Genomic DNA, 72,089 nt, shown 5'->3' on the forward strand with positions numbered 1-72,089 from the left:
TGAACAAACATATGAAAACAATTTTTTAAAAACAGAAACAAAAAAGAAAGACCATCACAATCTTGTATTAGACTGCGTGTGCACACAGCAGTCTGCAAAATTTACATGACAGAAGTAAACAGGATAATGAAGAGTATATTATCAAAACAAAAACTAATTATAATTTTATCGTAATTTTGAGCATTTATATAAGTTTTTTCCCAAATTGCACAACTCTTTGATATTCTTTGTTGAAAGTAATTGAATAAGTTTAAAAACAGAAGGCTTTTCATAATAATATTTTTTTACATACAACTTTCTTATTTCCTTATAAAATGGACAGATTAAAATAAAATGAAACTCATCTTCAATCTGTGATAGTGAACATAGTTTACAAACTCTCTCATTTCTATGGATATTATAAAATCTGCCACGCTCAATCTCGAGTTGATGAGAGGATAAACGGTTTTTACTTATAAATTGAACATATACAGTTGGTATTGGTTTTGTTAAATATTCTTGTACTTCAAAATTATAACATAAGTGCTTATACATTGTACATTTGGGAGAATTTTCAAAGTAGCCATGTCCTTCTTGTATAAACATGTCGGTCAACCTCTGCTTCACTTCATGTAGGAATACATGTTCATTAAATTGTTCTTTACAGTTCCATATATATCCAAAACCTAAATTGTTAATCAATTGTTTTATGTATGAGAGCCAACAATTAGAGGCTAACTGTGTTTCACATTCATTTAACATATCTTGGTATATATTGCTTAAAATACAATTATCACTATTCTTTAACTTTATCCAATATTTCAACATTCTATAATTTCTATCCAACTGCAGTGGTTTACGACCTAATTCAAAATACACCATCATTGATGTAACACTTTTCTTAACACATAATAACTTCTTACAAAAATCTAAATGTATACTTTCTAATTCACTTGCTGGGTGCTGTCCCCATAATTCACAACCATAATGTACTATGCTACCAATATATGTATCAAACAGTGACAATTTTGTATTAACATTCAATTGTAATGGCTTCATTTTGGACAATAAACAATACATCGCTTTTCTACTTTGTGATGCTAAAACGCTTTGCGTTTTATGAAAACTGCCATTAAAATTCCGAGTTATACCAAGATAATTGAAGTTTTCAACAATATCAATACATTCATTGTTATAATTCCAACAATAATTATTTTTTAACCTTCCACCTTTTCTAAATACAACAATTTTTGTTTTATCTACATTAACTTTTAACTTCCACTTGGATGTATATTGCTGTAAACAATCCAGCATATTTTGTAAACCTTGCTCTGTCTCTGAAAAAAGTACAGTGTCGTCTGCATACATAATTAAGAATAAAGCAATATCTCTAATTTCAACAGGTAGACACATCTCCTTTATGAATTCAATTTCAAAATCATTTACGTACAAGGAAAATAAGAAAGGAGACAGAGACTCACCCTGCATCAAACCCTCGAGACAATCAAAAAACTCGGATAAATGATTTTGATATTTTACACATGACTTTATGTTACTATACATAGACTTTATAATGTTTAACATACGACAATCAACACCACTTCTTGCTAATTTAAAAAACATTAGATTTCTATCAATTTTGTCAAAAGCCTTTTGATAATCTACAAAACAGCAAAATAATTTTTTCCTCTTTGCAATACTTCGACTAATCAACCAATGTAAAATAAAAATTGCATCTGTTGTACTATGTCCAGCTCTAAAGCCAAATTGAGCATCAGTGATTACATTATATGCCTTGGACCAATTACATAATCTGTCGTTCAATAGAGATGTAAATATTTTAGATAAACAGCTTACAAGTGTGATACCTCTGTAGTTATTACAGTCCACAGAGTCTCCTTTTTTATAGGTAAGATGTCAAAACAGGTTGAATTATGTAATTAAAATACTAAGCGGTCCTGTGAGGCTTATTTAACAATTGACGTTAATTTGAAAATTAAAGAAATAAGTAATTAAAGATTTCGACATAAGAAATAATATTAACTAATTATTAAGTAAAATCATTATTGTGACATTTGAATATTCCCTTTTTTTTCTTCTTTTTTTTTCTATTTTAAAAACGTATATACAAAATAATTTATCTACAAATTAAGAACATAACATTATTAAAATAGCATTTGATATGAATAAAATATACACAAAATATACAGGGTAAGTGATATATAAAAACATAAACAAAAATATATACACTTGTTATAAGGGTTTTTCCTGTTTACTCGCTTCGCTGAGGTACCGGGGAATAAGGGATCTTCGGGGACTTCGAAATAAAACCAAATATTGAAATAAGGCCAAAATATAAAGTTTATTAATTTAGATCGCAAATGTCAAAGGTCAAACTCACAATATAAACAGTTCTTAAAATTGACGATTAAAATAACATAAAATGAAAATATATTTACCTTCGAAATAAAACCAAATATTGAAATAAGGCCAAAATATAAAGTTTATTAATTTAGATCGCAAATGTCAAAGGTGACAATTTGCGTTTGGCTTTTTGGTTTTATTTCGACGATAATTACAAAGTCACGCCCATAAAGTTAATCCCGAAATATAAAATATAATTGGATATTTAATTACTTATGGGCGTGGATAAAAATGAAACGAACAGGTAACAATCATTATAATTAGTGTTAATAACCACTGTTCAAATTATGTAATTAAAACGCTCACAGGTGCCAGGTAAGATGTCAAAACAGGTTGAATTATGTAATTAAAATACTAAGCGGTCCTGTGAGGCTTATTTAACAATTGACGTTAATTTGAAAATTAAAGAAATAAGTAATTAAAGATTTCGACATAAGAAATAATATTAACTAATTATTAAGTAAAATCATTATTGTGACATTTGAATATTCCCTTTTTTTTCTTCTTTTTTTTTCTATTTTAAAAACGTATATACAAAATAATTTATCTACAAATTAAGAACATAACATTATTAAAATAGCATTTGATATGAATAAAATATACACAAAATATACAGGGTAAGTGATATATAAAAACATAAACAAAAATATATACACTTGTTATAAGGGTTTTTCCTGTTTACTCGCTTCGCTGAGGTACCGGGGAATAAGGGATCTTCGGGGACTTCGAAATAAAACCAAATATTGAAATAAGGCCAAAATATAAAGTTTATTAATTTAGATCGCAAATGTCAAAGGTCAAACTCACAATATAAACAGTTCTTAAAATTGACAATTAAAATAACATAAAATGAAAATATATTTACCTTCGAAATAAAACCAAATATTGAAATAAGGCCAAAATATAAAGTTTATTAATTTAGATCGCAAATGTCAAAGGTGACAATTTGCGTTTGGCTTTTTGGTTTTATTTCGACGATAATTACAAAGTCACGCCCATAAAGTTAATCCCGAAATATAAAATATAATTGGATATTTAATTACTTATGGGCGTGGATAAAAATGAAACGAACAGGTAACAATCATTATAATTAGTGTTAATAACCACTGTTCAAATTATGTAATTAAAACGCTCACAGGTGCCAGGTAAGATGTCAAAACAGGTTGAATTATGTAATTAAAATACTAAGCGGTCCTGTGAGGCTTATTTAACAATTGACGTTAATTTGAAAATTAAAGAAATAAGTAATTAAAGATTTCGACATAAGAAATAATATTAACTAATTATTAAGTAAAATCACTATTGTGACATTTGAATATTCCCTTTTTTTTTCTTCTTTTTTTTTCTATTTTAAAAACGTATATACAAAATAATTTATCTACAAATTAAGAACATAACATTATTAAAATAGCATTTGATATGAATAAAATATACACAAAATATACAGGGTAAGTGATATATAAAAATATAAACAAAATATATACAAGGAGCATAAAATTCTGTAACATTTCACTTAAAAAATAAATAGGTAAACTATTGCTAATTTTCAAGAGTTCATAATTTTTTCCCAACAGTTCCTGAAAAAAAATATAACTCCCTGGTTAGCTTTTGGTCCAACCCCATAGGGATATTTTAAAGGGAATAAATTTGTTTACTCTTTGATGCATGCATACTTAAAAACCTAAGACTCTTCCATCGGTTCTTGCGATTTTTCTTCCGTTTTTTCATCGGATATATTTAATTCCTCAAACGTTTTTAAGCTATCTTTGTTTTCAAGATACCTGACTATTTGCAGATCAAGTTTATCGACAATCATACCAATATTACAAACAGCCGTTAGGGAATCCAAATAAGCAAATGCAATGCCTAACGGCTTAGATGGTTTTCCGTTTTCCATCACGTAAACGCCAGAACCAGAATCTCCTCCTCCTCTGGTTGATCGTCAGGGATGTCCTCAATAGCGTAACAATTGAAGAAAGCAAAATACCCTCTTGATAAAAATGATCTATCCACTTTAACAGTAAGACTGTCGTCCATAAGATATCCATTTGTTTTTCCCGTTGTTCTTCCTGTTTTGGTCACAATGTCTTTCTCAATGTTCAAATCGTCTTTTTTAGCCACTTTTAATGTCTCTTTTCCTGCTAATAATTCAGAAACACAAGTATCATTTTTAAACAATATGAATTCAACGGCAATATAAAAACACCCCCCCCCCCCCACCAATAAAAATCGAATCAAAAAACCAAATAAAACAAGGTTCCAATGGTCGTTTAATCTTTAATAATGGAAAACGTCTTGAATATTTAAATTTATATCTATACAATCATTTTTTCATCGTGGTTACTGTATACAGTTGGATATTTATTTTTCTGGCAAAAAAACCCCACGGTTAGTTAAGATGAAAAGCAGCATGTTGAAAAGTTCACTGGAATAATGAACTTGGTTGGTTACGTGCTCAAATCCTGTGAAACCCGAAGGACTTCTTAAAAGATTTGATCACGTTTAAACTAAGTTCACATCCAGTGAAAAATTTATACTTATATCGTTTGAAAAAGGCAAATCATTCAAAATGATAAACGTAACATTGTTTTTATGTTCGCAGTTTAACGATAGATGTGTGCGGTAATTATTTCGGCATCATTAAAAAACACACAGAATTTGACGTTTTTGGTATTTTATATATTCAAATTAGGAGACATATTTGCAAATTTAGATATGGCATTTAAATATTCTAGATTATTTTAATTATTTTTAAAGTGATCTCATCCTCGAGCTTTTTAATACCAATAATATTGACAATTAACGAGGATTCCAAAAGAGTGAGATATATTTTTATCCCAAAAGGCTCAACTTTTTATGTCAAGGGACTGTCTAGACGAGTTTATATCATAATGATAATTCAAAATAACGCGTTTTATGATTGATCTAAAATGTCTCTTGACAAGCCGAAACAATAGGTCTTAACGGTCACTTTAGTACCATAGCCCATACACACACTTGTCGAGGAGTCTTATTTATGCGTATAATTAAGTTTCATTCTGGAGTAAGACAAAATATTATATTTTTATGACGACCACCTTCCTGCCTGAAATAATTCAAAAAGGAGTATGTAACCTTTAATTTTAGCAAAAAAACTTATAAAGATCATAAAAGAGTGCATGACTCTGATATTGAAAAGGTACAAAAACTAGATGAAAATAATTTTACCATATTTGTTAACTTTCAAAGATAGGTTTTATGTGTATATGTTTTCATTGATAAACTAAAACAAGGTGGCTAGTGGACATGTTTTATTAGAACAACCTTCCATTCCCCATCCCAAGGGGCGGACAGAAACTCTCCTAGTGGGCATTTAAACAAAAAAAAAAGCATAACAGAAACAACTATATAACATTAAAGATTAAAATTTTTCTTCATTTCTCTTCCAACTTGTAAATTTTTCATCCTAGATACCATATGTGTACACCATTTAGTATTCATACCAAAATTATTTTAGATGTACTGTTCATCAGTGATTTTGGTTAGCCAATTAATATTTTCTATTAATGAGTCTATTTATTATATAAATAACTCAAAAACTTTTTTTTTTCAAATAAATAAAAATATTTGCACAGTTTCTAAATACACATTATGTGAATTACCAGGATATCTCATTTCTTTCATTGAAATTCCTGAGAAAATAAAATACGAGAGAAATATACCCCACCCTTTCCTAGCCATTACATTTGCTTTACATGTAGGTGGCATGAATTATTATAGAAGATGACAGCTTATTTTGTTTTCTAAATATGCAGTCAGATTTTATTAAGTGTGAGTAGACCTTTTTTTAAACATTCTTTATACATTAAAGGGCCATGGTCACGATTTTGGTCAAATTTTATTTTTATGTTTTTATAATTTACTATTATAAAGTAAAATTTACAATTGTTCTAGCCACGCCCTAGATTTAGAACCCCTACCTCGGGGAACATAAATTTAAACACTTTTGGTAGAGGACCCCTAGTCTACAATATTATGATGAATTCAGTTTTCCCTACATGTGTGTGGAAATAGAGAAAATAATTCTTAAACATTATATGCATTAACACTGTACATCCATTTAGCCCTGCCCTAGAATCAACAACCATAGTCTAGGGGACATAACATTTACAAATAGAGGACTTCCTGGTCAACAATTGAAGTCAGTTTTTAGTCCCCTACCGGTTTTCACCGGAGGGGACTATAGCTTTCCTCTGCGTCCGTCAGTCTGTCCGTCCGTCCGTCTGTCTGTCCCACTTCAGTTTTCCACACTTTTTCTTTATGCGTTTGAGGAATAATATGAAATTTGCTGAACAGCTTCAAAATGTTAAACTACAGATCAAGTTTACACTTATGTAGCGTCTGGTTCATTGACATATTTTCGAGAAAATTTTTATATTCAAATTTTGTAATGTTCTGGTTCGATATTCTGCATAACAGTGCATTGTTTTCACAATTTCCACAAACCGGTAGGGGACGTGTATTGCTTATACAATACTCTCAAAATGCTTGTCTTTTTTTTTACAGATGTGTGATAGAAGAGGAGAAGATTTTTAAACATTATATGCATTAACACTTTATATCCATATCCCCCCCCCCCCCCATAAGCCGGAACCTCTGACCCAGGGACCATGAATTTCACCATTTAGGTAGAGGAGTTTGTGGACATCATAACCATGCATTCAGATTTTGTTCGACATGTGTGTGGGTAAAGAAGAAGATTTTCTATGATTTAATACATTTTCATCATATGGCTGCACTGACCCTGCCATAGTACGAACACCCCTGTCCCAGGGGTAATAAATTTCACAATTTAGGTAGAAGACTTCATGGACACCATAACCATGCATTTAGTTTTTAACAAATATATATGGGAGTATACAAGATTTCCTAAGATCAAATACATTTTTACTATATGGCCATATTGGCCCCACCTTAGATTCTAAACCCCTGATCCAGGGGCCATGAATTTCACAATTTTGGTAGAGGGCTTCATGGACATCATAACTATGCATTGTGTTTTTTCATCACATGTGAAGGAGTGGAGAAGAAGATTTTTGAAAATTTGGCTCCGCTCGTGGCGCCCTTGGGGTGGTAGAGCCTTGAATTTCACAATTTAAATTACAAATGGTAACAATTGGCCTTGTAGTTTTCAGGAAGAAGTTAAAAATGTAAAATTGTTAACGCACGACGACGGAAGAAGACCAATTGCATTAGGTCACCTGAGTTACTCAGTTGACTTAAAAATGTCGTGTCTCCTTGGGAATAAATATTATTATCTAACTCTTTTGAAACCTCTGTATTTTTTATTCCCATGTTTAAAAAAACGAGAAGAGCATACGATTAAACAAATATGTTTAAATCTAAATTACTTGATACTTTTATATTTTATTTTCTTTAATCGGAAAAAATAATTCAAATATTAATGATTTCAATTCATGAAAGGTAAGAGAAAGAGAAAACTATACATTCAAAGCGTTTTTTCTCTAAAGTTGAAAATGTATGAATAAACTCGACGTATGTTGTATAATATAACCTTGTTCAGTACCAAAATAATATTACATAATGGTGAGGGAGATAAACAGATTTTTTCCCCAAGGTAAATCGAATTTCACTATGACATGGTCGTCTAAAAATAAAAAAATTTTCGGATAATAAATCTTTATACACGTATCTCTCTCACCATCATGCAATAAATATATAATAATGAGGTATAACAAATTGGTTATCGTTTATATAGCTAAACGTTATCTGAAGAATAGAGAAATATTTAAAATATAAAAAACCAATGTCTTCCATTATAAAAATGTCTGATTATGCGTTCTTTTAGTTTGTTTTTTACACATCTATTTCACCTGCGCAACTTTGTTTTGTTTAAATGATATTTTGTGTCATACAACATAAACTAAACTTTTTAACAACAAACGTTTAAATTCGAGACAGATTTTGTGTGTTAAATTAACTAACATTGTTATTCATCCAAAAATCAGCTGTTGTGAATTGTTTATGTAAAACCTTGTTTGTTTTTTTTTACAGTAAAACCATTAGAGTACAAATACATAGAATTGTGTATGTCTTATAACATGTCTGGATAAAGATAGGTTACAAGAAATGAACGCAATATCACAACTATCCTTCTATAGCTGGTAGTCACGATTGCATGTTAAGGTGAGAAATATATATATGAATTCTAATTAAGACACATAAATTTAAAATATTTCAGTTACATAAACCATACCTCCATTTCTGCAATAGCTGCTTGCTATCACTGCAAAATCCAACCCTATCTTATTTAAACCATAGTTTCCGCAAAATGACTCGACAACTTTTCCGATTCTATGGTCATTACGTCCGTTGTCTATCCATGATGGATGCACTATGAAATGGTCATTAAGTTTAAGATAATGCATTGAAAGAAGTTTTTCGTCGTGGTACAATTGTTCAAAACGTTTTACTGCAACATGTGAAGCTGTAAGAAATCCAAATTCAAATGTGTGCAGTGGGTCTTTTGATTCAATCAAAAATCCAACAGAACCTGAGGAATCATGTGAGGGTATTCCAATGCTACAACCAGGGTCGGGAAGGTTTTGACTGGAAGCAAGACATCTATCGGGACATATTCCAAATCTAACAAAATCTTCCCTTATGTCGCAAGGCCAGCCTGCAATAGCTTCTGGTAATGGTTTTTCACCAAAAGGAACAAGAAATTTGTCTAAGCAGTACAAAACGAGACAAGGCTGTTCTTGTATTGTATCTCCGACCCTTCTGGCTTTACCAATTCGAATACCAACGACGTTTGAATGTCTTGCATAAATTTTATCACCATATTCTTGGATGATTTGTTTCAATTGCTTTCTGGTTGAATCGTCAACTACAGGGGCTTTCCTCTCTCGTTGTTTTAATTCTTCGACCTCTTTATTTCCCCCTTTTGATCTTTCAACATTAACAAATTCAAAATATGTGTCTGTAGATATTTTGCAACATTCTTTGAAGAAGTTTTCTGCCTTTTTATCATCTCCGTGGAGATAAACTTTAACAACTTGTTTTTTATCATCACGATCTTTATATCCAGTTATGTATTTTATTATAGATGGATGCATTTTAAAAACAGATTTGTCTAGGATGACGTCTCTTTTCAACCATTCTTCGACTTCTGTTAGTTGGAAAAAAAATGTACATAATAAATGTGAAACAACATACAAATGTATTATCGGGTGCGTCTATTAACCTTAAGGAAACCCCATGTAACCCTAAGGATACCCCCCCCCCCAAACTCCCAAGGGATTCCAAAGCTATCCCGATGATACAAATAAATACTCAATGATACCAGAGAGTCTTAATTAAACACCCTTATGAACATTAGGGAACACTAAAGATACTCCCTAGGGGAACCCAAAATACCCTACAAACCCCAAAGAAACCCTTTTATACCCCAAGAGAATAATAAGATACACTAAGAAACCCAACGATACTCAAATGACATCAAATCCAATTGCAATGACCGTAACATAGATTTTTATATGCAAAGCATATTAAATAATCAATCTTTTCAAATATATATCTTGGAAATTCTTAAGTATTATGCAAGCTTGTTTTAACAGAAACATGTACATTTTGGGGAATTGAGGTGGAAAACCCAAAACAAAAACAAAAAGTCATGTTGCATATCAAGTGAAAAGATGAAAAAGGAAATGTTACTTATAAATTGTGGATTCAATACACAACACATATTTTTTATAGCATTCGTAAATAATCAGTTCTCTAATGTTATTTTACCTTAAGGTCAGATGACATTACAGTAATTTTATTTGGATTTTTATCAGGCTATTGAAAATTTGAAAAATAATTATCGAGTATTTTCGAGGAACGTGTCGTCTGGTCTTAATTTATAACAATCTGGTGAATAGCATGTGTATATTAACACATTTGTGGAGAACGAACAATTAACTTATTTTGTACAAAACTTAAACAAGGGCACCGCAAAGCGGAGCATCCCCTCGCGAAATAAAGTATTGTGCGGGGAAATGCATTATTCAGAAATAAACATGTAATTAAAGAGACAAAATATTCAATTTGTTAAAAACCATTTGAATTAAAATAATTTGTTTATTCCTATCCCCATACACGCTCTGTGTGTATCCATGGGGATGGGTGCATTTACGTGGCTGTACAATTGCTCCCATTACTAGGGAAAACACACCAAAAACGTGTTAAACTTTAGTTATATAGTTTAATAAATTCTCTTTATCCAGTGACATGCATTACAAATGTAGACAATTAGTGTAGGCAAATTTAAGTTTCATATTGAAAAGGAAACGTTGCTTTAGTCTGCTCTATGAGAAAATTCGAGTTAACATGTCGTAGTTTTAACCCCAATATTAAAAAAAGAGTAAAATATCTTCAGCGATTAACACGAAATGAATTCCCGGTTAAATCATGTTGACGATATTTGTCAAAGTCTCTTCTGAATTATGAACCTGTTCTTCTCTAACTAATTCGATAAATATAGCCCGAAGTTCAGCTCAGACGGCTGCTTCTTTCGATCAAATTAGGGTGAACTTAATCTCCTGCTTGCTTTTAAATTAGTTTTTCACTTTGGACATCCTTTCAACTCCCCATTTCTCAAAAATGTTTGCTTCTTTCGTTTTCAGGGCTAACATCCAACAATATATCAAGTCGTTGATTTGAAATGTTTACTTTCACGAACCGGAAGTCGTACATAAATTTCTTAGTGTTGTAATTTTAACGATATCTTAAAAAAATATAATAGAATTCCTTGAAAATAAATAGGGTTTGTCCTTTAAACATGCTTATGAAGTGTACGAAGTTTGATACACATGCATGCGATGGTTTTCTTTTTGCTAAAAAGGCTGAAATGGAAACACACACAGACTCACACACACACACACACACCCACACCCACACACACAGAGCAGTGATGTTATATCCCTCGCAACAAGTTGCGCGAAGGGATAATAACGATATCTATTTAAAGTTTTTAACTAAGTTAATGGTTTACCCTGTATATGCAACGGATTTCTGTTGTTGTTTTCTGAGTGGTTGATTTACATACGAAAATGAAGCATATGACAAAATGATATGATAAAACATCTATACAAAGACCAAATTCTATGTTAACTCAAAGAATAGCCAATATTTTCTTTTTTTAAGTTAATTTATAAATACGCATCATTAGAAGTACAATGTGTAGGATTTTCAATGTGCATTTCAATACAAAAAACAAAGTATATTCACAAATATTCCTAAGGACACCCAATGACACTTAATTCAACCTAAACACATTTTATATTGATATATATATATGCATAAGTGATGAATACATAGATGCATCTAAACTAAAAATGTCTTAAATTAAGTTTTTAAATTATTTGTAAAGTGTAAAAACAAGTGTTTATGATATCATGATGAGTCTCTCAGTTACACCATTAACATTGTATCATACTTTCAGTTACACCATTAACAATTTATCATACTAGATCTTAAACCTAAAACGCTAAAAGACAATAATTAATGGTGTGGCCAAACGAAGAGATTTTATATTCTATTTCAAACTGACTGCTTAGGTAAACTGATTAGAGTGGATTGTTGAAGAAGTCATACAATACGATTTAACAATCGATTTACAAATGATAAAAACTTTTCAATTTTAATATTGTACCGAAAAAAAAATGTGACGTCACAAATCTAACCAAAGAATCAATTTTAAATCAGATGCACTTAAGATTTTCAATCGACTTTAATACTTTGCTTTCAACCTTCGATTTGGTAGTCACACGGAACAATTTTAGTCAAAAGCGAATCGGATAAGAAAATGGAATCCACAATTTTTAATGAATGTAAAATTTTGTTTATGTTTTGAAACCGCCCTTATGTAAATTGATGCCACAAATGATGATAGCAGTTGTTTATATTATATTATAAAGGAGTACAACTTTTAATAATCTTATTTTTAAAAAAAACCCATACATTTTCATTAAGAACCATATCTTACATGAAAGCTGATATCAATAAAGACATAACTACTCATATTCACAATGAACTGTCAATCAGAATTAAACATAGGAATGATAGATTTTTTAAAAGCAGACCAATAGTGACCTTATTGCCCAGGGGCCTCTTGTTTTTTTTAACAATAAAAGTTACATTCCCATATAATACAGTAGCACCAATATAACAATCATATACATCCAAGGGTGCCCTTGGGATTCCATTAAGTCCATAGGGTATCATTGGGTATTATTTGTGTCATTTGAGTATCCTTGGTGTTTCTGGGGGTTTCTTCGGGTATCATTGAGTTCAATAGGTTATTTTGGGTTGAAAGAAGTGCCGTATTTCTCCGATCATCAAAGAAAGAAGGTGCTTAGAATTAACCAGGAGTCTAAAGCAGGTTATTTTTAATGTCTTGAGTATGCTTAAAAGAACAATGTTCATTTCTCTTATTACGTGCATGGTAAAAAAAAAAGTACATATTGAATACTTACGTTTGTTTTGATCGACTGGGAGAACACAAGTTTGGAATTCCTCAAGCTCAGTCAAAATAGCATTCAAGTCTTTTACTGTTTTCTGAGAGATATTCTTAATTTCAACCCATGCATCAGAGCAGACCGGTTCTCCCTTTCTCCTTATAATTCTTCCAATTTCATCGGCCACCCATCGCCTCCAATCGCTCAAAATAACATTTATAATACAAATTATTCATTTAAGAAGTAGGCTAAATAAATATAGCAATCATCCAAAATACTGAAGCATTCATTTGTTTTTGATTCATGTCATTTTTATGTAAATATATATACTCCATCCATAAACATGTTATGCCAATACATCAAATTTATTAAGTTAAACTCATTTTTTTTCAGAAGACCATATTAGGCATAATGGATATTGGTAATTTATCTTATAGCATGTTCCTACATTTGTAATACGTATGAATGGCTTATTACCTTTTACTTTCAAATGCCCCAATAGTTTCGTCTTCAATTCTTTCAAAAACTTCTTTACACAGTCTTTTTATTTTCTCCACTGTTAACGATTCGACAGGATAATCAGAAATTATTGTATGAAGATCCATTGTGAAAGCGTTTATCACTGACTCAACAAAAGTACAAAATGATGACAATATTTGATACGCTATACACTTTGCTACATCATCAAATTCTTCGTATTCATGCTGTAAAACTATTTTTCGTCTGTTGATTACATGTTTGTATTTTTTGTAAACTAACAGTTTTGCGTCAACCACTGGAAGAGACTTGCTCTTAATTAGGATGACTCTGGTTAGGTACTCTTCATTCACGTTAAAGAAGTCATTCGAAGAAGCATTCTTGAGCAAGAAAAATATCATTTGATTAATACACTTATATAATTACAGGTTTCATTTCATTTCATTTGTTATTATACAAATTTATTATTTTGAACAGACAATTAGGTACATAAGTTTCACCTTTCTAATGACACTAAACTGGTCTCCGTCAAATACAACATCTACTTCAAACACACAAGCTCCAACAGTTGGCATGGCGTGTCTTCTTTCGTTGATATTCTTAGTTAGCATAATCCCTTTTGAAAGTGACTTCACAGCAGTCACCAACTTTTTAAGCATGTCATCTTGTAATATTTGGTGTATAAATGACTCACAAGATAGATCATCTGGAAACTCCACTTTAAAAGAATTTAATAGCTCTTTCAACTTTTCTGATTGGATTGGTTCGAACCTGTACGTATCTGCAAACGTTAATGGAAGATACAATAAAGTTCATATAAATTTGATAAACAGATATTTAATGTTTATGCCATGAAATTTTGTCTAACTTACATGTGGATTCTTCTGATATTTGTACATAATCAAGATTTTGACTTGTATTCACAAGCAACAAAATAAGTCAAGAAGATCAGTAAGAAATGCAGTTAATGAAATTAAGTTTCATAAATATTTCTTTTTTACATATCTTTCTGCGGTAATTTCGTTTCGTTCATTGCAACATATACGTATATATAAACCGTACAAGTAGTACAACTTCCAAGGCTCTTTTAAAGAACGATTAATTGTTTTAATTGCAATTCAGTTGTTGTATATAATTTTACATTTTTGTATTCTAAACAATATCTGTTTATTTGAATCTGTTACAGATATTGTGCTGTTTAAGACTTTTTTTCAACCATTATTGTTGGTTACATTTCTATGTATCTAGCATTTTTTAAACTTTATTGGGTTGTTTTTTTTTTTTTTTTTTTTTTTTGCATATTTACTTGCATAAAGTAACAATGAAGCCTTCTTTTTGAAACCAAAACCTTAAAAATCCAACGAATGAATATTCGACTCTGTATGTGTAAAATTAAGTGCCGCTTAATTTATTTCTTGCCTTATTCATTTAAATGATGGTATTATGTGGCGATTTTTCGTTCGACTTTATAATTTTATTAACCGCGTTTTCCAACGGAAAAAATCCTGTTATTATACCCCCACTCCGGAGGAGAGGGGGTATACTGTTTTACTCTTGTGTGTCTGTCTGTCTGCCGTAACAAAAATTTCTGTCGCATTTATCTCAGCAACTATTTATTGCAGTTGCTTGAAATTTTTACACAGTGTTTTTTAAGGCATGCCATATCGTGGGATGTATTTTTGTACCAATCGGACGTCAACTTCCTGTTAAATGACGACTTTGCTTATTTTTTAACCAAAATTTTCAAACAAATTTTCGTCAAAGATATCTCAGCAACTATTTATCGCAGATGCTTGGAATTTTTACACAGTATTTGTATAGACATGCCATATCGTAGGATATATTTTTGTACCAATCAGACGTCAACTCTCTGGTTAAATGACGACTTTGTTTATTTTTAGCAAAAATTTTCAAACAAATTTTTGTCAAAGAATTCTCAGCATCTGTTTATTGCAGATGCTTGAATTTTTACACAGTATTTGTATAGACATGCCATATCGTGGGATATATTTTTGTACCAATCGGACGTCAACTTCCTGTTAAATGAGTACTTTGATTATTTTTAGCAAACATTTTCAAACAAATTTTTGTCAAAGAATTCTCAGCCATTGTTTATCCCAGATGCTTGAAATTTTTACACAGTATTTGTATAGAAATGCCATATCGTGAGATATATTTTTGTACCAATCAGACGTCAACTTCCTGTTAAATGAGTACTTTGTTTATTTTAAGCAAACATTTTCAAAAAAATTTTTGTCAAAGAATTCCCAGCAACTGTTTATCGCAGATGCTTTACATTTTTACACAGTATTAATATAGACATGCCATATCGTAGGATATATTTTTGTACCAATCAGACGTCAACTTCCTGTTAAATGAGTACTTTGATTATTTTTCTAGCAAACATTTTCAAACAAATTTTTGTCAAAGAATTCTTAGCAACTTTTTATCGCAGATGCTTGAAATTTTTACACAGTATTTGTTTTGGCATGCTTTATCGTGGGATGTATTTCTGTACCAATCGGACGTCAACTTCCTGTTTAATGAGTACTTTGTTTATTTTTAGCTAAAATTTTCAAACAAATTTCCGTCGAAGATTTCTCAGCAACTATTTATCGCAGATGCTTGAAATTTTAACACACTATTTGTTTTGGCATGCCATATTGTAGGAATATTTTTGTATCAATCGGACGTCAACTTCTTGTTAAATAATGACTGTTTATTTTTAGCCAAAATTTTCAAACAAATTTTCGTCAAAGATTTCTCAGCAGCTATTTATCGCAGATGCTTTAAATTTTAACACAGTATTTGTTAAGGCATGCCATATCGTGGGATATATTTTTGTACCAATCGGACGTCAACTTCCTGTTAAATGACGACTTTGCTTATTTTTTAACCAAAATTTTCAAACAAATTTTCGTCATAGATTTCTCAGCAGCTATTTATTGCAGGTGCTTGAAATTTTAACACACTATTGTTTAGGCATGCCAAATTTTGGGATATATTTCTGTACCAATCGGATGCCAGCTTTCTGTTAAATGTCGACTTTTCTTATTTTGCATATTCACATCAGAGCGGGGGTATCACTAGTGAGCATTGGCTCATAGATAACTTGTTAAAATGGTGGGCGGGCGGCTGCCAAAAGGGTATCCTCATTGTACGGATAACTCCTCCTACAGTTCGTAGGATAGGGAATTGTTCTTTTGCACATCAGTTGTACATATATCAGAGCTGTGCATTTTGCTAGTATTTTGATTGCCGATAATTTATGAAAAAAATACCCGCTTTTGAACTTAGTCATTTTTTGGCAAAATATTGCATATAGTGTACCCTCATTGTACGGATAACTCCTCCTACAGTTCTTAAGATAGGAAGTTGTTCTTCTGCAGATCGATTGAACATATATCAGAGGTGTGCATATTGCTAGGATTTTGAATTCTGAGAATTTATGAAAAAATACTAGCTTTTGAACTTAGTCATATTTTGGCAAAATATTGCATAAAGGGTACCCTCAGTGTACGGATAACTCCTCCTACAGTTTTCAAGATAGGAAATTGTTCTTTTGCAGATTAATTGTACATATATCAGAGCTGTGCGGTATTGCTTGGATTTTGATATCTGATTTTTTATGAAAAAAAATACCAGCTTTTGAACTTAGTCATTTTTTGGCAAAATATTGCATATAGGGTACTCCATTTCACTGGATACGAGTTAACATTGATTATGGATGCAGTTCACATAAAAGAAAACCCGGTTTGCTGTCACATTGACAGCTTTTCACTTGTCAAAGTAGTTGGATTTGTATTTTAAAGGAATATCTAAAACTTGTTAAAAATGAAATGAAGTCAACTTAGAATGAAAAAATGCTGCATGAACATGGCATGAACATAGTGCTATTTCTTGTGTATTTAGTATAATATACCTTTTTCTTACAACATTATACAAACATTTTAGAAGAATACACAGCATTAAAAGTATATGCAAGCACTAATTGCTAGATATATAAGTATAATTTTTGAAAAGACAAATTAAGATAGTTTTCAGGGAAAACAGATTGACCATGGAATGTGTCTTTACCTTTTGCCTTAAAGATTTCCGAAATTTTTATTTGGTCAATGTTGAGTGGGTTCTCCCTATCACTACCTTCATCCTCTGCTACAAAGAACATCTAAATTAACATATATATATATATATATATATATATATATATATATATATATATATATATATATATGTGTGTGTGTGTGTGTGTGTGTGTGTGTGTGTGTGTGTGTGTGTGTGTGTGTTTTGCGTCGGACTAGAATGTCTTGACGTCATTGGAGGAAACGCGTAACGTGATTGCCTTACAAATTTCTTAAAACGTCGAACGTTAGAATTGGCAACATGGCGGACATAACGTTATTTGAGCTGATTTTTTACACAAACGTTCAACCATACCTTTAAATTTTAAATTTCTAATATTTAGAGTGACCCCCCCCCCCTTTGCCAATGACGTAATATTACGATCCTACAATGCAATCCAGGTTTGAACAGACAACTGACAGAGAAGGTAAAATTGGAGAACTAAGCTATGAATTTAATTGTTATATATCATCTTTTTTTGTTAACATGTCAAACTTTAGGTCCACGACATATAAAACACTTATTAGGTTTGATAATCGTGCGATTTTTTTTATTAGATTACCATTATCCTGTGAATGTTTACCAGATAAGCTGTGCTGTGAAGGAGACACGGTTGATTTTTCCTCTTGAAAAGGCATATTTTCATCTTCACGGTTGAAATACTTTGGGTTGAAATAAATATTCCATCCAAATTCTGTGGGTAAAATAAAACAAAACTTAACTAGTATAAGTAAAAATTCGAAATTGCTCATAAACTACTCTACATATTAGTACTGGAAAATGATGAAATTGTCTTTAGTCATACAACAGCGGGCAAGTCGGATGTAAATGATTTTCAATAAATTCCGATATATAACATAAAACATATACATTGTATATTATAAATTGGTCACCTTTTGAAGGCTCAAGGTTGATCATTAAATATTTTTAAAAGTTTTGAATTTGTTTTTAGACATTGAAAACATTGCGTTCCTTTGGTTCTAACACAAGTATTTGATTTACCAGAAATGATCAAATTTTTGAGGTTAACAATCTCTTGTTATTTCTCAGAATTCGTTTTAAAAGTGTTGCTTTATAAACCATTTCTACTTAAAACTAATAAATTGATGATCTTGGAATTTATTGCTTTCATTTAGTGAAGGTGGAAGGTAATGTACAGATAGGAGCTCTGCCTCCTTGAGGTATCATGATTAAGTGAACGCCTACAAGCTGATAAATATATCAAGCATTTATATATTAAATTTACAATACCTTTACTTACTTTGTAAAGCTGTTTTTTCAGCAGTGAATCAAGCATTTATTTATTATAGTTCATAAGTAATATGTGACACATATTCAGTTGATTCAAGAGAACAAAGTTACCTTGCTTACTTTTCCCTTCATTGTGGTCCGCTTCAGTTCCAACAGAAGTAAGATTGCAGGAATGCAGGAAATCTACACCTCGCTTATAAAAATCGGAACCAGTCAACTGCGTCTCAATTTGTACAACAACATCTCTTAAGTCATTCCAATGCTTCTCAAACACTGGATCTTCCATTTCGTTCGTGGAGTGAACTAATATCAAATTCCTTGTAAGTCGTATTTTCTCTATACCGGCAGCAATGCTGTTGTCATCTATTGCTGGAGGATTCCCCCAACCTGCCTTGTGCGAAGGAATGTTGCAAATGCTTCGAAGGAGGATGTAAAGAATAGAGATGTCGCAATCTTTTGTTGTCAATGATGTATTTCCAGTGGCTGGATAGATGAGATTTTGTTGTTGTTTGTTCAATATTTTTTCCAGTTTTTGTCTGTTTTTATCCAGCTCTGACCTAAGATCAGCTGGTTTAATGTATCGACTAAGAATGTCCCGGAATAAATCGCCACAAAGCGATGTAATTAGATAACAAAGACGTAAGTAATTATCAATGGCTTTCTTCGGAGTGAAGCAAGGAGCTAACAGTGAACCAGGTGCATCCATGATTTCAAGATCTGTTCAGAAGTGGAAATCAAATTCATTAATATCTTTAGTATATGTATATTAGCATTCTATTTCATATAAAGTCGTCTTCCTCTACAAACTATGCATGATAAACTTTTTTATACACTGTACGTAACTTTTAACAATTTTTGACAATTGGGAAATACGCCTACGCAAAAAATGTAAAGGTCAGCCATTACCTGCTCCCCTCTATTGCCTTGTGCAAGAACAGTTAACAAGAGGCCCATGGGCCACATCGCTCACCTGAGGAACAATAGATATGTTAAAGTCAGCTTAATGGAGTCATAATACAAACAATCTGGACAATGTACAATAATACATGTAGATCCTGTATAAATAAAATCCATTATGCCGCACACTGCGCTAGAGAGGCCAGAACACCAGCAGGGATGACCACACACTAGTGCTATGCCGCAACCACCACCATTACAAGCAGGGATGACCACACACTTGTATTAATGCGATACAGGGCAGGGATGACCGCATACTCTGTATCGTAGGTTAGAAAACACGAAATTAGATAGAGCAGGGATGTCCACACACTCAATTTATCCCAACCTGTTCAAGTTTAACCCCAAACAGTCGCTCAATGTAACTCAGTAGACACTGTCCCTATACATGTGCCGGCCTAAAATAATTCATAGTATCTAAAATTGGAAATCAAAAATAAACAAAATAATCCGTCCTAAACCAAAACTACTTATGCAGAACAACTTATATACATTGAATATTAATTATTGTATAAAAATAATCATCACAATAATTGGATAACAGTGGATGCATTAATTAAAATAATCAAGAATCAATAAATCAAGGGCAATAACTCAATACAGTAATACAAAAAGATTCTAATGAAAAAATAGCTGCCTGCTTTAATTGTATAGTCATATCACATGTTGAGTATTGAAGTTCTCAAAAAGATCCTTTACAATTGTTTATATATGAGATATTTAGCTACATCAAACTCTGAACCTTCTTGTGGGACCAAAGAATTGTCCTGGAGCCAAAGTCTTAACAATTACAAAGAATCATCTTGCTGATTAGTTTCTGAGAAGAAGATTCTTAAAGATTCACTCTGTATATTCCTATGTAAAACTTTAACACAACACCCCCCAATGTGGCCTCACCCTACCCACAGGGATCATGATTTTCACAACTTTCAATCTACACTACCTGAGAATACTTCCACACAAGTTTCAGCTTTCCTGGCTGATTAGTTTCTGAGGAGAAGATTTTAAGATATATTTACTCTATATATTCCTATGTAAAACTTTGACCCCCCATTGTGCCCCACCCTACCCCAGGGATCATGATTTTCACAACTTTCAATTTCACTACCTGATAATACTTCCACACAAGTTTCAGCTTTCCTGGCTGATTAGTTTCTGAGAAGAAGATTTTTAAAGATTTACTCTATATATTCCTATGTAAAACTTTACCCCCTCCCTCCCCGCCCAATGTGGCCTCACCCTACCCCCAGGGATCATGATTTTCACAAATTGGAATCTACACTACCTGAGGATGCCTCCACACAAATTTCAGCTATCCTGGCTGATTAGTTTCTGAGAAGAAGATTTTTAAAGATTTACTCTATATATTCCTATTTTAAACTTCGACCCCCCATTGTGGCCCCACCCTACCCCCGGGGGTCATGATTTTCACAACTTTGAATCTACACTACCTGAGGATGTTTCCACACAAGTTTCAGCTTTCCTGGCTGATTAGTTTCTGAGAAGAAGATTTTTAAAGATTTACTCTATATATTCCTATGTTAAACTTCAACCCCCCATTGTGGCCCCACCCTACACCCAGGGGTCATGATTTTCACAAATTGGAATCTACACTACCTGAGGATGCCTCCACACAAATTTCAGCTATCCTGGCTGATTAGTTTCTGAGAAGAAGATTTTTAAATATTTACTCTATATATTCCTATTTTAAACTTCGACCCCCCATTGTGGCCCCACCCTACCCCCGGGGGTCATGATTTTCACAACTTTGAATTTACACTACCTGAGGATGTTTCCACACAAGTTTCAGCTTTCCTGGCTGAATATTTCTGAGAAGAAGATATTTAAAGATTTACTCTATATATTCCTATGTTCAACTTCAACCCCCCATTGTGGCCCCATCCTACCCCTGGGGGTCATGATCTTTACAAATTTGAATCTACATTACCTGAGGATGCCCCCAAACAAGTTTCAGCTTTCCTGGCTGATTAGTTTCTGAGAAGAAGATTTTTAAAGATTTACTCTATATATTCCTATGTTAAACTTCGACCCTCCATTGTGGCCCCACCCTACCCCCGGGGGTCATGATTTTCACAAATTTGAATCTACATTACCTGAGGATGCTTCCATACAAGTTTCAGCTTTCCTGGCTGATTAGTTTCTGAGAAGAAGATTTTTTAAAGATTTACTCTATATATTCCTATGTTAAACTTCGACCCCCCATTGTGGCCCCAACCTACCCCGGGGGTCATGATTTTCACAACTTTGAATCTACATTACCCGAGGATGCTTCAACACAAGCTTCATCTTTCCTGGCTGATTAGTTTCTGAGAAGAAGATTTTTAAAGATTTACTCTATATATTCCTATGTTCAACTTCGACCCTCCATTGTGGCCCCACCCTACCATCGGGGGTCATGATTTTCACAAATTGAAATTTACACTACCTGAGGATGCCTCCACACAAGTTTCAGCTTTCCTGGCTGATTAGTTTCTGAGAAGAAGATTTTTAAAGATTTACTCTATATATTCCTATGTTAAACTTCGACCCTCCATTGTGGCCCCACCCTACCCCCGGGAGTCATGATTTTCACAAATTTGAATCTACATTACCTGAGGATGCTTCCATACAAGTTTCAGCTTTCCTGGCTGATTAGTTTCTGAGAAGAAGATTTTTAAAGATTTACTCTATATATTCCTATGTTAAACTTCGACCCCCCATTGTGGCCCCAACCTACCCCGGGGTCATGATTTTCACAACTTTGAATCTACATTACCCGAGGATGCTTCAACACAAGCTTCATCTTTCCTGGCTGATTAGTTTCTGAGAAGAAGATTTTTAAAGATTTACTCTATATATTCCTATGTTCAACTTCGACCCTCCATTGTGGCCCCACCCTACCATCGGGGGTCATGATTTTCACAAATTGAAATTTACACTACCTGAGGATGCCTCCACACAAGTTTCAGCTTTCCTGGCTGATTAGTTTCTGAGAAGAAGATTTTTAAAGATTTACTCTATATATTCCTATGTTAAACTTCGACCCTCCATTGTGGCCCCACCCTACCCCCTGGAGTCATGATTTTCACAAATTTGAATCTACATTACCTGAAGATGCTTCCATACAAGTTTCAGCTTTCCTGGCTGATTAGTTTCTGAGAAGAAGATTTTTAAAGATTTACTCTATATATTCCTATGTTAAACTTCGACCCCCCATTGTGGCCCCAACCTACCCCGGGGGTCATGATTTTCACAACTTTGAATCTACATTACCCGAGGATGCTTCAACACAAGCTTCATCTTTCCTGGCTGATTAGTTTCTGAGAAGAAGATTTTTAAAGATTTACTCTATATATTCCTATGTTAAACTTCGACCCTCCATTGTGGCCCCACCCTACCATCGGGGGTCATGATTTTCACAAATTGAAATTTACACTACCTGAGGATGCCTCCACACAAGTTTCAGCTTTCCTGGCTGATTGGTTTCTGAGAAGAAGATTTTTAAAGATTTACTCTATATATTCCCTTGTTAAACTTCGATCCTCCATTGTTGCCCCACCTTACCCCCGGGGGTCATGATTTTCACAAATTTGAATCTACACTACCTGAGGATGCTTCCACACAAGTTTCAGCTTTCCTGGCTGATTAGTTTCTGAGAAGAAGATTTTTAAAGATTTACTCTATATATTCCTATGTTAAACTTCGACCCCCCATTGTGGCCCAACCCTACCCCCGGGGGTCATAATTTTCACAAATTGGAATCTACACTACCTGAGGATGCTTTCACATAAGTTTCATCTTTCCTGGTCTTATGGTTCATGAGAAGAAGATTTTTGAAAATTTCTCGAAAATTTTCATAAATTCCTAATTATCTCCCTTTGCAAAAGGGCGTGGTCCTTAATTTTCACAACTTTGAATCCCCTTAGGCTAAGGATGCTTTGTGCCAAGTTCGGTTAAAATTGGCCCAGTGGTTCTTGAGAAGATGTTGAAAATGTGAAAAGTTTACAGACAGACGGACAGACGGACAGACGGACGGACAGACAGACAGACGGACGACAGACAGAATGTGATCAGAATAGCTCACTTGAGCTTTCAGCTCGGTGAGCTAAAAAGCAGTATTTATCATTATTAGCATCAGACGGGGGGTGTCATGGCAAATAAGATATCAGAAGTTTAGAAAGTAATAATTATATGGAGGTTGAATATATACATGCAGGACAAGGAAAAATATCGGTCACTTTTTTTTCTGATTCGAGCTCAAGTTTAACAAATATGTATGCATAACAACTATAATTGTTGATTAAATCAGAACTGCATGCGTTCAATAAAATGAACTTAAAAAATTCACTTCATTCGAAAAGACGAAACCTTACCGCTGTTATCAGTCTTCTAATATCAAACATTCCGTGTATAATTTTATTTGTAACTCAGACACAAATTGTTATATATCATCTTTTTTTGTTAACATGTCAAACTTTAGGTCCACGACAAATAAAACACTTATTAGGTTTGATACTCGTGCGATTTTTTTTTTATCAGTTTACCATTATCCTGTGAATGTTTACCAGATAAGCTGTGCTGTGAAGGGGACACGGTTGATTTTTCCTCTTGAAAAGGCATATTTTCATCTTCACGGTTGAAATACTTTGGGTTGAAATAAATATTCCATCCAAATGCTGTGGGTAAAATAAAACAAAACTTAACTAGTATAAGTAAAAATTCGACCTTGCTCATAAACTACTCTACATATTAGTACTGGAAAATGATGAAATTGTCTTTAGTCATACAACAGCGGGCAAGTCGGATGTAAATGATTTTCAATAAATTCCGATATATAGCATAAAACATATACATTGTATATTATAAATTGGTCACCTTTTGAAGGCTCAAGGTTGATCATTAAATATTTTTAAAAGTTTTGAATTTGTTTTTAGACATTGAAAACATTGCGTTCCTTTGGTTCTAACACAAGTATTTGATTTACCAGAAATGATCAAATTTTTGAGGTTAACAATCTCTTGTTATTTCTCAGAATTCGTTTTAAAAGTGTTGCTTTATAAACCATTTCTACTTAAAACTAATAAATTGATGATCTTGGAATTTATTGCTTTCATTTAGTGAAGGTGGAAGGTAATGTACAGATAGGAGCTCTGCCTCCTTGAGGTATCATGATTAAGTGAACGCCTACAAGCTGATAAATATATCAAGCATTTATATATTAAATTTACAATACCTTTACTTACTTTGTAAAGCTGTGTTTTCAGCAGTGAATCAAGCATTTATTTATTATAGTTCATAAGTAATATATGACACATATTCAGTTGATTCAAGAGAACAAAGTTACCTTGCTTACTTTTCCCTTCATTGTGGTCCGCTTCAGTTCTAACAGAAGTAAAATTGCAGGAATGCAGGAAATCTACACCTCGCTTATACAAATCGGAACCAGTCAACTGCGTCTCAATTTGTACAACAACATCTCTTAAGTCATTCCAATGCTTCTCAAACACTGGATCTTCTATCATTCCGTTTGTGGAGTGAACTAATATCAAATTCCTTGTAAGTCGTATTTTCTCTATACCGGCAGCAATGCTGTTGTCACCTATTGCTGGAGGATTCCCCCAACCTGCCTTGTGCGAAGGAATGTTGCAAATGCTTCGAAGGAGGATGTAAAGAATAGAGATGTCGCAATCTTTTGTTGTCAATGATATATTTCCAGTGGCTGGATAGATGAGATTTTGTTGTTGTTTGTTCAACATTTTTTCCAGTTTTTGTCTGTTTTTATCCAGCTCTGACCTAAGATCAGCTGGTTTAATGTATCGACTAAGAATGTCCCGGAATAAATCGCCACAAAGCGATGTAATTAGACAACAAAGACGTAAGTAATTATCAATGGCTTTCATCGGAGTGAAGCAAGGAGCTAACAGTGAACCAGGTGCATCCATGATTTCAAGATCTGTTCAGAAGTGGAAATCAAATTCATTAATATCTTTAGTATATGTATATTAGCATTCTATTTCATATAAAGTCGTCTTCCTCTACAAACTATGCATGATAAACTTTTTTATACACTGTACGTAACTTTTAACAATTTTTGACAATTGGGAAATACGCCTACGCAAAAAATGTAAAGGTCAGCCATTATCTGCTCCCCTCTATTGCCTTGTGCAAGAACAGTTAAAAAGCAGTATTTATCATTATTAGCATCAGACGGGGGGTGTCATGGCAAATAAGATATCAGAAGTTTAGAAAGTAATAATTATATGGAGGTTGAATATATACATGCAGGACAAGGAAAAATATCGGTCACTTTTTTTTCTGATTCGAGCTCAAGTTTAACAATTATGTATGCATAACAACTATAATTGTTGATTAAATCAGAACTGCATGCGTTCAATACAATGAACTTAAAAAATTCACTTCATTCGAAAAGACGAAACCTTACCGCTGTTATCAGTCTTCTAATATCAAACATTCCGTGTATAATTTTATTTGTAACTCAGACACAAATTGTTATATATCATCTTTTTTTGTTAACATGTCAAACTTTAGGTCCACGACAAATAAAACACTTATTAGGTTTGATACTCGTGCGATTTTTTTTTTATCAGTTTACCATTATCCTGTGAATGTTTACCAGATAAGCTGTGCTGTGAAGGAGACACGGTTGATTTTTCCTCTTGAAAAGGCATATTTTCATCTTCACGGTTGAAATACTTTGGGTTGAAATAAATATTCCATCCAAATTCTGTGGGTAAAATAAAACAAAACTTAACTAGTATAAGTAAAAATTCGACCTTGCTCATAAACTACTCTACATATTAGTACTGGAAAATGATGAAATTGTCTTTAGTCATACAACAGCGGGCAAGTCGGATGTAAATGATTTTCAATAAATTCCGATATATAACATAAAACATATACATTGTATATTATAAATTGGTCACCTTTTGAAGGCTCAAGTTTGATCATTAAATATTTTTAAAAGTTTTGAATTTGTTTTTAGACATTGAAAACATTGTGTTCCTTTGGTTCTAACACAAGTATTTGATTTACCAGAAATGATCAAATTTTTGAGGTTAACAATCTCTTGTTATTTCTCAGAATTCGTTTTAAAAGTGTTGCTTTATAAACCATTTCTACTTAAAACTAATAAATTGATGATCTTGGAATTTATTGCTTTCATTTAGTGAAGGTGGAAGGTAATGTACAGATAGGAGCTCTGCCTCCTTGAGGTATCATGATTAAGTGAACGCCTACAAGCTGATAAATATATCAAGCATTTATATATTAAATTTACAATACCTTTACTTACTTTGTAAAGCTGTTTTTTTCAGCAGTGAATAAAGCATTTATTTATTATAGTTCATAAGTAATATATGACACATATTCAGTTGATTCAAGAGAACAAAGTTACCTTGCTTACTTTTCCCTTCATTGTGGTCCGCTTCAGTTCTAACAGAAGTAAGATTACAGGAATGCAGGAAATCTACACCTCGCTTATAAAAATCGGAACCAGTCAACTGCGTCTCAATTTGTACAACAACATCTCTTAAGTCATTCCAATGCTTCTCAAACACTGGATCTTCCATTTCGTTTGTGGAGTGAACTAATATCAAATTCCTTGTAAGTCGTATTTTCTCTATACCGGCAGCAATGCTGTTGTCATCTATTGCTGGAGGTTTCCCCCAACCTGCCTTGTGCGAAGGAATGTTGCAAATGCTTCGAAGGAGGATGTAAAGAATAGAGATGTCGCAATCTTTTGTTGTCAATGATGTATTTCCAGTGGCTGGATAGATGAGATTTTGTTGTTGTTTGTTCAATATTTTTTCCAGTTTTTGTTTGTTTTTATCCAGCTCTGACCTAAGATCAGCTGGTTTAATGTATCGACTAAGAATGTCCCGGAATAAATCGCCACAAAGCGATGTAATTAGATAACAAAGACGTAAGTAATTATCCATGGCTTTCTTCGGAGTGAAGTAAGGAAATAACAGTGAACCAGGTGCATCCATGATTTCAAGATCTGTTCAGAAGTGGAAATCAAATTCATTAATATCTTTAGTATATGTATATTAGCATTCTATTTCATATAAAGTCGTCTTCCTCTACAAACTATGCATGATAAACTTTTTTATACACTGTACGTAACTTTTAACAATTTTTGACAATTGGGAAATACGCCTACGCAAAAAATGTAAAGGTCAGCCATTACCTGCTCCCCTCTATTGCCTTGTGCAAGAACAGTTAACAAGAGGCCCATGGGCCACATCGCTCACCTGAGGAACAATAGGTATGATAAAGTCAGCTTAATGGAGTCATAATACAAACAATCTGGACAATGTACAATAATACATGTAGATCCTGTATAAATAAAACCCATTATGCCGCACACTGCGCTAGAGAGGCCAGAACACCAGCAGGGATGACCACACACTAGTGCTATGCCGCAACCACCACCATTACAAGCAGGGATGACCACACACTTGTATTAATGCGATACAGGGCAGGGATGACCGCATACTCTGTATCGTAGGTTAGAAAACACGAAATTAGATAGAGCAGGGATGTCCACACACTCAATCTATCCCAACCTGTTCAAGTTTAACCCCAAACAGTCGCTCAATGTAACTCAGTAGACACTGTCCCTATACATGTGCCGGCCTAAAATAATTCATAGTATCTAAAATTGGAAATCAAAAATAAATAAAATAATCCGTCCTAAACCAAAACTACTTATGCAGAACAACTTATATACATTGAATATTAATTATTGTATAAAAATAATCATCACAATAATTGGATAACAGTGGATGCATTAATTAAAATAATCAAGAATCAATAAATCAAGGGCAATAACTCAATACAGTAATACAAAAAGATTCTAATGAAAAAATAGCTGCCTGCCTCAATTGTATAGTCATATCACATGTTGAGTATTGAAGTTCTCAAAAAGATCCTTTACAATTGTTTATATATGGGATATTTAGCTACATCAAACTCTGAACCTTCTTGTGGGACCAAAGAATTGTCCTGGAGCCAAAGCCTTAACAATTACAAAGAATCATCTTGCTGATTAGTTTCTGAGAAGAAGATTCTTAAAGATTCACTCTGTATATTCCTATGTAAAACTTTAACACAACACCCCCCAATGTGGCCTCACCCTACCGACAGGGATCATGATTTTCACAACTTTCAATCTACACTACCTGAGAATACTTCCACACAAGTTTCAGCTTTCCTGGCTGATTAGTTTCTGAGGAGAAGATTTTAAGATATATTTACTCTATATATTCGTATGTAAAACTTTGACCCCCCATTGTGCCCCACCCTACCCCAGGGATCATGATTTTCACAACTTTCAATTTACACTACCTGATAATACTTCCACACAAGTTTCAGCTTTCCTGGCTGATTAGTTTCTGAGAAGAAGATTTTTAAAGATTTACTCTATATATTCCTATGTAAAACTTTACCCCCCCCTCCCCGCCCAATGTGGCCTCACCCTACCCCCAGGGATCATGATTTTCACAAATTGGAATCTACACTACCTGAGGATGCCTCCACACAAATTTCAGCTATCCTGGCTGATTAGTTTCTGAGAAGAAGATTTTTAAAGATTTACTCTATATATTCCTATTTTAAACTTCGACCCCCCATTGTGGCCCCACCCTACCCCCGGGGGTCATGATTTTCACAACTTTGAATCTACACTACCTGAGGATGTTTCCACACAAGTTTCAGCTTTCCTGGCTGATTAGTTTCTGAGAAGAAGATTTTTAAAGATTTACTCAATATATTCCTATGTTAAACTTCGACCCTCCATTGTGGCCCCACCCTACCCCCGGGGGTCATGATTTTCACAAATTTGAATCTACATTACCTGAGGATGCTTCCATACAAGTTTCAGCTTTCCTGGCTGATTAGTTTCTGAGAAGAAGATTTTTAAAGATTTACTCTATATATTCCTATGTTAAACTTCGACCCCCCATTGTGGCCCCAACCTACCCCGGGGGTCATGATTTTCACAACTTTGAATCTACATTACCCGAGGATGCTTCAACACAAGCTTCATCTTTCCTGGCTGATTAGTTTCTGAGAAGAAGATTTTTAAAGATTTACTCTATATATTCCTATGTTCAACTTCGACCCTCCATTGTGGCCCCACCCTACCACCGGGGGTCATGATTTTCACAAATTGAAATTTACACTACCTGAGGATGCCTCCACACAAGTTTCAGCTTTCCTGGCTGATTGGTTTCTGAGAAGAAGATTTTTAAAGATTTACTCTATATATTCCCTTGTTAAACTTCGACCCTCCATTGTGGCCCCACCTTACCCCTGGGGGTCATGATTTTCACAAATTTGAATCTACACTACCTGAGGATGCTTCCACACAAGTTTCAGCTTTCCTGGCTGATTAGTTTCTGAGAAGAAGATTTTTAAAGATTTACTCTATATATTCCTATGTTAAACTTCGACCCCCCATTGTGGCCCCACCCTACCCCCGGGGGTCATAATTTTCACAAATTGGAATTTACACTACCTGAGGATGCTTTCACATAAGTTTCATCTTCCCTGGTCTTATGGTTCATGAGAAGAAGATTTTTGAAAATTTCTCGAAAATTTTCATAAATTCCTAATTATCTCCCTTTGCAAAAGGGCGTGGTCCTTAATTTTCACAACTTTGAATCCCCTTAGGCTAAGGATGCTTTGTGCCAAGTTTGGTTAAAATTGGCCCAGTGGTTCTTGAGAAGATGTTGAAAATGTGAAAAGTTTACAGACAGACGGACAGACGGACGGACAGACAGACAGACGGACGACAGACAAAATGTGATCAGAATAGCTCACTTGAGCTTTCAGCTCGGTGAGTTAAAAAGCAGTATTTATCATTATTAGCATCAGACGGGGGGTGTCATGGCAAATAAGATTTAAAATTTTCTCTAAACACATATAGAGCAAAATATGTGCAAAGTATCAAGGGCTTTCACTTGACACCATTGAAAAAGGGCTGGCCCCTTAAATTAGGGGTCTAGAGCCCTTAAAAGTCTTCGCTTTATAACTCAAAAATGGTTAATATTTCGCTATAGCTGTCGATAGAAAAGTTGTTCAAAGAGCTACATAACAAAAACACAACCAAAAATCAGCATTTTTTGAAACAGAAATTCAAATAAATTTTTTGAAACTTTAAAGGAGGAAAATTGTAAAAACAAAACTCGGAGGACAACGTTCAAACTCTCTATTTTTAAGATTTGCGACTTTGTAACACATGATGTGAGCGGTTTCAGAGCCTTTGCGTGCACAAGAATGCCTATATTTTTGGGAAAAAGGGGAATAACTCGGTACCGGAAGTGTCGATTTCAACAATTTTCCTTAGATATTGAGAAATAGTAACTACCAATAAGCTCTGAAAATTTGAACGTTATAGGACAACAAACAAGCAAGATATTTGAGTTTTAAAAAACGTCTAGAAGAAAAAAAAGAATAACTAGACACGATCTCGTTGCGAGCAACGAGGAGGTCTTCCGTCCGATTTTTAGAATATGGAATGACCTTACGCTTGATCTTCGCCAACGGAATTATCCGGAAAATGAGGCGGGATCTATGAGTAATGGGTGAAAGACTATCTATCCCTTTGGTGTCCCTTATTTGAGGGATCAGCTCCTTTTCATTCAGTCTAGTCAAAAGGTATTTTTGTGTACCACTAATAAGTGTTTAGAAATTGGTTACCGTTTTTGAGATATCTGGGAAAAATCGTTTTGATATCCGGTCCTAAAACTCCTTTTAGGGTCCAGATAACAAACAATATATGGTTGTACATTGTTAAGCTCAATATTTTGAGCATCTTTTGTTCAATATTGCTTTCCAAAGTTTTCCTCCATTTTGAGATATTGAGCATCAAAGTTGTAGACTTCTGGCCCCTTAAAATCCCTAATTATGTAACATAAGAGTAAATGATTGGCATGTATAGGTAAATAACATTAGAATGAACATAATTGCTTTTATAACGTATCACAAAATCTTTCACAGTAAAAAGTTAGAGCCCCCTCAGCCCCTTATTTGAAGGACCAGCCCCTTTTTCATGATTTCAAATGAAAGCTCTTGTCAATTCAAACACTTTTTGTTCAAAAAGTAATTACAAATTTTGTACCGTTCTCGAGATTACTTGAGAGGGTCGTTTTAGGGGCCGACCCTGTAACTCCCTTTAAGGACTGCATAACAAATAAATTATGGTTGATTATTGTTAAGCTCAATAATTTGAGCATCTTTTGTTCAATATTGCTTATCCAAATGTTTCTTCATTTTGAGATATTAAGCATCAAAGTTTTGGACTTTTGGCCCCTTAAAATCCCTAATTACGTAACATAGGTGTAAATGATTGCCATGTATAGGTAAATAACCTAAGAATGAACATAATTGCTTATATAACGCATCACAAAATATTTCACGGTAAAAGGTTATCATTAAAAGACTTTAGAGCCCCTTCAGCCCCTTATTTGAAGGGCCAGCCCCTTTTTCATGATTTCAAATGAAAGCTCTTGTCAATTCTAACACATTTTGTTCAAAAAGTGTTTACAAATTTTGTACCGTTCTCGAGATATCGGGAGAGGGTCGTTTTAGGGGCCGACCCCGTAACTCCTTTTAGAGACCGCATAACAAGGAAATTATGGTTTCAGATTGTTAAGCTCAATATTTTGAGCATCTTTTGTTAAATATTGCTTATCCAAATGTTTCTTAATTTTGAGATATAGAACATCAACGTTTTGGACTTCTGGCCCCTTAAAATCCCTAATAACGTAACATAAGAGTAAATGATTGCCATGATTAGGTTAATAACCTAAGAATAAACATAATTGCTTCTATAACGCATCACAAAATATTTCACGGTAAAAAGTTATCATTAAAAGATTTTAGAGCCCCCTCAGCCCCTAATTTGAAGGGCTAGCCCCTTTTTCATGATCTGAAATTAAAGCTCTTGATTTAATTAAGTTTTTTTGTTCTACATGTTTTAACAAAATGCTTTGAAGAAAAGAGATATTCAAAGAAAACCAAGAAAAATCATGACGCCTTTTTTATCTTAATTTTCAAGCTCGGGCGAGCTTCGGCGCTCTTTGAGATAGAGATGATTAATGACCATTAGACACTATTTCAGTCTTTCGTCTATCAGCCCTGAAAAGTTCAACATCATATCTTCAATGGTAAAAGAGGAGTTCTCGGTACAAAATACCCCTAAAAAAAATGATAAATCCACGATATCTCGAGACAGGAAGTGACGTCATCAACAAAAAAAATTTCCAACAAGGTTCAGATCAATACCTATCAGAACTGAAAATTTGACGTAAATCGGTTGAGCCGTTTTTGAGAAATCGCGTGCACAAAATCGGTAAGAAAAAAAATAATAATAACTAGATACGACCTCGTTACGAGTAACGAGTAGGTCTTCCGTCCGATTTTTTTTTTTTTAGATAAAATGATACCATGAGATATCGATACAATTTCAAAATTACCCCCCCCCCCCAAAAAAAAAAAATTTGAAGATAAAGAATAAAAACCCTTATTACGTCAGACATGGGCCTGACGATGACTCTTTCAAACCGATAATGTAGAGATCAACAACTTTGATTTTTATAATGCATAACAAAATATTTATCGTTTTCAAGTTATTCGTAATAGTATTTACGAGTCTCTTGGTCCCTAATTAAAGGGGCCAGCCCCTTTTTCTTGATTTTATTGGATAGAACTTTTGATTCTCTACTACTTTTGTTCTATATGTCTTGTCAAAATATCAACTGATAAAAAGATACTGATCAAAACATATGGAAATTTTGATTCGAAATCTGTACCCCATTTTTGTGCCTAAGCGAGCTCCAAGGAATAGCGCCACTGGTGCAAAACAACTAAATAGTGCACAACTTCAAACTATGCTCTACCTATCCTGAAAATTTCAAAGTCATATCTCTTATAGTTTCTGAGATCAACTCTGCACAAAATTGGTCGTAAAAAATTACAAAATCGACCGTAAATCCGGACCGGAAGTGACGACGACAAAATATTCAAAAACATATAAAATTCAGATAATTTCCCATCATCTGTGAAAAAATTGTTCAGATCGGTTGAGTAGTTTTTGAGAAATCGCGTGCACAAAATTTGGAAAAAAAAAATAATAATAAACAGTACGAAAACAATAAGGTCTTCCGTTGGAAACGGAAGACCTTAATAATAATAGGGAAAAAGAAACCTAAGAAAAACAATAAGGTCTTCCGTTGGAAACGGAAGACCTTAAAAAGAATTACCAACAGAATCAGTACAAGGTCTTCCGTTGAAAACGGAAGACCTTAATAAAAATAAAACTTAGGCGGGATCAAATTGAGTATAGCCACACTTCGGTGTAACGAATATCGTTACCGATAGAAGATCGATCATCATAAATTGAATTTGAGTTGGAAAATCAGTTGCAATTAGATATCACAGATTTTAGAGCGGAATACAGATATATTTGTTGAAAAGTTATATTTACTTAAAGACAAAGAAAATGAAGATATTTTTACGGGATTTTATATATTTGATACAGTTTGAATCAGATATTCACCAACACAGAGGCATTCCATTTTGGTTTTACAAAATATGTGTGTAAAAAATCAATTCTTAATCAATTTTTATCAAAGGAATTTAAATTGGCATACCGGTAGGACGGTATTCTCAAAACAAACACTGTGCATCAAGAGACACACACTACACATTGTTTAAAGGCTTTGATAGAATTTCCATGCATTACTTTCCTGCTGGTCCCCAATCTTCAATTGTTTTTCGGTAATGCGTATGACACAAAGTGTTGTTTTATTAAGTTACTCGTGGTTCAAAGTTACACCACTGCAAATAGTGTTCGTGACGATCCAATAACGATGTAAAGAATCTTAAATAGATCACACTACTGCTTGTTTCTTAATTAACAAGACACAGTATTACAAGTGCAAAATGCAAAAAGCCTTGCTAAACTCTGGATCCAATTTTTGTTCCACATCAAAACCTTTGAGATTTTTTATTATTAAGATCATTCAATGGCTTTTTGTCTGACATTTGAAAGTCATCTAAATGTCTAAAACCACCCTCCAATGCTGACAAAAACTGATATTAGTGATCTGGGATTTAAAATACACAAGATTATGTTAATAGTTGGAGTGAGAAGTAATGCGTCATTCAATACCTAAACAATTACATGTCAGATTAATCATAACGCTTAGTAAGTTCATGTGTGTCGAATATTACAAATTCTAATCAAAGCAGCAATTGTAAAAAAAAATTAACTATTATTGCAGCTTATCCAAGACATCAATGTGCACGGCTTAAACTCTATCTACCTTTTATTCTACGGAAACAAGTTGATATATTTGAACTTACCGCTGATGTTACATGTAATTTATCGAAAAGCAACACGAAGTCATCGGAAATCTCACTAAGTCTGTTTTTAATCACTGTTTTTTAAGTTTCAACAGGAAACGGTTGATCGGATTACATTCGCGTGCATCTCGGCGTTGTTTCAGTTTACTGTAAAAACAGTTGCATTGTTTTTACCAAATATTTTAGAAGGTATCTGTATTGTTTATGAATATATTGCAACATTATGGGACTCGAGATCTATTGTTCAATTTACAATTATCTCTTCACTAAACTTCTCATTAACCTTTCATATTGGTATTTATCAATAGGACATCAGGGAAAAAATGTGTAAATTATACTGTCTCGAACAAATTTACTCAGCAAAGATCTCTACATCTCCTTGATATTTGGGTAAGTTATATTAACAGCTCTAAACCAATACTATTAAAACTTGTAAATCTTGAACGGCCATAGTCTCTGTGTTTCATAATGTCTTGAAAGTTTTATGTCGGACACTTTTACAGGAATGGATTTCTGACAAAACAGTGAAATTCACACAATAAAAAGAAATTATAATACATGTCAATATCGCAATATACAGGTTATACCCAAATTAAATATAAATAAGAAAAGCAAAGCAAATACCACTTAAACATTAAAGTCAAGACTAATGTATATAAAATTTAAGCATGTAAACACACTTGTCATAAAAACAAAAGAAATACTGAATTGCTTCATTGTTCAAATTAAATACATACATCAATGCAACTAAAAGTATAAGACTGCAGATTATGAGTAATATAAACTTAATAAAAGACTTATCCGCTTCGATTAGAAGAGGTTGACCTAAATTTTCAGGTTCTCTTTCGAAGGTTTTCATTTCCTCTTCTTCTTTATTAAGGATACGTCGACCCATTTTTTCAGGTTCTTTCTCTAGGGTTTTCATTTCCTCTTCCTTTTTATTAACATGTTGACCTAATTTTTCAGATTCTTCGTCCATGGTTTTCATTTCCTCTTCCTCTTTATTAAGATGTTGATCCGTTTTCTTAGGTTCTTTCTCTAGGGTTTTCATTTCCTCTTCCTTTTTATTAAGATTTTGACCTAATTTTTCAGATTCTTCCTCTATGGTTTTCATGTCCTCTTCCTCTTTATTAAGATGTTGACCCGTTTTTTCAGGTTCTTTCTCTAGAGTTTTAATTTCCTCTTCCTCTTTATTTAGAAGATGTTGACCCATTATTTCAGGTTCTTTCTCTGGGAATTTCATTTCCTCTTCCTCTTTATTAAGAATACGTCGACCCATTTTTTCAGGTTCTTTCTCTGGGGTTTTCATTTCCTCTTCCTCTTTATTAAGAATACGTTGACCCATTTTTTCAGGTTCTCTCTCTAGGGTTTTCATTTCCTCTTCCTCTTTATTATGGATATGTTGACCTACTTTTTCAGGTTCTTTCTCTGGCGTTTTTATTTCCTCTTCCTCTTTATTAAGAATACGTTGACCCATTTTTTCAGGTTCTTTCTCTGGGGTTTTCATTTCCTCTTCCTCTTTATTAAGAATACTTTGACCCGTTTTTTCAGGTTCTTTCTCTGGGGTTTTCATTTCCTTTTCCTCTTTATTTAGGATATGTTGACCTAATTTTTCAGGTTCTTTCTTAAAGGTCTCCATAGTATTTTTGAATTCTACAGTGGTGAAAACTCTGTTCAAAATGACACAGCATTCTTTTATTATTCTATGATCATCTTTACTTAATCGTCGAATAGCCTGAAAAAATGTTAATGGAAAAAAATCATTCACATAAACTATAACATATACACCGATTTATCTTCAAAATTGCAGTTCAACCATATACATATATTTGAGCATGCACAAAAAGGAATCTCGCTGTAATGAGAAAATTCTTATTGTTGCAGCGTAATTTTCTTTTAATTTTTTTTTTTTTGATGATTGCAAGCTTTTTTGGTTTCAAATAATTTCCTTTTTAAATAGTTATATTATAGAAATGAACAATTCCAAGTCCCTTATCTAATTTGTCTCATAAATTTACTTTGCGTAGCTTTTAAAATGTTTTTAGCTCACCTGAGCTGAAAGCTTAAGTGAGCTATTCTGATCACATTTTGTCCGTTGTTCGTCTGTCTGTCTGTTAACTTTTTACATTTTGAACTTCTTCTCTAAAACCGCTTGGCCAAATTCAACCAAATTTGGCACAAACCATTCTTATGGGAAGGCAAATATAAATTGCAAAATGGAAAGACCGACCTTTATTCAAAGTGGAGAAAACCTCGAAACTGTAGACAAAGAGGGGGTGCATTTTAAAAAATCTTCTCGAGAACTACTAAGTTAAATGCAATGTAATTTAGCATAAATAATCCTTATGGAAAGGAAAATACAAATTGCAAAAATTATGGGCTAACTGTGTTTCAAATCTGAGTTATTACGAAAATAATATTAACGGAAAGGTGTGTTTCAATCAGTTTATAGCTTCGGGTTCGGTAATCCATGAGTCTTGGTAAAATGGGTAGTCAAAACCGGGCTGGGGCAAAACAAAAGATTGGCAGTTATTCATCTGCCAATCTCATTAAAAAAATTTGGATATGATACGGACCAGTATATTTGTATTCGCGGTTAATATTGGTGCAAAACAATGCGTATTTTAGAATTGACGATTGCCGATCTGCCCCGGCTGTTATTTTGCCCTGGCCCGGGTTTGCCTACCCATTTTACCAAGACTCTTATTCCATACTTCTAAAACGAGGTTCTTTGTATAAAGCAGCCATGACATATGATGAACGGGTCGATCTGACAATGATGAATTTGTTTGTTGTGCAACAGTTTACGTACGAAGGGAATCTTTGAAACGTGCAAATAACATTGGCGCCGATTTTGTGAAGTAAATTGAGGTTAGATATTTCAATGCGCTGACATTTTTCACATATGACGATGGTGTTAGCTTGTTTTGATTTTCGTTTCGTTTTAATTGTTTATGCTTTCTAACCTGGTTACTATCGCCTGTATTTTGTATTTTTAACGTATCAAATCAAACAGAGACTTCGGTAAATCAAACAGTTTACTGTTTACCTGCGCAAATTAAGCAAAATCAAATGTATTAACAAAGTACTATTTAAATACCATTCTTCTATCGGTAATTCGGTATGATCTTTTGCGTAATGGTAGATTAAGCAATGTGTTTTGTTGAGATGCTAAGCATTTTCTCGAGTTTATTCAGTTGAAATAGAGTTTAATTTCGCTGACTGAAATATATAGATATGTACATGTACATGTATATGATTCATTTTGAAAAATAAATTGTGTTCTTTATTTGCTATAGTGCATGTTTCTTATGTTTGATTGTATACACTTTTTATTTACTAACCATATTTGGGTGTTAAGCTTCGAATTATAAGCACGATACAGATATTTGCTCACAATTCTATGTTTGTACACAGTTCTGAGGCCATTCTTTTTTTTCCATTTTAAATGCTGAATAGGAAATACCAAGTTAAAAATCTTAAGCTGAATGTAATAAACCTATGTGAACAAAATATGACTCAAACCAGGCAGAATGGTGAGCTCTGTATCTTGCTGTTAATTCTACGATTGACGCTGAACTTTTGGTTGATCATTAGAAATGTCTCGCTAAATGTCAAATACTTGTACAAAAAAATTAAAGGGTGATATGCTGTATATAACTACTCTCTGGGGCCTCCTCTTTAGACAATGAATAATGTGAAATCTACATCAATTTTAATAGTTTTCCAGACACGAGTAAATAGAAATGACACCCTTAAAACATAGTTTTGACACATGTCTGTTGCGGGGATAAAGGAATTATCGCTATTTTAAAAATAATATTACAGTGGAAAATTATCCTGGTTTGTAGCCATTTGTTTCTTTCTAATAAATATGAAAATAATGGGTGGGCCTTAGTAAAATAGAGTGATGTGCCTGTAAATACTGCAACATTGATTCTTATAGCTCTTTAATATGTCATGTAACAACATTTTTCATTCCATGCAGTGTATTCATCAATCAAGTGTGAGTAAAGTTATAAAAGTCACACGAGTTAACGCGAGGTAAACAACAGTCATTTAATTATAATGGAGAATTCAAATTAAATTTTTGAATGTTTTTAATTAGAGGAAATGAGCGCATTGAGGTACAATTTTCTTCTTCACACCTATAGGATTTTTTAAATAAAATACTTCACTTTTATATTATATTTAAAAAAAAATTCAATAACTAGTAAGTAGTTGAAGAAGAAAATGTACCTATATGCTCTCATATATTTTGATCGCTCTATATAGTGTGTGTGTGTGTGGGGGGGGGGGGGGGGTGGGGGGGGGGGGGCGTAGTTAATGTTTATCGGTTTCTTGGTTATGTCATTTATCTGATAGAAAAAGGATTTACAGCGATTTTTTAATAAAATTATTTTTAAAAATACATCAAATGCTCTTCCTCGGATTTTTTCAAAAGCATGGAATGAAAATTCAAAGGGGTGGTATAGGATGAAAATATGACGATAAATATGAAGTTTTATTGCCCTGGCAGGTGATTGTCTACAACTAATCAGATGTCGCGTTATATAGAATAATCATATTGAGGTATAATAAACTTAATTGTTTAATTGTTTTTAAATGACCTTTCTGCACTTAAAATATTAGTTAACACCATGGCTATTGATGAATTTTCATTTCCCCATTTAACATTTACTTATATTTGTGATAAACAAACATGAATTTATTAAATTGATGAATATATATGACATTGTATTTGTTTCTTACAGCTAGAATTCTGTGTTTTGTATTAAAAAACTTGCATTTTTAATGTTCAAAAATCGGTTTTCAGTACAACTGCTTGGAAAATATAAATATAAAGTCCCCACTTTTTTCTCAAAATTTCAGAACTCTGCTATTTCTAACACATTTACCACATTTTTCTTCTGGTAAAAATGAATCAGATTTTTTTTTTAATTTGAAATTAACATTAACATACCAGAATTTATTTTTTATAAAGTATATGCCAACTTTGATGAGGCATATATTTTTATTAAAAAAATATTCATATTTTAACAGCAGTTTAATAGCAAAAATTAAAATGTGTTTAAGACCCACAAAATATTTATTTAATCAGATTTTATAAATTTAGCGGTTTTACAGATTATTAAACTTCATTTTGTGCACAATCAGTGAGCTTTTCGCACTAAGCATACTCCAAATTTATATACAAGCAATTGTCTGATTGCTCAGACATACTATGAGCTTTTTATTGTGTGTATGTAACATTCGTGTTAGAATGAAGCAATTCAATTAAATTTATTGAAATTCAAAACATTGCATGTGCAAAGCTCTGCCTGATTTTCCCTTGGACAGCCTCTTAATCCCTTCTCTCCCCATATGATTCCTTTAAACCTCCCAATGGTGGTTGATGCTACCCCCGTGGATTATTTCCACAAACTTAAAATTCCAGACGAAGTGAGGAATCTATTTGAAATTCTTTTGAGGACACACAAATGTATACTAATCAGTTTTTGTCAAATCCTCAGTACAGCCCTTTTCAATAACTCTAAAATGGTATGACACAAATGCTGCAGAGATGTCCGCCTACATTAGCTTGTGTTTATCTATATGAATAGTGCAAAAACCTATACCATAGAGACTTATTGGCAGGGTCTGAACAAGCATTTCTTTATAGTACTCCTGGATTTGCAGAAATCATGACGCGGGATAGATTTCAAATTCTATCAAAATATCTTAAATGCCATGATAATTCAACACAAATGCCATGTAGAGATAAGAATTATGACCCATCGCACAAGTTTCGACCATATTGATCTTCAGAATAAAACCTCTCCAAAGGCATATGACATTTCGGGATTTAATAAACACATGCATCAAGACCATATATATCAATGGCATAATATACATGTAAGATTTACAAAATTAACGATTTAAATAAGATATTTTATCTACATGCTGTAAATGTAACGAACATGCATATGTTTATATACAAATCTTCATAGGTTAAGAAATCAGTAATATAATGAAACACTTCAGTAACATATAGATAAACGAATTCAGATTCAACAATATACAAATGAAATGTTTTTAAATTTATAAAGGATGGAAACGACATTGTGGAGTATGTACCCGCGAAAAAATCTCATCAAGGGGGGCGACGTTGGTTTTTTTTTTTAGGAGAGTCAGATACAGGCTCAGTGCTGCAATACAGTTATATGCAGGTTATCGAGTATTCAAAGCATTGAATCAATGACTGTAAACGTCTTTAATTCAATTAGATAATTTTTTACGAATTTATCACCCTGTAAAAAGTATATTTTACATGTTGCGAATAATTTCTGTAGTTTTAACTTGTTGGTAAATTGACTATTCTAATTTCTTATAAAATTTCTCCTGACTGGGATGTAAAAGAAAGTAAATTAATGTAATGTAAACATCTTTACTGAAACAAAGTAAGAGAACATCAAATTAAAGTAATCAAATGTAGCTTAAGCAATCTAATTAAAATTAGATGTTAGATCCGCTGGATTACTAAAACTAGTAAGCAAGCGGATCTAACATCTATTTTTATAAGATTGTAGCTTAAGGAAAATATACTTATTAGAAAGAGAGAATTGAAGGACAATGGTGTTCACGTAAATGTGTTTTTGACACTAATAGAGCTATTGCATTTACATAACAATTAGCATATAAATGTGAACTTACTTCGGCGAGGGTGAGTTAGTGATAGCGAGAGTATTATTTCTATATGCATTCATTTGTTTTTTATTTTTCTATTTTTTTTTTTGTTTCATAGAATCTGAAATTTGTCAAAGTTTTACTGCGCAAGTTAAATGAGTTCTTACTATGTGTAATTTCATCGGTTCATATTAACCAATTATATTGAAGCAATATGCAAAAATAAGTTACCTACAATTCTAATTAAGAGCAGTATATCGTTTCCAGAATATAGTATCCAGCCAATATCCGTAACATCGTATGGTATGTAAAGAACTATATATGATATGAATTAAATTTGGCCCTCATAATTCGCCATTTTTTAAAGTGTTTCGGTACAATGAAATGTTATGTTATTTTTTAAAAGAGTTGGTATAAAATATATTTTTCACCTATTCATTTGATTTATTTTCACTCATTTGCAGTATGTGACGTCAGAAGTGACGCTATTTCTATAATTCAATCAAAATCAGTCAAAAACTGATATTTTTCTTATTTTTTTTACGAATGGCAAATATAGAGCGCATGCTTGAACATGCTCGAAGAAAATTTTTGCAATATTTTGCGAAAAAAGTTCAAAAACTAGTGGTTTTTTTTAAATTATCAAAATCGAAATGCTAGCAATATGCAGATCTCCGATATATGTACAATTGATCTGCAAAAGAACAACAAACTGTAGGAGGAGTTATACGTGCAATGAGGGTACCCTATATGCAATATTTTGCTAAAAAATGATTAAGTTCAAAAACTGGTATTTTTTCATAAATTATCAGAAATCGAAATCCTAGCAATATGTACACCTCTGACATATGTACAATTGATCTGCAAAAGAGCAACTTCCTATCTTGAAAACTGTAGGAGGAGTTATCCGTACAATAAGGGTACCCTATATGAAATATTTTGGCAAAAAATGACTAAGTTCAAAAGCTGATATTTTTTTCATGAATTATAAGTAATTAAAATGCTAGCAATATGCATACCTCAGATATATTATTAAAATGAATCTGCAAAAGAGCAACTTTCTATCTTGAAAACTGTAGGAGGAGTTATCCGTACAATAAGGGTACCCTTTTGGCAGCCGCCCGCCTGCCATTTTCACCATTTCAATAACCGGATTTTTCCTTTGGTACAGGAATCAAAATGAACATTCAGTAAGAACATCACATATATATCTGTACAAAGAAAATGATGATATTCATTTTATGGGGCCACTTTAGGCCCACACCATATATAGTCCTTTCATATTAACTTATGATTTACTTATCAGTGTAAAGGTTTAGTCTCTAGTTTTATCTAATTGCATTGTCCATACTACAGTGTTGTTTTTAAGTTAAAGTTAAAATACTTTGAATGTGTTTGTAAAGTTCAAAGGTTAGCTTGCAGTTAAATTGTAGCATTTAACAGAAATTGAACGGTTTCAAAATCTGATTCAGAATCTCGGTTTACAAATTACATCTACATATAAATCTATATTTGACGCACATTGTTAAGTATACAGATACCAGAAAAGGGGCATGGTCACGATTTTAATCAATTTTTTTCCATTTAATATTTACAATTCTTCAGGAAGGCATTTTAGATAGGCAACCGAAATTAAAGTGTCATTTGTTACGTTAATAGGGAGTTATAGAGCTTGAAATTCTTTGCTATGTAAATAAAGCTAAACTTTGTTTACAATTTGAACGTTGAAGTAAAAATTCTGGTTTTAAACCTAAAACGAATGTGTTAATCGTGTTGGAACTGTTTATCTATATTTAAAATAAATAAAAAGATAGACAAATAAGCTTGAAAAGGATTTTTTTACTGGTATATTGAACCCACGACAAAGAATTATGAGCCCTGTATATTGCTTATAACTATACAAATGACTCTCAAATTTTATTTGATAATTAGTAATGCATTTCTTAAGTATTGTAAATAATAAAAAACATAAAAATAGAATTTGACCAAAATCGTGACCATGCCTTTAGAAACTAACGTAGTATTACATTGGCAAAAATCCGTTAACCCGATTATTCTTATAATCACAAATACAATAAAAATACAAAATGCAATAAAGCTTACTGAATTTTCAGCCAATGCCTATATCATATACAGACAAAATGGAGGTCTAGGGACTAAAATTAACAGGATTGACTTTTAAATGGGAGTTTGTTTAGGGATTTTAAGTTTACTTAAAATGTTTTATATATATTGATTTCACAATTTTTCGCACTACGAATAATCGCACTTTTAAATGTGTATTATCAAGAAGAAGAGAGTGCTCTATTTGGTCACGTAATATTGGTGTAATCATTTGACCAATATAATTAAACGCGGGAATTCTAGCGACTCTCTTTGTTTAGAAAGACGCGCTAATTTTCTTTCTTTCAGGACGCCGCATGGGTAACACCTTCGAATACTGATTCTGTTCCTTCGGACCATTTCGTCATCACCGACACTTTAGAATTTTTCTACAAACTCAAGTATATTTTCACATTTGCAGAGCACTATATATATATATATATATATATATATATATATATATATATATATATATATATATATATATATATATATTTATATATATGCTCATACTATCTATGTTTTTTCTTTACATGAGTTCTTTTTATGTCATCCAATGATATTTTAGGGTTCTCTAAACGAAATCGCATTGGTCCTCTTAACGAGGGCATTTTGGTTCTCTTAACGAGGCCGTTAAGTTTTCTTGACGAGGCCGTTTTGCGTTCTCTTAACGAGACCGCATCTGGTTCTCTTGACGAGAGCGCATTTGGGTCCTCTAAACGAGGCCCTGTTTTAGTCCTCTTAACAATGTCTTGTTTTTTGTCCTCTTAAGGTCAAGATCTAGTAAATGAAAGGTGCCTACAGGTTTATAAAATTCAAGATATAAACTCTTTTAATGATGCTTCATAACAATATATTTGTTTCATAGGGTGTACCGGGGCTTGATTTTTTGGAAAACACAATGAAAAATCCAGTTTTAAACAATCATCATCTATGAAATATGGAGGATACAAGTAACAAATATCAGAGTTTTGACCATTTTTGACTAATGAGATATATCTTGAATGCCTACAGTCTCTCCAAAAACGGCATTATACAAGCTCTTGGCCTCCTATTTAAAATAATTTCAAATAGAATATAGGTACCGGGATTACTTTTCCCGTGATTAAATATAGAATGTCGAAATATTGTTTTATTTTCTACATAATTCCTTTAAAGCCGTAAAATACGGGAAAAAATTCATCAAATCAATGATGACGTCATACATGTAATGGTTCTAGCACCAAAAAGACAGGAATCATTTACTAGATCTTGACCTTAACGAGGCCGTTCTTGGTTCTCTTAAAAAGACTGCATTTGGTTCTCTTGACGAGACCGCATTCGGATCCTCTAAAAGGGGCCTGGTTTTGGTTCTCTTAACGAGACCGTATTTGGTCCTCTTAATGAGGCCGTTTTTTTTATTTGTTCTCTTATCGAGACTGCATTTGTTTTGTGTTCATTCATACAACACCATTTTATCTTATCTTGTAATAATTACGTTGCACTTATACTCTATGATTAAAGACATATTTATGCAAATAATTTAGAAAAAAAATTCATTAATATTATCACTTTTTAAAGGTGAACTTAAATACCGTTTGCGAATACCAGCACAGCAATTATTTTCAACAGTGTTTATCATGACACCTAAGCGGAAATCTACAGATTTGACGAAACGAACATCTGCCAAAAGAGGAAAACAATCTCAGGATACCTCAGTACCATTATCCAGTTCTCCTTCTACCATCTCTCCGGAAATTTTGGAAACCATTACAAAAGAGGTCACGGAAAAAGTCACCGCCAACTTGAAGGAGGAAATTTCGAATATGTTCAATGCTCTTCAGCCAACTGCCATCACTAGTCAGGGGAGTATTGCATGTGTGTGTCGTTACTTGTTTTGATAATTTTCCAATTTTATCGGGTTTGAGTTTGTTTGGGTTTATCTAATATCAGGAGGGATATTTTTGTAACGAGAAAGGCTTCGCGCCACACATCATGGTTTTCTATTTAACAACTACACACAGCTTGGATGTGTATAAACTGGAAGTGTCATGTCTTTGCATTGATTATAGTGTCAAATAATTACGTTACATTTTGAGTGCATCAGTTATTTTTACATGTCATATCATATTTACAGCAGAAATAGAGATTTGTGTATTGGCAGGACGTTAGCATTAAGTAAAACATAGATTGGACTATCTCATTATTTCTCTAACATGATTTTATTCCATATGTTTTATAATTTGCTGTCTCGATAACTTACCAGAAACCTTTGGAAGTAAATTTGACAAGTTATGATTTCGAGATTTTACAGCATACTTTATGTACATGATTCACGCTCGAATTTTCTAAGTTTGGCATAATGTGAAATGTGGATTGTCATGTTGATGTCTGTACATGTTACTTATAAATGTTGTAATTTTTGTAGTTTCTCACCCTCTCCGAGGAGGCAATAAAACATCTCAAGACTGAGGCTTGTTACTGCACAATGTGCATCTAGTACTTATTCAAATATTACAAGGGATAAAGCAATACAAGAAACGGTCGAGGCAGCAATTGTTAATCAATCTGAAAAGATAACATCAAGTAGGTCCAGCAGTGGTTTTGTTAGTACATCGGTCTCTATTGAAGCTCGTGTACCTGATAAATTGAAATCAAAGATTTGTTCAAAGCAGTACGTGGATTTTGGTATCTACTACTCCGGTACAAACAAGGTAAGGAAAAACTTTCCCTTCAAGTAGAAAATTCAATGAAGACAGGTATGCTTACAATTCACCAGGTGGAGAGAGAGGATACTGATGGAGAATTGTCTTCTATGAACGACTGGCTTACAGCTTGGATTAGGTATATGGCTATTTATTGCATAAAGTATCCACACGAACAAGCTAAACTCGCAAAACATCTAGAAGCGGTCAGGGACATTGCAGACGCAAAAGGTAACTGGTATAGTTACGATAAGGACTTCCGATCCTTCATTGAACAAGGCCATGTGCAGTGGGGAGATGTTCATATGGAACTGCACGTAAACGCACGCCTTACTTCTTCTCAATCTATCAAAACAACCAACCCACACATAGAGTTGAGTAAAACAATCCCCAGAGGAGCATGTTTCCAGTTCCACTCAGGTAAGCAGTGCAATGCAGGTCTTTCCTGTCGTTTTCAGCACAGGTGTTACAACTGTGGTTGTTCGCACCCTTTCATCCAGTGCACAAAACAGGTTCAGTGGCCCTTTCGTGTCCTACAAAGATTTAAGTATCAGTCACCACAATCAACCAAATTCGCCAATTCGTCTAAGTCACCCCTCTTACCAAGCAAGGGCCCATCACCAATTAAACCAAATAGACTTGCAGAATGGCTGTCTGGTTACAACAAAACTGACACAAACTATTTAATAGATGGTTTTTCAAATGATTTTTCATTAGGTTTTGTTGGTAAATGTCCTGGTGTAGAATCTCAAAATCTTAGATCAGCTTTTATTTGTCCGGATATAATTGAAGAAAAGATTCTTAAAGAAGTTTCATCGGGTAGAGTGTTAGGTCCATTTGATTCTAAACCATTTGTTGACAAACAATGTTCCCCATTACGTTTGGTAGAGGAAAAGGTACCAGGTGAATATAGAAAGATTCATTATTTATCCTATCCCAGAAACAAATCAGTTAACGATGGCAGTCCACGCGATGAATCATTTGTTCAATATTCTTCGGTTTGAGATGCCATCAGTCACATCAAGAACTGTGGAGTTGGTGCTTATTGTTGCAAAACAGATATAAAATCTGCTTTTAGGATAATCAACTTAAACTATTCTCAATTCAAATACGTTGGTTTTAGATGGAAGAACAAGTATTATGTGGATACATCTCTTCAATTTTGTCTTAATTTTTCATGTAGGATCTTTGAGCGTTTTTCGACGGCGCTATAGTGGAGAGCGATAAATAAACTGAGTATTTCGTGTATTTCGCATGTGTTAGATGATTTTATCATTATCCACAATTGTTCCTTAACATGTGTTAGACAGTTGAAGACATTTTTATTAATGTTTGTTGACATAGGCGTCCCAATATCCCTGGAGAAAACGTGTGGTCCTCTTCAGACTATAACTTACTTAGGGTATGAGGTGGATTCGTGCAAAATGGAGTCTAGGTTGCCTCATGACAAAATACAAAAGTGCATTGATAAAATAAAGTTTGCAAAGACGCAAAAGAGCTTGACGCTTACACAATTACAGTCGCTGATAGGTTTACTCAACTTTTCATGTAATGTTGTTTTGCCAGGCAGAGCATTCCTTAGGAGATTAATAGACCTTACCATTTGTATCAGTAAGCCATTTTTTTAAAATAAGCATGACAAAAGAGGTGAAAGAGGATTTGAAAGTTTGAAAATGTTTTCTTGATGAATTCAATGGATCCTCGATTTTCCTCCAAGATAATTGGTCAAGTTCGCATGAGCTTTAATTGTACACAGATGCATCGGGTTCTATCGGTAATGCAGCGGTATACGGTAGTTAATAGTTTTATGGAAACTGGCATAGTTATTGGCAATATGAAATATTGCAGTCTTAGAACTTTACCCAATAGTTGTGGCAATAAAAGTGTGGGGAAAAACGTTGACTAACAAATGTATTTTATTTAACACTGATAATCAGGCATTGGTGCATGTTATAAACAAACAAACATGTAAGAATAAAGATATATGTATCATGTCTCTTGTTCGCCAGCTCGTTGTTAGTTGTCTTGAATTTAATATTAATTTTAAAGCAAAATATTTAACATCAAAAGAAAATATACTATGTGACTTGCTTTCTCGTTCCAAGTTGCAGCAATTCCTACAATTAGCACATTGGGTCGACAAACAACCGGTCGAGATTCCCAGTCGTCCACCTTATCCAAGTTGACCCTGGTTGTGAACAAACTCCTTGACTCCAGTTTGACTGCTTTAACTTCATCATCATACACTCACGCATGGTCTACGTTTAGGAACTTTGCGGAGAAGTACAGTTAACGAACGGGTATCCCCGTCCAACAACACTTATTGGTTCTCTCTGTTGCTTTCCTATTCTCAAAAGACTGCGCACCGTCGACGATAACATCTTAGCTCTCGACCATTAGTCACGTCCATAAACTCAACGGACTCCAACATCCATTCTCATCATTTGTTGTACTAGAAGTATTAACTGAAGCTCGAAAGCTCAAACCGACAACTGATGTTAGAATACCAATAACTAGGGCTATTTTGCACAAACTCCTTGATTCTTTACAATATACTATATCCAATTTATATGAAAAAATTCTATATCGAACAATGTTTTTGTTAGCCTTTTATGGTTTTTGTAAGAATCGGCGAAATTACGTCCAGCTTAACCGTGCGAAATAAAAATCTGATACATTTTAACCAAAGTTCTATCGTAAACTAGAGGTACTGTGAGCAAACTCACAATTGATACCCCCCGCTAAGAAAAAATCATAACTCATGTATTTTTTCTATTATAGAAAATATTTGATAAATCTATTTCATCATCCATTTTCTATGAATAACAACTGCTCTATTTTTTAAAACTGTTAATGCTAATATGAGTTGACAAACCAATTTCTATTCTTTAAGTTCCATTTTAGTTAACTGTTAATGCATAAGGACATTTGCATCCTTATGTTTACAATCATGACTCGAACCAAACAAAAGTCCACATGTCAGGCAACCATTTAATATAAACATTTTGAATTATTGGTATACTGAGCACGATTTCTTTTTAAACAATGACCTTGAACTTTCTCAATTGACCTTAGGTCAAGGTCATGGCACACTCACAGGTTATAAGCAATCTTGGTGTGAATTAAGAACTTCCAATATTTGTCCATTAGAAAGATATGGACTGGACACGAATTTTGCACTTTTTCAACCAGTGACCTTGACCTTGTCCGAATAACCTTGGGTCAAGGTCATGACACACCCTAAGGTCATAAGCAAACTTTGTGTGAAGTAAGAACTTCCAATGTTTCTACATTAAAAAGATATGGACTGGACACGAATTGAACGGACAGACAAACGGACGGACAGACGGATGGACGGACGACGGACAAGGTGATTACTATATACCCCCCAAACTTCGTTTGCAGGGGATATGATGACACAATATTGATTATATTTGTTTCATATAAGTGTGATAGGGTGATATTTCATATTAATTAAGTAATAATTTCATTATCATGAAATTATTAATTAATAGTTCTATAAATTATAAGTTTACAGTATTTACTATAAAAGTTGTCAATATAAACAACTTTATGTACAACCTAACAGTATGTAAATAGCTACAGTTATTTATATAGTATGACATCACAATGGTCATTATGGTCAGTGTAAACCTGTTTTAGTTAATTATTATCACATGGTCAATTCTATTTTTGAATTCTCCATTTCATTGGTCCTTTAAATTCCCTCTCTTTGCTTTGTCCTTTTTGATCTGATCTTCATACTGACCAGATGTATTTATATTAAGACCAAGAAGAAATCTATAGACTATTCCATACCTGAAGAATATAGAAGGATCATGCAGATGCAGATCAATTAGGCTTTGTGTCACACATAGGTATGCATATATATAAATAAATATCAGATTTGATACTTATTGCCTAAGTTAAGTTTAATATGTTTTATCTATTAAACATTAATAACTATCTAAATTATTAATTACACAGGATAAATATTATTGAACTCTTTATATACCAGTTAGCACTGTGATAAGGGGAATAACTCTTGCTTGTAAACTGTGCTTGGCAAAATCATGAAATGGATGTTTTGATTCTTATACAATGCAATGATATATTATGTGTGATCTATTTTATTTTTATGATGATGTGATATTGATAAATTAATCATTGTGATACATGTATTGTTAAATATTTCAGAGCTTATGATATAATATAAAGTCATAATAGAGAACCCTACGTTGGAGTTGTTGTCTTTATATACAATAACACCATCATTACAATGGCGCCCACGTTGGGACTGGCTGGACATACATACTGAAGCAGATGCGCCCTACGATGGATGCGTAACCCGGGTTCAAACCCCAGCAGAGGCAATAAGTGTCTCTGTTACATTTGGCGCCCACGTTGGGACCTGGGTATTCTCTGGCGGGTGAGAGAGATTGTTTCCAGAACTTTGCCCCACAGGCATTGGCACTCCAGGAGAGTCGGGACGCCTCTTTCCTTGGAGGGGGACAATGTGGTATAGTCAGGTATATGGCATTCCTACTAGCTCTGGCTAGCGGGTTAACCCTTTAGCTCGATCGGTAGAGTGCTGGACTGGCGTGCCAGAGGACCCGGGTTCAAACCCCAGCAGAGGCAATAAGTGTCGGAGGACCCCAGGACGGACCAGGAGGAGCCCCAGGACGGATCAGGAGGAACCCTAGGACGGATTAGGAGAAACCCCAGGAGGAGCCATCAACCGGACCAGAAGGGACCTATCAGGACCAGGATTGAGGATCAACCCCAGGACTAGGATCCCTGTCAAGGACCAGGATCATTCACATTGTGAAGATAGTGACTTCAGTGTTATCCATTGAACATCTGACAGTCAATTTATTGAACTGTATGTGTTTTTCATTGTTTCAAGATTTGCCAGCACGGTAAGGTAGAATTTTTTGGTGCATGTAACATTTTTTAAGTTAATCTTTAAGATTACTTAGCACATTTTTTGTCTACCTTATAATTAGTTTCAGACGTCTGAATTCCCCTTGAGTTGTAATAAGTATTTATTGGTATTTAATTTAGATTCTTGTCATCTTAGAGACTTAGACTAGATTAGTTTGTAATATATATTCATTTTTTTTCATAAACATCACAGTTATTTTTTAAGTGTTATAATTAGCACTTATTTTCAGCAAATTTGTCATTTCATTTTTCATTTCATATTCATTAATTATTTGGTAATCATAATTTTTTCTATTTGAAAGATTTTCTTTTTGAGCATTGAAATTATTTAAAACACTATCATTTAAGAACTATATTGAGATACAAGTAATATTTTCCTGTTTAAATTTTTGTCACGCTTGAGTGCACAAGCCAAATATTGCCATTTTCTTGAGAGTTATCTTTCATTGAAAGTAATTATTTTTTTTATAAAGTTAATTAAATTTTTGTATCTTTTATTTAATTTAAGTACTACAGTACTAGATATTTTTCATTTTTTTATAATTTTATAATCATTTAGTACATTAAGGTATTTATTTAGATATTATTACCCAGTAGTTATTCTTATAAGCTAGAATATTTATTTAGCAGTATATTCAATTAAGGTTTATTACAAGTCAATCAATTTATTAATCTAGTTATTCACTTAAATTAACATTAAGATTTTATTAAGATAGTTTATTTTCAGTTATTAGCTAAGTTATCAGTTAGTAGTAGTCATAGATATTTAATTAGAAATTTAATTTAGAATATTAAGTTATAAATATCCGAAACACCGATTCTGAATTTAATCCTTTGAAAATAGCTAGCAAACCGTGTTCCGAAATCGAAACATAAACAATTCAGCATGGCAGAATTATCCCCAGACGAACTCAATCAAATTGCGTCAGTTTTTAAAGAACTGAATGTAAAACCAAAAGCTGATTCTGCTCAAGATTTCAAACAATGGATGACTCAATATGTCACACAAATGAATGAAGAGGAGTTTGTTAATGTTAAAACAGAACAACAAACTGAAATTGTTAAATCAGCAGCATCAGGAAGCAACACTAGCTCCTATATCCCAAAGATCTCTTGCTTTTCTGGAGACGGCAGCAAGAACGACACTACTTATGATCTTTGGCGATATGAAGTGGATTGTTTAATTAAAGAGAAATACAAAGAGGAATCTATCGCTCAATCAATTAGAAGATCACTAAGAGGAGATGCTGGAAAAGTTGCAATGAGACTTGGTTCTGGAGCCACTGTAACTCAGATACTGGACAAGATGGAGAGTGTATTTGGAACAATAGAACGAGGAGAAACCATTATGGAACAATTTTACAGTGCTCGACAACAGAAAGACGAGGATAGCATGAGTTGGAGTTGTAGGTTAGAAGAGATTTATAGAAAAGCGGTCATTAAAGGAGTTGCGACACAGGCAGATGCTAATGAGAAATTAAGATCCAAATTCTGGAATGGATTGCATCAATGGATTAAGGATATCACAGGATACAAGTTTGATGCACTCACAAATTTTGATGAACTTAGGAAGGAAATCAGACTTGTAGAAAAAGAACATGTAACGAAAAGAGCACAATCAAACATGGCTGTAACATCGAGTGAACCTGAGACACAAGATGAGATCAAGGAACTCAAAGGAATGATTCAACAGCTTACCACCAAAGTCAGTGCTATTGAACAAGGAAGTACATTTAAGAGATTCGAACAACAACCAACAAGTTGGGATCATAAGGATCAGCAACAACAATACCGTAGAGGAAACTACCAATCCAGAAGTTCATATGGTAACTATAGCCGTAGTCCAAGATATAATCAAGGATATTACCGCCAATATGAGTATGGCTATGGTGACCAAGAATCTAATCTACAAGAGACCGAAGATGGACAACCAATATGCTATAGATGCAAACAACCTGGCCATATAGCACGTAGATGTACTGTGCGTATGGATCACAGCCGGAGAAATTTAAACATCAGAAGACCTTCGTTGCGGGGCAGACGATAGGTCATTACAAGAAACGCCCTTACCAGAGTAGACCAGTTGAACTAGTAGGAAATACCTCTGAAGTTGAAGCAAGTATAGAAGGACACTTAGTTCGAGCATTGATTGACACTGGATCTACTGTTTCAACAGTCAGCAATGATTTTTATACAAACCACCTTCGTCATTTAGAACTTCACCCAATAAGAGAACTTTTAGAAGTGGAATGCGCTGATGGTCAACAGTTGCCATATTATGGTTACATCGAGGCTAATATCCAAAGTACTGGAATACCACAATCACTGAAACAGCCACTTAATTTTCCATTACTTGTTGTATCCACCAGCAATTACAACAGCCAAGTACCACTTCTTATTGGGACCAACATATTACAACACATGCTAGATGTTGTCAAAGACAAATACGGAGACAGATATCTGCAGGAAGCTGCATTGTTTACGCCTTGGTATTTAGCTTTTAGAGGCATGACCATACGAGATAAAGAACTTGCTCGCAACAACAATAGACTTGGAATTGTAAAATCAGCTGAAAACTTTTGTATTTCTATACCACCAAATTCAACAGTCTCAATATCTGGATACATTGATAAAGCAATACCATATCAATCTACAACAGCAGTTCTACAAGCTACATCTCGCTCTGTTATTCCATCAGACCTGGATATTGTACCATCACTTACAGACTACTGCTATCCAGCAAATCATGTGATAAGAGTGGACATTGATAATATCACTACCAGGACAGTACAAGTTCCACCAAAATCTATCTTGTGTGAGTTGCAGCCTGTAAAACTTGAACCAGATCAAAGAGCTATACCTTGTGTTAATCTCCAACAAGCAAAAGATGTCCTGAGTTTAGTTACAATTGAAGATGAGGGACTCACGACTTTAGAGAAACAACAAGCAGAGAATTTATTGAGGAAGTATGAGGATGTTTTCTCCAAGTCAGATATAGATATTGGACATACTAGCATTGTAAAACATAGGATTGATCTTCATGACGACACACCATTCAAACAACGTCCAAGACGTATTCCACCTGCTATGTTTGAAGAGGTTAAAGATCACTTAAGAAAGCTGTTAGAAGGAGGAATTATAAAGAAATCTAAGTCGCCATGGTCGAGTAATGTTGTCCTTTGTCGAAAGAAGAATAATGAATTGCGCATGTGCGTAGACTATCGACAACTGAACTTGAGAACAAAGAAAGATTCCTACGCATTGCCACGTATAGAGGAAATTTTGGATGCATTGGCAGGAAATAGATTCTTTACCATATTGGACATGAAGAGTGGTTACCATCAAGTTGAGTTACATGAAAAGCACAAAGAGAGAACGGCATTTACTGTTGGACCTCTAGGCTTTTATGAATACCATCGCATGCCATTTGGTCTTGTCAATGCTCCTGCCACTTATCAAAGGCTTATGGAAGAATGCTTTGATGGACTTCACCTAGACATATGTTTCATCTATCTTGATGACTTGATAATTTTCTCCAAAACCTATGAAGAGCATGTAGAACGTTTGGAAAAGATTTTTCAGCGACTTAGGGAAGTAAATTTGAAGCTATCACCAAAGAAATGCGAATTCTTTAAAAAGAAAGTCAAATATGTAGGAAATATTGTCAGTGAGGAGGGGATAGAGCCAGACCCAGATAAGATCAACAAGGTACAGAATTGGCCGAAACCAAGAAATTCAGATGAAGTTCGCCAATTCTTGGGTTTTGTTGGATACTACCGAAGATTCATTGAGGGATTTTCAACAATAGCTCGTCCATGAAATGACCTCCTACCTAATACTAAGAAGAAAACAAGAAAGGGTGTTAGGACATTAAAAGTAGATGACAAATGGAAATGGGGAGATGAACAAGAACAATCATTCAGAAAACTAAAGGAGAAACTCACTACTTATCCAATTTTAGGATTCCCAGATTACTCATTACCATTCGAGTTACATACAGATGCCTCATCATCAAGCATTGGCGCTGTATTATATCAGACGCAAGATAATTTCAAGAGAGTTATTGCTTATGCAAGCAGGAGTTTGTCAAAATCTGAAAAGAATTATCCTGTTCATAAATTGGAGTTTTTGGCATTAAAGTGGGCTGCATGTGAAAAATTCCGAGATTATCTATATGGAGGCACATTTAAAGTGTACACAGACAACAATCCGCTCACTTATGTATTAACATCAGCAAAACTAGATGCAGCGAGCCAGAGATGGATCGCAGATCTAGCCAGCTTTAATTTTGAGATTCTGTATCGACCTGGAAAACTTAACGCAGATGCAGATGGATTAAGCAGAATACCAAACCAAGAAATCATTACATCTGATTCCATAAAGACCATATGCAACTCAGTTGGAAACAATGGTCCATATATACAATGCTTATCCCTATCTTCATCAGCAGTTGACAACCAACCGGATTTGAGTGATCAAACAGAGATTGATGTTTGTCGTCATCAGTACAATGACCCAGTACTAAGATTCTGGATACCATATGTGCGAGATGGGTATAAGCCAGAGAAACATCATCTACCATACAACAATGTACAGTACCATGCTTTACTTCACAAGAATTTTGAAAAGCTAAGACTACGAGATGGTGTATTGATCAGAGAGACAGTTGTCAATGAAAATAAGAAGACACAGATCATTATACCGAGATCATGTATTCCAACAGTACTGTACCACCTTCATACGGACATGGGACACCCTGGCCGAGAGAAGACTACCAGTCTAATCAGAGATAGATTTTACTGGTATGGCATGACGAAAGATATTGAACACTTCATATCCAACTGCAGGAGATGTCTTCTCAGAAAAACACCAACTACAGAAAGAGCTCCACTTACCAACATAAAAACTTCACAGCCTTTGGAACTTGTATGTGTGGACTACTTAAAACTAGAGAAATCAAAAGGAGGATATGAAAATGTGTTGGTCATCACTGATCACTTCACTCGTTATGCTCAGGCTATAGCTACGAGAAATCAAACTGCCAAAACTACAGCCGAGGCATTGTTTAACCATTTCATAGTCCACTATGGAATACCTTTGCGGCTTCATAGTGATCAGGGTGCCAATTTTGAATCTAAGATTATACAGGAACTCTGTCATATATTGGGCATTAACAAGTCTAGAACAACGCCATACCATCCAATGGGCAATGGATTGACAGAACGCTTTAACCGGACTTTAATAAAGATGTTGGGAACTTTTGAGAATTCACAAAAACAAGACTGGAAGTCACATATTTCAAGTTTAGTCCATGCATATAATTCTATGAAGCAAGAAACAACAGGTCAATCACCTTTCTTTCTAATGTTTGGCAGAGAAGCGAGACTTCCAATAGATTTACTATTCAGAACAGAAGAACAAAATCAACCAGAAAATCTCAACACTTATATAAAATCTTTGAAATCTAAATTAGAACAATCATACAATTTGGCAAAGAAATCTATCCAAATTGCTCAGGAAAAGCAGAAGAAAAACTATGATATCAAAGCAAGAGGTGCTGTTATTCAACCCGGGGATAAAGTACTGGTGAAGATAGTTGCTTTCGATGGCCCACATAAGTTGTCAGACAAGTGGGAAGAAGACCCATACATTGTAATTAGTCAACCTAACAAGGACATTCCTGTATACATAGTTAAAAAGGAAAATAACTTTTCAAAATCAAGAACTTTACATAGAAATTTGCTACTTCCAATTGGACATGTTGATTTGCTAGAAGAAAAACCAAAGCCAGCACCAAGGAAATCAATCAAAATGAAAAGAAGATCTCAATTGAATGTTTCAAAATATGAAGATTCTGACTCAGATACCAACAGTGAGGAGATAATGGTGCATGAAGCAGATTCCATTGCACATAGCAACGACGATACTGTTGCTTTGAGAATAGAGAATTCATTGGCCAATGAAGAAGATAACAACAATAAAGAAGATAACAATGATGAAGAAGATAGAAATGAAGAAGATACTCAGATAAAGGAAGTACCGGTAGAAGTAGATACATCTACAGATAGTGATGATGCTGAAGATGATGATGATGATGATGATGATGATAATGATTTGGATAATACCAATTCTAGAGAAAATCCAGCTTACGAACAGCAGACAGAACCATTACCAAGGAGATCTCAGAGAGCAAAGAAAACAACATCATGGATTACAAGTGGCGATTATATAGTAAATCAACAGGTATTAACAAAACAACCAGATTGGAAGATAAGAGCAGACTACCTTCAGACATTAGTCTCTAGTGATGTTTTTCACTCTGAAAATAGCAAAGAACTAATAGAAAAGACTCTACTACAGATCATTTCTGGTAGACATTAGTATTTACAATTTTAACGACATCAGTATTAACCAGTCAGTTCAATCAGCTAAATTAGTGATAAAGTCTATAGAATTACGAAGAGAGATATAGTGCGTTTTTATAGTTTTTAAGATATTTTATTTTCAGTTTTCTTGCAGTCATGAAGGTTTAAAAGTAATTCAAATTACTCGTAGATATTTGTTTTGATAAGTAATAAATGACGAGGACGTCATTTCACGAAGAGGGGAAGCATGTGATAGGGTGATATTTCATATTAATTAAGTAATAATTTCATTATCATGAAATTATTAATTAATAGTTCTATAAATTATAAGTTTACAGTATTTACTATAAAAGTTGTCAATATAAACAACTTTATGTACAACCTAACAGTATGTAAATAGCTACAGTTATTTATATAGTATGACATCACAATGGTCATTATGGTCAGTGTAAACCTGTTTTAGTTAATTATTATCACATGGTCAATTCTATTTTTGAATTCTCCATTTCATTGGTCCTTTAAATTCCCTCTCTTTGCTTTGTCCTTTTTGATCTGATCTTCATACTGACCAGATGTATTTATATTAAGACCAAGAAGAAATCTATAGACTATTCCATACCTGAAGAATATAGAAGGATCATGCAGATGCAGATCAATTAGGCTTTGTGTCACACATAGGTATGCATATATATAAATAAATATCAGATTTGATACTTATTGCCTAAGTTAAGTTTAATATGTTTTATCTATTAAACATTAATAACTATCTAAATTATTAATTACACAGGATAAATATTATTGAACTCTTTATATACCAGTTAGCACTGTGATAAGGGGAATAACTCTTGCTTGTAAACTGTGCTTGGCAAAATCATGAAATGGATGTTTTGATTCTTATACAATGCAATGATATATTATGTGTGATCTATTTTATTTTTATGATGATGTGATATTGATAAATTAATCATTGTGATACATGTATTGTTAAATATTTCAGAGCTTATGATATAATATAAAGTCATAATAGAGAACCCTACGTTGGAGTTGTTGTCTTTATATACAATAACACCATCATTACAATGGCGCCCACGTTGGGACTGGCTGGACATACATACTGAAGCAGATGCGCCCTACGATGGATGCGTAACCCGGGTTCAAACCCCAGCAGAGGCAATAAGTGTCTCTGTTACATAAGCATAGCCTGGGAAAACCTTTCTTTCTTACAATATATGGGGCTAAGGATTCAGATTATTGCCCAGTGCAATGCCTTAAGAATTATATTAATCAAAGGGGAGTGCAAGATGGTCATTTAGTTTGCTACGTACCATGCACACATGTGACGAAGATCAAATTTTCGGTGATATTGAAGAATTGTTTATCTTTCGCTAATATTCAGATGGGGAAAATTACTAGTCATTCATTTTGAATTGGCATGGCTTCTCACTGCGCAGACTGCGGAATGAGCGACGGTAAAATTAGACTCCTGGGACGTTGGAAATTCGATGCCATTAAATCCTACATCAGACCGGTTAATTCGTGTAATTAGATGCAATTACCCAGTCTAGTCAACACTGTGTTTACTTTGTTAACGCTGTATCCAGAGCATATGTTTATCTCTGTCGACATTATGGTTGGGCAACGGAAGGGTATATGTTTATCCCTCCAGTTATATTTTTGTACGTTATTATTTTGTTGCATTGAATATATGTTTATTTCACTGTATGTTTAGGAAGGTTAATGGTAATTAATTTGTAGTTCTAATATTGAAATAGCCAGGGTATATGTTTATCCCATTAGCTATGCATTTGGTCTTTCCCACCAGTATTTCTTTCCTACTTTTATTTTTCCTTGAAGTCTTAAAGGGGCATGGTCACGATTTTATCCAAAAATCATTTTTTCAATATTAAGGTTTAAAATGCTTCAATAAGGCATTTTTAATAGACAACCAAAATTTGAGTGTCATTTAATGAGGTATAAGCGAGTTACAGAGCTTACAATTCTTCGCTATGTAAACAAAGTGTTTGTTTACATTTCGAATGTTGAAGTGAAAATTCCAGTTTTAGACCTAAGATAAATGTGTTAATCGTTAGGAACTGTTTCTTTATGCTTAAAATGAATAATAAGATAGACAAACTGGCATTAAAAAGATTTTTTACTGGTATATTGAACCTATGTAAACACAAACTGGCACGAGCCTTGTTTACATGACGAAGAATTGTGAGCCCTGTGTCTTGCTTAAAACTCAACGACTGGCACCTAAATTTCATTTGAACATTAGAAATGCATTCCTAAAGCATTGCAAATAATAAAAACAGAAAAATAAAATTTGACCAAAATCGTGACCATCCCCCTTTAAATTGATTAATACGTTTAATCAAGTTATATTTTTGTACGTTATTATTTTGTTGCATTGAATATATGTTTATTTCACTGTATGTTTAGGAAGGTTAATGGTAATTAATTTGTAGTTCTAATATTGAAATAGCCAGGGTATATGTTTATCCCATTAGCTATGAGTTTGCTCTTTCCCAACAGTATTTCTTTCCTCCTTTTATTTTTCATTGGGGTCTTAACTTGATTAATAGGTTTATTCAAGTCCTTGGCGTTTTCAGACCACATGGAATTTGACGATATAACGTAACAAAGGAATTACTGGGAAAAAAAACATGATTTCCTTGTTTCAGTTCCGATGATTAAAAATTCGAGTTGATAGACGCTTGGACCACAAAGCACAAAGCACTTCCAATTAATAAGGAAGAACCAAGCGTTAAAGTTAATGGAATTATAAAATAAAAGAAAAGATATGGCTGAAACGGGCCTTTGCGTATAATCATTTCCGCTCAATAACGTCAAAATTGTATAATGTCGCTTAATTGTCGCAGCGAGGTTATTATATTCGTATGCTTACGTCGCAGCCAGAGCCAAATTGTGCTAGTGAAAGAGAATTTTCAAACTGTGCATTTTCTTTTAGATTCTAACTATATATAGACACACTTTGTGATATCTTATTTCACTAGTTTTGATTTTATTTATAACAGAATGTGGCAGTCCAAATTAAATCATTTTATTACTGTCAGCGCTTTCAGCCAATGTCGGCTCTTCTGCCAGTTATACTAAATTAAAAACGTTGCTAGTAGCGTTGTAAATGACGTTGTGGTATTTTTAAAGATCAATTCTATGTAAGAATCAAAGATTTATAAAAGGGTCTGGTCCCACATAGTCACCAATTTTCCTTATATTTCATACATGGAAGCACCTAAATGTAAAACGTATAAAATAACTAAAAGTTGGTTGCTAGGGGTAACCGTTTCCATAGTAATCAAGGCTAAAGATAGAAAAACAGCAAAACATACTTACATTGAAGCCGTATTAGAAGGTTTTGCCCACTAATGTAAACTATCAAAGATATAAAACAGCCTTTGTCGTATTTTAAATAATTTAATTATATCAGAAAATTGATGGAGAAACCAATACTTTTAGAATGTTGTTTAAGAAATGAAGAAAATAATTTTTCTATTGATCGACGCATCAAAGAAAAAATTGACCGGAAAACCTTTTCATCAATGCACTACATTTCTTATCATTTAATAGAACATTTTCAAATAAAAACATGTGAAGTGTCATTGATCAAAAATATAAATAATGTAAATGAAGCGGCGCGTATGAATACAAAACAACAACAGCAACGATATTCAAAATGGATGCGCCTTCAGCTGATGCGGAGCTATTGAGCTAAATTTAATGGATAAACACAAATAGTGAGTTAAAATCTGAACTGGCTGAATTGAAAACGAAAGGAAAATACATGCGATAGCTTGTGATATTATTCACTATGCAGAAAAACTCGTAATAAAACTATAGTTTTCATGTGAGATCGCTGGAATATGCAACTGGACATAACCATCCAAGGAAAGGCGATCGTGGATAAAAATAGCCGATTTGTCGACAAAGAATAGTATGTATAAGCGACTTTTGTAAACGTTGTGGTAACTAGATAGTCAGTATCTGCCGCTTGGAATGCGCCGAAGGAGGTGATGCATTACTCATAGCTTTTCTTTACGACGCTTATTCTGATGACCGATCATGTACGTGTGTAAATTTAAAAATTATCGTTACCAAATTTGAACAGCAGTTTTAATGTGAAAGTTTATAGGCCTATATGTTCGTTATGATATTCCTGGAAAAGGAACAGCCAACCTCGCTGTAAATGTTGATTGATCTCAAGCAGACGAAATCGTGAGAAGACGCTTAATTTTCTATTCCGTGAATCAAATAATGTGTTTTGTTTATTTTTGAAGGTTAAACTTTCAAGTTTTTATATTCACAATGTTGCATTTTGTTTGCTGACAATAAAACAGACACAACTTTACATTTTGTTGGCAGTGTTTATCTTGGAAATTCCCGTTCTATAAATAGTGTTAGATCAGAACAGTTTGAGAAAAGTAGATCCGGCTAAAACTTTATTGATGCAAGTATCAAAGTAATTTTTCGACCAATCAGAAGCGCCGATATCTCATCAAACGAATAAATATTAAATGATTATGGAAACTAATACAAATTTTTTAAATCAGTTTTTGTGGTCTTTTAATAGGCCGAAATGGGAAAGTTTTAAATTTTCTCATCCATATAAATTTCCATGCTATATATACTTTCATATGAAAACTGACATCCGTTGCTATGGCAACAAGGCCAAGATTTTTTTTTTGCAATTGTTTTAGTTAGAACTTGTAAAAATATATATAAATTTTCATTATATACCACAAAAAGCTTTGTTATGCAACAGAGAAGTGCTGTTGCTATGGAAAATTAGGTTGCGTAAAAAATCACACAGAAATTCTTAGTTTTTGAAAAGTCCATAGCAACGGCAATTAAATATTTTAAGAAAATTTCACATTTTTATAAAGTGTCATTAAAGTTAAGGACATACTTTATTTTTTCTCACCATTTGATTTTATATACTTATTCATTATAAGTGAATAATAACCATTCAAAGATGCTTAAAAATATTATAATTTTCCTTATTTTTAAGCTTGTTACCATAGCAACGGTTCTCAATTTTCATATCTAAATTCTTTATTGCACAATAATAATAGTGTTTATCAAAATATCCCAGATTTGCACCTTTTATTCAAATTAAACGAAGAAAACAGATTTTAAAATTTCTGTTTAGTAACCATGGAAACGCTCTATAAATATGCGTTTCTCCATAAACTATTATCTTTCTTTTGAAAAATGACAATTATTTTTAATAATATATTCTACACTGGAAACTCCAAGTTCTGCACATTACTCACAATATGTTCTCAAATAAGCATTAAAGTGCCTTTTTTTACATTTTACCCTCGGTTACCATGGCAACGGGATCACATACATGTAGCAACAAACAAAGAGTGTTAGCCTTTTTTACTCATCAGAGTCTATCTAATTGTCATGTATGAAGAATAAATCTGTGACTATGCGTGGCCACCGAATTTTGATTCTTACATAGAATTGATCATGAAAAATTCATTATGATGTCACAAGATACATAAAGGTAGCGGTGGGGTGAGTTTTACTAACTCTTTGGTAGTACGGACAATAGCATTTAAAGTGGAACGATGCTCCCTTTGCCACACTTAGCAGAATGCTCTGAAATAGAAATTTTGGAACTGTGCAGGGTTTTTTTTCCTGAATACACACACACGCTCAGAGAGAGAGAGAGAGAGAGAGAGAGAGAGAGAGAGAGAGAGAGAGAGAGAGAATAAATAAATTATCATCACCACAAAGTTTAAATGGCATTGGACAATATATGAATTTATGCAATTGTCTTAAGAAAATGTTGTAAATGTTCGTGCAATAAATATATTACCCCTAAAAGGTCCAACATACACCGGTTGAATTTAGCCGTTTCCATTTTAGAAGCATCAGAATGACAAACATTATTTCTGTAAAAACGAATTCTTTCAACGTCAGCAGCTTCATTGATCTCGTGTTTTTCTGGATCATTTCCCCAATTTCGACTATTCGGATATAGATTTCTATACATTGTGTACATCTTTGAAATGTCCAGGTCTTCTGGTGAGTTAATCGGTTTTTCTAAAAAAAAAAAACAATTTAAATAATTGATCAAATGTTACTTTGTCAAGTTTAATTTACTTTTCATATAATAATGTTTAAACATATGAACAGGGTGCATTTAAATGAGTTAGCCTAATGCATTTTTAATTATTCAAAACAAAAATAAGAAGTTACTTGAAAGAAATTCTCTCGCCCAGGTTTTGCTAGCATTTGTGAGCTTTGCACAGTGCTTCTTTACTTGTTTTATGTTTTCTCCGAATGTATTTGGCAAGTTGTTTATAGCTTTTCTCATGGCTTTAGCACTGACAGCTTGAACTGCGAAAAAACGAATAACGTTTCCTTGTCCACTGTTTGAAAATTCGTCCGAATCTAATGGAAACAAAGATAGATATTTATAAACCATATGCCCTACGTGGTTTTTATTTTTAAAGGCCAGGTCATTATATTGCTTCATGTTCTATCCAACGACGTTTAAGGTGTTAATTCAGGATTCGAGGTGCAAACAAATCTGTTCCAAACACACTTTATATTTTATGAACAAAATAACATTGACTTGATCTAAAGAAATTAGGCTCTATCATAATAGACTTGTGGTAAAAAAAATTGTATATTATGCGAGAGGCGGCGGGCGTGATCATCGACCCCTCGGATATACTAGCGATACATATATAGGATCCCGGGTGTACAAGGAAAAACGAGGCCAGTCATCGCTAAATTCAAGAACTTGGAAGTAAAGGTAAAGATAACTAGACACGATCTCGTTGCGAGCAACGAGGAGGTCTTCCTTCCAATTTTTAGAAGTAAATATGACATCATCGACTTTGATTTTCGACAACAAAACATGATATGGAAAAAGGAGTGGTGTACTTATGCTTTAATGTATCGCTTTTTATAAGTTCTATAACATTGCTTTTTAAAATACTTGCATTTCTTCCAATTATGATTGAAAAGATTAAACTTGTTTACATCTGGTCCCTAAAAACCCTAATTGGGTAACGCAGGAGCAAATCATTATATTGCTAGGATATATAAACGTATTATACCTAATCTAGCTTTAATAACCTCTCATTAAAGGGCTATAGATAATTTTTTTTAGAACCCTTTGATCCCCTAATTTAAGGGGCCAGCCCCTTTTCCTTGGAATCAAATGAAAGGACATTTAATCTGAACACATTTTGTCAACAAGTGTTTAAAAATTCGTTACCGTTCTGGAGATATATGAGAAAGAAGGTTTTAGTGGCCGATCCCTTATCTCCTTATAGGGGCCGTTTAACGAAATTTTGAAGGTTGCATATTGTTAAAAACATTAATTTGAACAACTCTTCTTCTGTATTGCATTGCAAAATATGTTTCCTTTCTGAGATATGGGTGATCAAAATTTTGGACTTTTGGCCCCTAAAACCCCTTAATTACGTAACACATGATAAAATCATTACATTGCTTGAGTACATAACTGTGAGATAAACATATTTGCTTCTGAAACCTTTCACAAAATATCTCTCAGTAAAGGGCTACAGATTAGAGACTTTAGAGCCCTTTGGTCCCCTTATTTGAGGGGCCAGTCCCTTTTTCTTGATTTCAAAGAAAAAAGTACTGTAAATAGAAATTTTTTTACATTACATGTCTTTACAAAATATTTTTCAGAAAAGAATAATAAAAATATTAAAAAAAAAAGTCGAAAAATCCAAAAAATTTTATTAGCTTCATATGTTAAGCTACATAACTGTTAGATAAACATATATGCTTCTATGATCTATTACAAAATATCCCTCGGTAAAGAGCTATAGGAAAAAGACTTTAGAGCCCTCTACATCCCTACATTTAGGGTCCAGTCCCTTTTTCTTGGTATCAGATAAAAGGTCATTTGATTTTATAGACAATTTGCTAAACAATTGTTCAGAAATTCGTTACCTTTCTTGAGATATCTGAGAAAGAATATTTTAGGGGCCGGTCCCTTATCTCCTTATTGGGGCCACTGAACCAAACTTTTTAGGTTGCAAGTTGTTAAGTACATCATTTTGAGCATCTTTTCTTTTATACTGCATTTCAAAATATTTTTCCTTTTTGAGATATAGGTGATCAAAGACTTTTGACCCCTAAAAACCCTTAATTACGTAACATATGAGAAAAACGTTATACTGCTTGGCTTCATAACTGTAAGATAAACATATTTGCTTCTAAAATTTAGTATAAAATATCTCACGGTAAAGAGTTATGGGTAAAAGACTTAAGAGCCCTCTAGGTCCCTAATGTGAGGGGCCAGCCCCTTTTTCTTGATATCAGCAGAAAGATCTTGTAAATTTAAACTTTTTTTACATTACATGTTTTAACAAAATATTTTCCAGAAAAAAGATAAAGAGCGAAGAGCACAAAAATTCACGACGCTTTTTTAATGTCAATTTTCGAGCCATAGCGAGCTTTGGCGCCAGTAGTGTTAAACTTACAAAACAACAATCATGCAAAACTTCAATCTTTCCTTTACCAACCGTAAAAATTTGAGCTTAATATCTCTTATAGTTTGGGAGAACAACAGAAGACAAAATACCCATATAAAAATTAGAAAAATCGCAATATCTCAAAAATGGATGTGACGTCATCAACACAAACAATTTCCAATCAGGCTCAAACCAATATCTATCATATCTAAAAATTTGATTGAGATCAAACGAGCCGTTTCTGAGAAATCGCGTGCACAAAAATAGGAAGAAAAAAAATAACTAGAGCAAAGCTTGTTGCAAAGCTCGTTGCAAAGCAAGGAGTGGGTCTTCCGTAAATGGGGGAAGTAAAGCTGGAAGTTCCTGTAAGAAGCAGAGCTCTTAAGCCAATAACAAGAGTAACTAAAATAAAAAAAAAATGAAAAAAAACAATAATTCCTGGTACGACTTAACAAAATACAAATGATTTTAAGTACGTCTTAACAAAAACCTTTCCGATTTAAAGAACGACTTAACAAAAAAACCTGAATGTGTTCAAGTACGACTTAACAATTATTTTTGGAACGAGTTAATTTTACTTTGAACATTGAGCTATTTTTTAAACCAAGGACGCGGAATCAAAATTTCCGGAAAAATCAATTTTTAAACCCTAATAACTCTGTAATGCATCGTCCGATTTTCAAACGGTTTTCGGTTAAAGGTTCAGCTTATTAAGCTCTACAAATAACATATACGTTTTTAATTTGATCAACAAATTTAATTTTTCGAAAAATTTGAATCACTTCCAGTTTCGACCGAAAGTGACGGATTTTTCATTTCCGGCCTGATAACAGAGGTAACATGACAATTTTTTTACCGTTCAAAATTTCAAGCCCGTATCTTAAAGAATTTTTGAGAAAAGTCCTTGACAAAATGACTTTTTTTTAATTTTTAAAAATGACGTCACGTCAAAACGGAGGTGACGTTCTCTTTAAAACTTTAACATCTTTGAGGGAGGCTATCGTGCTACAATCTCTAAAAATTTCATTTAAATCGGTTATAAACGTTTTGAGTTATGAAGCAAAAAAGGAGTCAGAAAAAAAAGAAAAGGTATAATAACTAGAGCCGAGCTCGTTGTAAAGCAACGAGTAGGTCTTCCGTCGCAACTTCGTGTCGCAAAAGGATTGTCCATCAGTTTGATTAAAACACCTCCTTCTTCTCACACTTGTCAGAGCCTGGCATACCCTGTATTGGTAAAAGGTATCTTTACAAGACCATTTTTTCGTACCAATCAGAGCTTTAGAAAATTAATTGGAACTCTTCAAATGGGGACCAAAAAATTAATTCATGCCTGTTATCTCTATGTAACTTCTAGATTGAGTATTGCATCACTCATTAAACAGATAAAGGCATATCTTTGCTAAGTAGGAGTTTATTTAGATTGTATGCAAATGTGGAGGTCAAGTGGAGATGATCTGTTATTGATACAGGTCTATCAGACCCTGACGAGTGTAAGGAGAAGGGAAATGGTTTTAATGAGACTGGATTATCAATATGATAATAGTAAGTTCAAAAAATCGAAAACGAGACTCAATTTAAAAGTATTATTTTCATACCAGGTAAGTTCTTCGTTTAACTTACTTCACGTTTAGGATAACTTTGAAAAGCACGTTATACATGTACATGTATATAATTAATTTAATTATAATAAAAGTTTGTGTGTGGCGGTGGGGGAAATTACCCAAAAATCAATTGTCTAAATGTTAACTTAAGGGAAATTTTAGTTGCGAGAAGGGGGGCATTGCTCCCACTGGACCATCTAAAAGGTATTGTTAGCAAGCTCACAAATGATATCCCCGCTAAGATAGAAGTCATTACTCACGTATTTCTCTATTAGAAAATAATGGATGCTTCTTTTTCTTATAGTGAGTCAGACAAGGCAGGGTATATTTACAGGTCACAAGTAATCTTTTTGTCAAACTTTAGCTTTTACTCATCTCCATTAATACAAGATATGACACATGTTTAATATGACTTTGAACTTGCGCAACCGACCCTGGGTCAAGTTCATGACACGTCATCGGTCATATGGAGTCTTCACATGAAATAGAAACTCCCAATGTTTCTCCTTAAGGAAGGAGTCTTTTCTGGTTTTCGACCTGTCAAACGTAAATTTGATTAATTGTACATTTAATCAAGATGAAAGGACATTAAAATAGTATATTTTCTTTCTTTTTTTACTATCATACAACTTGGCATAGAAAAAATAATCAATGTTTAGAATCCCACAAGGACTATAATTTTGGCGTAATATTGGCGTAGGAAAATATCACATGTTTCGCAATTCAGAATTGCTGGAGTTTAATGAGTCTGCGATAGCATTTTAAAAACAATAACATTAATGTTAGATTTGTTGCTAATGTGAACTAATGATATTGTACTTGGGTTTCAAAATATGTTTTTAAAAATGTGATTTGCCTATCAAATACTTTTTAATTACCTTTTTAAAGCTTCCATTCTATACATTGATTTTTGTGAAAAATCACTAAAATCAGTTTTTCTCTCGTATTAAACGGTCAATATATAAGCTTTTATATCTTTATATTTGCATATCCATTGTCATTTCCCACTGTAAGCCTATACAGAGGAACTGCAATTATTTTTCTATAATCGCAATTGCTTTGTCTGTATACTATGACGTCATAAAGGATACATTAAAGTCTGAATGTTTATTTTTGATGCAATACCTAAATGTCTAGGTCTAGGCTAATACAGGGTGTTTGCGAGTGGTAAAATGCAAATATAAGTAATAAACAACGATTATTTAGCGAACATGGCATTATGAATAGCAATCGCTAATTCTTCACGTCATGTCCGCTAAATAACGTTGTTTATTTCTTAAATATAAAGTCTTCATAATACGTAAAAATCAGAAATATTTTATTATTGGAAGCTTAAAAAAAACTACAAAATTTCTTCAAAATTTAAGAAAATTAGAGGAAATGTAGGCTAAGCAATATCAATTTTAGTATAAATATTTATTCCAATTTAGTAGTATAAGCTGATAGACATTCTGATATTCAATCATTTCATCGAAGAATAGAATCTTCAAATCTTAATCAAATGTCTACAGAACAACAAAGAGCTACACTTATTTTTATCATCCTTTACATTGAGGAAAAAGGTAGTGACATTGACTTTACCTTTATGTGAAAACAAAAAGGTCAAATTTAATTTAACTGATAGAATCATTCAGTAATCTGATCCGTTTGACTGTGTCAAAATTCCATGAATTTCTTATTATAAGAAGTACATGTATGTTTGATAACAAGAAGACTCCTTCCTTAAATGACTTAGGGACAAATCATTACACACTCTCAGGCCATAAGCAATCTTTTTGTGTAGTAAGATATTCCAAAGTGGACCGGAAACAAATTTCGCACTTTTCCCGCTAGTGACCTTTATTTTGTTCAAATGACCTTCGGTTAAGGTCATGGCGCTTCGTCAGGTAATGAGTAATATTTGTATGAAGTAAGTACACTTCCAATGTTTCTCCATCAGAAAGATATAGACCGGACACGACGGACGGACGGACAAGGTGATTTTTATTTTCCCCCCCCCAATTTATTTTCGTGGTGTATAAAAAACCTTTTCACCTGTTTTGTGCGGCACAAAAAACGACCTATATTTTTTAATTATTTCTATCATATCACATATAAATATACATGTAAATGTATAATTTGTATGCACATTTGAGATCTTCTCATCATCGTCGGAAAGGATAAGAAACCCTTGGGTTCTAATGGAGTCTTTTCATTGGCATTTGTTAATTTGCATCACTAAATGATTTCCAACTGGTAGGGTATCAAAGCTTTTGAGATCTAACATGTAGATACTGAATTTCTATAGATCTAAATTTAAGGTTAAGAAAAACAACACTTTTTTTATATAGTAAAACAAAATCCAAAATAGCTTCATGTACTCGTACACAAAAATAAGAAGATGTAGCGAAATGCATAAAGACTTTATTTATTTCTTCTGTTCTAGACGTTATCTTAGTTAACAAGCTACAAGTTAACAATCTCCCATTTTGACAAGCAAGATTTAAAATAAAATATTCATCTGAGTTTTAAGTCTTCTTTAATTTGCATTACAACCTCACGCTACACAACTTCAATGATTTTTTTTATCAATGTGCATAAAACAATAAGTAAAATCCCCTAGAACACATATATATCGCAATTAAGTGCATACATTTTTGGGAGGCAGAAAAGTCGCTATATTATAGTCTTAAAGTCAATTGAACTATGGTCTTTCAAAGAAATAAGAAACTGTCGACACTTGCAGTACTCTGATGATTTCTATGACGACCGACTTCATTGCTTGATGTAGTCGTATATCATCACTTCTAATCCTGGGAACAAATTTCATTTAATCTTTGACTTAAAACTGTTAACTTATAAAACCAGAGACATAAATAACTCTCTGATATTATATATTTTATTCTGTTCATAACTAAAGAAGTTTAGCGTGTTCAACAGGTTAATTTTTTAGCCACATTCTCAGATAACGATATCGCACCTTTAATGTGAGGTTGATTGACATCTAATATTTAGACACTTATTGTTTAACAATTGACCGCTGCAGTGAAAGCATCCTTCCAAATGTTACTCAATTATATAACAACTGCTGATCTGCAGCCCGGGGGCAATATTCTGAGCTATGTGCGCTGACGCGACACGAGATTTTCGGTCGCACGTGGAGCGAATTGAATTAGCATAGACTGACCGAATAAACACACGGTAGGGAAAGTGACACACATTGAGGAGAAAAATTTACACATGTTAAGAAGTCCCCAAAAATTGGTTTTCGCCACATTTTGAAAAAAATAAAGCCCTTGCACTATGATCATGAAACCGATAAAATCTAAACAAATTTTTTTAAAAACTCATGTGAACATTCTAAAAATAATCACCGAATCCCTCAAGTCCGGACAATTCTTTAATCGTGTCAGCCTCTACCGCATGTGTTAATTTGATATTTGATTTTTAATCCTGCCTTATATTCATTTTCTAAATTCTGCTAAATAATGCTTCAAATTTTGAGCTCTCTCTCTCTCTCTCTCTCTCTCTCTCTCTCTCTCTCTCTCTCTCTCTCTCTCATTTTTGTGCAACATTATGAAAACGTTAACTACTTTCTACGATATCTATAAAACCTCTCAGCAGTATTTAGCGGAAATATTCGTGGGTAAATAAATAATCTGAAGTTGAAACACAAGTCAATCTTACATGTACCGGTCAAAATCTCGAATAAACAAATAGTTGGAATCGTACAAAATATCAATAAACATGCACGTGTGATAAAGTACATGTAGAGGATAACAAAGCTACCGCGGATCACTTGTCCACTCGCGCGAGATCTCCTTGGCTTTGTGCTAGGGGTGATCATCATTTTGAGCTCTCTCTCTCTCTCTCTCTCTCTCTCTCTCTCTCTCTCTCTCTCTCTCTCTCTCTCTCTCTCTCATTCTCTCTCTCTCATTCTCTCTCTCTCTCTCTCTCTCTCTCTCTCTCTCATTTTTGTGCAACATTATGAAAACGTCAACTACTTTATACGATATCTATAAAACCTCTCAGCAGTATTTAGCGGAAATATTCGTGGGTAAATAAATAATCTGAAGTTGGAACACAAGACAATCTTACATGTACCGGTCAAAATCTCGAATAAACAAATAGTTGGGATCGTACAAAATAT

General features: G+C 33.5%; 2 protein-coding genes and 1 long non-coding RNA gene across 12 annotated transcripts; 1 reads left to right on the forward strand and 2 right to left on the reverse strand.

Moving 5' to 3' along the window:
* Positions 1–1,892: 1,892 nt before the first annotated feature.
* Positions 1,893–27,753, reverse strand: LOC105330796 (uncharacterized). Of its 10 annotated transcripts, none has more exons than XM_066082273.1 (12): positions 27,136–27,753; positions 26,347–26,457; positions 25,057–25,665; positions 24,257–24,388; positions 18,867–19,472; positions 18,088–18,198; positions 17,460–17,537; positions 13,883–14,163; positions 13,383–13,762; positions 12,924–13,108; positions 8,660–9,574; positions 1,893–4,544 (listed from the first exon to the last, which is right to left on the reverse strand). In XM_066082273.1, exons 1-12 carry the CDS (start codon positions 27,719–27,721, stop codon positions 4,300–4,302), a joined length of 4,239 nt encoding a protein of 1,412 aa, XP_065938345.1. In that variant the 5' UTR covers positions 27,722–27,753; the 3' UTR covers positions 1,893–4,299. The 10 variants fall into 10 exon arrangements, with proteins under 10 accessions (XP_065938345.1, XP_065938344.1, XP_065938343.1 ...); XM_066082272.1 differs by having other exon boundaries at positions 25,066–25,665; positions 27,127–27,753; XM_066082271.1 differs by having other exon boundaries at positions 18,876–19,472; positions 27,127–27,753.
* A 5,097-nt stretch (positions 27,754–32,850) lies between these two features.
* On the reverse strand, positions 32,851–36,744 carry LOC136275055 (golgin subfamily A member 6-like protein 7). The gene is made up of 2 exons (XM_066083332.1): positions 35,931–36,744; positions 32,851–32,876 (listed from the first exon to the last, which is right to left on the reverse strand). The coding sequence occupies exons 1-2, from the start codon at positions 36,742–36,744 to the stop codon at positions 32,851–32,853; spliced, it is 840 nt and encodes a 279-aa protein (XP_065939404.1).
* Positions 36,745–50,011: 13,267 nt separating this feature from the next.
* On the forward strand, positions 50,012–50,794 carry LOC136274729 (uncharacterized). The gene is made up of 2 exons (XR_010713162.1): positions 50,012–50,436; positions 50,756–50,794. It is a non-coding gene; the product is annotated as an uncharacterized lncRNA (long non-coding RNA).
* Positions 50,795–72,089: the final 21,295 nt, after the last annotated feature.

This window comes from Magallana gigas, chromosome 4 (assembly GCF_963853765.1).
Source record: "Magallana gigas chromosome 4, xbMagGiga1.1, whole genome shotgun sequence".
NCBI lineage: Eukaryota > Metazoa > Mollusca > Bivalvia > Ostreida > Ostreidae > Magallana > Magallana gigas.

Bases quoted from the DNA above. Each gene is read 5' to 3' on its own strand.
- LOC105330796 (XM_066082269.1), bottom strand. From the start codon at position 27,721: ATGGATGCACCTGGTTCACTGTTATTTCCTTACTTCACTCCGAAGAAA. The intron at 26,458-27,126 runs GTAACTTTGTTC...TTTTACCCACAG, and splicing joins TGAAGGGAAAAGTAAGCAAG to AATTTGGATGGAATATTTAT. The intron at 19,473-24,256 runs GTAAACTGATAA...ACTTCTGAACAG, and splicing joins TAAACATTCACAGGATAATG to ATCTTGAAATCATGGATGCA.
- LOC136275055 (XM_066083332.1), bottom strand. From the start codon at position 36,744: ATGGAGACCTTTAAGAAAGAACCTGAAAAATTAGGTCAACATATCCTA. The intron at 32,877-35,930 runs GTCAACCTCTTC...TGAACTTTTCAG, and splicing joins AAGAGAACCTGAAAATTTAG to GGCTGATAGACGAAAGACTG.